We start from the raw sequence: 72089 nt of genomic DNA, 5'->3' as shown, positions 1-72089 counted from the left end.
GAAAACAGTTTAGGAATGGGAGGACAGCAAGAAAATAATGCCTGGTACTTAACAAGGGAAGAAAGAGAACAGCAGATAGTAAAGGCTGAAAAGTTAGTATAATCTTTGCTTCAGCACTCACAAAGGGTGAGATTTGATCAGATATTGGTAGACAGTACACTTAGTAATGCTACTGGCACTGTTTTAAATACAATTCTTGCTCACAAAATATAGAAATACAGAGTACAAATTGATAAACTTTGGTAAATAGGTGTGTAACTACCCAAGAAAATGCACTCACAAGGTAGCTATTAAAAGTTATCTGCCCAGTTGTGAGAAGAAATCAAGTGACAGGCTGCAGACACCCATTGCAGGCTGCATTCAGTCATTTCCTCAATGTCTTGGATGACTGACCAGAGAACACACTTGTGGTATTTGCAGAGCTGTTCAAACTAGAGCAGGTTACAAATGTGCAGCAGAACTTGGTTTGAATTTTTTTAGTAATGTTAATAAATGAAAGGCACATCTTGAAATCAACATGGTAGAATTCAGTATAGGCTCAGTAAACTGCTATGTAAGGAATATTCAAGGGATAAATACAATAGGGAAATAGTTGACTATTCAGCTATACTGAAAAAAGGCTTTGGGCTGTCAGTAAATCAGACCTTTGATTTAAGCCAAGAATGTGATACCATTGTAAAAAGACATTCAAATGTCTCATACTTTGGGGATCATCACATACAAGACATAAGAATTGTTTAGTGTAGGAGAAGTCACCTAGAGTGGAGTGCTCATTTTTGGATACTTTAATGTAATACAGAGATTACTTCTCCTTTAAGAAACAGCCCAATAGTTAATAATATAAAAGACAGAAAATTTTGCCTCCAAGGTCTGTTAAAAGAAACATTCTGTTTTATTTTTAAAAAATTAAAATTTGAGGAAATGGGAATATTCTCTCAGAATATGAAAGGGCTTTAGAGAAAGTATGAAACCCACTGTCCTTTATCGAATCTGCCCTCTTCAGATTTTATAAAAGCTAAAATAATTAAGATTTGCTATCAATAAGAGTATTTTAAATTTTAAGATGGTTAAGTATTTGAACAGGCTACTTGGAAACATTTGATTAGAGTTGTTAAAGAGTAGGTTTGATAAAGAGAATGACAGAATGACAACCAGTACACTATCTGGTTGATTTTCCCACTATTGTCCTATACTAATTACTCTATCTTCATTTATTATAGCAAGATTTCACTAGACTGCTCTTTCATTTATTCTTGAAGAAATCCATGCAGCATCTCAAAAACACTTTATGACACAAGGAACATGAATAAATTTGTAGTAAAGATAGTCAGATTTTTCAGACTAATTAGTTAGAATACTAGAAGTGAGTCTTGTAAACAGAACAGGGTAAAAAAGTAGTAACTAGACAAAAATATTGTCAGGCTTTCCATATTTTAAGAATTAAAAAATGCAGGGCCCTCTTTTTCAGCAGTTGCAAGTAACTTTCTTGTCAAACAAGATTTCCTGTTTTTCCAAGTACACAGTTGATTATCTCCTTTGCCTCTCAGCACTCTGCCACAGCACAGTACTTCAAGAAATCTGTGACTGAGAAAAGTCTGGAAGTTTAGTCAAAATCTGAATTTAGAACACCTGGATTTTTATGCTTTGCTACTCTAATTTTCATGTAAAAACTTTTCAAAATAACGAGTTCAGAAAATGTTGGTTTTTTTATTGCCTAAGACAACCATTTTTAAAAAGGGCACAGATCTCCCATACAATTTCAATGTTTTAAAAGGGGACAGGCACACCCCTGAGATAAGCACTTCACCTTAGTAAATCCACCTATCCTACATGTGGCTTTAAATCATTGTGTGCCACTTCAATAAACCAGTCCTAAAAAATTCACTTCATATTTTTCATTTTTTATAGTTTATACATAGTTTGAATATTTTTATATTTTTCATAAAATTAAAAATATTTTAATCTTTTTTTTATATTTTTTAATGTGATCCAAGCCACCCTTACCCCAGGGAATATATTTTTCTTTTGCTTGATAGAAATAAGATGATGTTGAGATATCACTGGGCAAATACCTTTATTCTCTGCAATGAGCTGGTTCAACCAATGCTGAAACTGAGTCTAGAAGGCAGCAGCACTTAATTAACTTTTTTCCATAAGGAAGAATGCACCGTGCAGCTTGTCTAAAATCTCATCAGTCTGAGTGAGAATTTAAGCCTTTCTGATTTCACAAAGACACATTAGTCTTGAGTCCTGGTAACAGTAGCAGGGGAGTGAACGGCTTGTTTAGCCTCTACCTTCACAATGTCTCCAATTTCATGGGCAGTTTCCCCAGTAACTCAGACAAGAGTTAGAAAGTCTGACCTTGGACATCACCCAGAGACAACCACCTGCTTACAGGACTGACTTCTGTTCCCTTTGATTTAATGGAAGGACAGACTCTTCTATTAAAGAGGTCAACTGATCCAAGAGGGACTCTGCTTACAGCCAGGAAAAAATCTCTGGTGCGATTTTGTCTAACAGAGGATGAATTTTTTCTTTTCTAATCCACTCACACTGATGCCCAAACTATTTCCGGTTCAAATGTAGTTTCATCAGAGCTATGAATTAAACTCTCTCAGAGTGGAATCTCTGAAAAAAGTCCCCAAAACATAGTATTTAGCTACCTAGTGATGCCAATGGACTGGTTCTCACTGGAGTAAGAGTTGGACTTCAGTAGTGTATGATTTAGCTATATGATGCAGAATCTTGGCAAATCTTACATATCTATTAGGCTTAAAATCTAATTTAAATAACTGTTAGACCTTCAGTACCGATTCTTCCTCCAAAGAGGCATTTACTATTCACCCAGGGCCTATTAAATGAAGGGAAGATTTCAGAGGTCAATTTCTGTAAACAAATAGCAGATTAAGGAACAGTTTATCACAATCCCATGGATTCTAATACACAAAGGGTTGAGTGTCTTCTTTTGCTGGTCTTACAGTAGAACTCCATAGTCATACTGCCTGACCACACATAGTTCTCACCAGCCTCAGGAAAGCAGTAGTCAGGACTGTTGAGAACCTGGCTAGTGTAACTCAGTTTGTGGGAGAGAGGATTATCATGAGATTTATCTGGAGAGAGGAAGGACACTCTTCTACAATTCTAAGGAAGTAAATTTTACTCCTGCTTATGGACTCCCTCAATCTACCTGCCTTCTTGAAGAGTGCTTTTTAGAATAACTTGTTAGATTAACTCCCAATGGCTAAGGCTCAGGGTTCATGTGCATTTATTTGACTTTTCAGAATTTTGTCATTCTGAAGAACAACCTCAAAAATTCTATGCTAAACTAAAAATCTGTGGCACCTTTCCAAGGTCTTTTGATGCACTGAGAATAATATAGTATAAACTGAGTAGAATAGCTTACATGTTACCTCTGAGGAGCTGCTGTTTCCTGATTCTCTCAAATTTCAGACCCAGAGTAGCCCAGTTCTTCCCTGAGGTGATTGTTACACAAGCTGTGTTTCCCTGCATGTCTACAGAGGCATTACTAAATGTCCCTGTCCGAAACCACTGCTGCTATTGGCCAAAAATATAAATCACTTTCACCAACAGAAATGTAAATCAACATATTTTGGTGGTGTACTACTTCCCCACAGGTCCTTGGTACAGCTCAGTTTAGCTGCATCCCATATTATGGTTTTTTACATGGCAGGGGATTGGAACTAGCTGATCATTTAAAGGTCCCTCACAACCCAAGCTATTCCAGAATTCCAAGGCCATACCATAACACTTGCTCTCCCATATGTTCTAGTCTGAAACTTTGCTTGGAACTAGGTGGTTTCCTTGGCTTTGGCTCCTGGGATCAGTCTCAGACTGCCTCCATAAGAAGTGACTTAGCAACTTAGCATATCACAAGCCTACCTGTACATACCTGTGTGGGTTTCTTCCTAAGTGATTTGAGTATGTAAGTGTAGTGAGATAGATGGGAGGATGTTTACTGTGTTTATTAAATATTATTTGGCCTGTCTATAACCACAATGGCAGGTCAGTAATTGTTTTGATGCTACTCCAAGTAGCTTCTAAAACCTGCAGACTCCTTTGATTGGCCAATCTCAAGGAATACCACTCTCACTGGTGTCCTTGCAAGCCAATTTCCCACAGCCTGGGGATTTAAAACTGCCTTGAGAAAGACTCAGGATTCTGAATCTGTGTTTGAAGTAGTCAAAGTAAGCATTTTTCTTGCTAGTATGACAGTACAGTTCCAAAACCAAGTTGAGTTGTAAGGTCATATAAAAAAATGTCAAAGATAAAATGTAATAACACTGGTAGTATGAGTAGTAAAAATCCACTTAACTGACTGCTTTAATTCTAAAAAGCCTAAATTCTATAATTCTATTTTAAGAAAGGAATGTTTGAGCTACCTGTATGCACTTCTTATAACATCTTCCATCCAAACATCTCAAAATTAATACAATAGTTGGCAACTATTATTTGACAAACATTATCTTTGTTTTATGTTAGGCAAGGAATCCGAAATAAATGTAAAAAATTTACTCACCAGATAAATTAAACAATAGGGGGAAAAAACCCTCCTGCATCCATAATGAAATTAAATTAATTTTAATGTATTATTTAAAGACAACTACAAGGAAACAATCGAATCTTCTACAAATATGAAACAATTTTATTTTGTCCAGAAACTTCTAATTTAGGATTAAAGAGAGCAGTTTCTGTTCTGTCGTGAAAGTCCTGATTTTGATTTTAGGGCAACAGCATTTTTACTTCCTGGCATTTTTAGTATTTTACTTTTTCTCCACTAGATGTCCCCAGCCAGTCACAGTACACTTGGCTTTCACTGATCCGATATTCGTAATCTGAAAGGGCAGATACTCCTTTGAAGCGCATATTATTAAGATATCATGATTAATGACTTTCACTCTAGAGTTCATTTTATCTGGAAGATCAGGAAGACACAGATCCTTAAGAAGAACACAACAATTTAATTCTCTGCCTAAGGTATAACAGTTTCCCAATTTAGGAAGAAATTAAGAATCATGTATGCTTTCTTCTCTGAAAATATTTAAGTAATGAAAGTCTTAAAGCAAATGAAAATCCTTGTTGTACAAATCCTTCTATATCAAAAGGGAAGCCTTAGCAGTTTTTTTTTCCTCTTACTCAGTTACTTTCAAAGGATGTGTAAGCATTTTGCAGAGCCCTTCACAGCTGACTGAGCTAACAGCAGGAGTCTTGCTTAATTTGAGTTTTAATGGATCTTTAAAGTAAAATGAGACCAAAATCTGGAATGACTATAAATATCATTTTAAGCCAGGTTGGAAACAATACTTTCATATTAGACTTTTAAGACAGGTAAACTGAGCTAGAACTAATTTTGCCTTTTGTGACACGCAGCGAGCTCTGCGCGGCTTTGGGCTTTGCAAACCCTCAGCTGTGAGCACTGCTGCAGCACAGAGCTGCACTGGACTGATGTGCCTCTTATTTTGAGGGATGCAATGAGGATTTGTAAAAGGCAACAGGGGGTCTTAAACTAGAACCATTTAGCAGCATGTTTCTGACTCTCAGGGGATCAGCTAAAATGTTAGTGCTGTCTATATAAGCAGCTTCTGTACCAGAGAGAAAGAAAGACCCCAAAGCAAGTACCCTGCAACTCACTCATTCCCAGGAATGACGGTAAACACCGACTGGGGACCCACAACCTTCAAGTGGTTTCATCAGCAGAGCCACCGGGACTCACAATGCCAATAAAAGGCATAATTTTGCCAATACAAACAATGAATAGGTGTGAGAAACCGTGAAACAAAGCCCAGTGCTCTTGTTGCCATCCATTTGTTACAGTTAGTTAGGTAACTTTGTTCCTTCCAGAACTCAAGTCCGATACTCTTTGCTACCAGGGGACTTTGTCTGGGCTTTTTTGGGTTTTTTTTTAATTTTGTGTAAAAGGTTTGAAAGAATCTTACAGTGGAAAAATGTGAGTCTTAAAGGTGAGTTAGCTGAGAAGGCTGCTGAGAGGCTCTTTTATGCTTTTTTATGACAGAAATCTTGCAGAGTTTGTGTAGGGATTGATTTTGGAAAGAAAAACGATTAGAGTCTAATTTGCAGGTGGTTCCTCTCAAAGTTTTTTTCTCTGTAGCCCTGATGATCAGTACTTTCCCAAAAAAAGAGATGGTGAAACAACAGTATTACAGGACTCAGGGAAACAAACACCAAGCAGTAAAAAGTAGACTAAAAGAGAATAGAGTGAAGTATTTTTAAAACTTTCTGTTGTTTTCTTTCCCTTAATGGAGAAAAGCAACAAAGGAATTCCCCTATACCAGGGAAAATCTTCATTTACCCCATTGCAGCAGCTTTCCTGTCCCCTTAGGAGCATCTGGGCCACAGGGAGTTCCTGACTGCTGTCACCTGCAGTAGTTTGTGCCCAGGGTTTGGCACTAAACTGGAATCAGACTGAACTTTCACTGATTGAAAACTTTCCCACACCATGCCACTCTGTGCCTTGGCCTCTGGGCTGCACAGGGGCAAGGCAGGAATGGGAACTGGGGGCTGGAATGTTCTCAGGACACATCAGAGCTGCCAGGCTGTGGGACAGGCCTGGCGAGGCTGCAGCCCCTCCACCTGCCCTTCCTCCCACCTGGCACCACAAGGATACTGGAGCAGAGCTGCTCCTGCTCTGATCACCCTGACTCACCAAAGGGTTTCACCCTCCCTCAGCAACATAAAGCCTCAGTTACTTCTTGCTTAGGCAGGAAAATCAAACAGAGGAACATTGATGCCACAAATATCTTAGAAAATGTAGCCAACCTCACTAAACATAGGCCAGATGAGATTCCTGGTTCTTTTTCTTTCAATCTTTTGTGACTTTAACACCTGGAGTAGTGTGCATCCTCTTCTACATACAACTAGCTGCAGTCAGCACTTTGTGAAAGAACGCGGTGAAGTAGAATCAGTTTGATACTCCTTCATTTAGGCCTCAAGCAAATTAAGCTAAACAAATTGCAATAAATGGCTTGGGCATTAGTCCAAGAGTCAGCAACCAAGTTTTTCTGCTGCCTTCCTGTGTTACCTTCAATTCCCTGAGGAGCTGCCTATCTGAGCATCCCTGACTGCAAAGCAGAGACAATATGCAACTGTCCTAATTTTGTGTTAGTCTGTGAGAGAGTATCAGCTTCTAGGAGCTAGTGTTATTTATATATTCTCACTGCATCTTAGTTTGGCTAGCAAACAGGGTGAAGTAAGTTACCATGGAGTTAAGGTTTCCCTGAATAATGTGCAAGGGTTGACTTCTACCTCCTCTGTATTCTAAAATTCATAGAAGCATCCCAATATGTCCAAAACTGAGAGCTGAGGTCTCTGATTGTCTGGATTTTGTCCAAAACTAGGGCAGAGTATCTGAATTAACTCAGTGCAAAATTTGTGTGACTTTTTTTTTGTGGTAGAAATAGTGTTCAGAGTGTTCAAAATGTAACTTGCACACAAGGGATGTTTGACAATGTAAAAGGAGAACATTTCCTCCCTGAAGTTCTCGTGGTAGGCTGACTAAAGCTCTCTGGGGGTTCCCCTTCTGCAGACATCAAGCAGGGGAAACATTGCCAAATATATCAGATCATCTCTTTTCTTCTACCCTTTCCTGTCTGCAGGCAGAACTCCCCTTTGATACCCCATAGAGTTTATCTGGTGGACAAGGTAAAAACCTCAGCTTTTCTTTTTGTCATATGTTACATTCATAAATTTTTCCCTCCACATTCCAACTTCTCTGCTTTGTCTTCTCCCTATTAGAAAGCCATATGCTTTCTCAGTGGTTCAAGTGTCCTGATACCATAAAGAAGGGAAAGTTCATTGACTACATAAGCCCACTCATTATCCTCTTCTACAGAGTTGAGCTCTGCTTTATTTATCCTTCTCATCTTTTTCCAGACTACATTCATCTTGCTGAAAGTTCATGTGTGGTCTAAGCTCGCCATCTAGGCTCCTTAATAGAGACATAGAAAATGATTCATTCCATGTCTGTTTTAAAACTTCAGGGGATAAAATTACTCACCTTGGGAGGAGGTTTTCTGCTTCTTATCCCCCCATCCTCTCGAGAGGAAGTCCAGACAAAAGTTTAGACTGAATGCTTAACATGCTTTGATGAAAATTAGATGGGATGAATTTCAGTCCCACTTACCAAAACCTTCCCATTAAGTAGTTGCTCTGCTCCTCCAACAAGTAGTTTGGAAATTGCAGAGGCATTTCAAGGAGCCTCAAAAGGAAGGAGGCATGTCATGATTTATAAAGCTTGCAAAGCAGTTGATCCACTGAGCGAACAATAGGACTAGAAATACTCTACAAATACTGGAAAAGGTTAGTGTTGCCTCTCATGTCTGTGCCTCAGCAAAAGATGTGATGTCCGGAAAAGGGGGATACATTACTTCCAAGAACACCCACTATCTCACCACTTCACTGCTCAAAAATTACAAGTTAGAAACCAAGAAAACACTAAGTTAAATTGCACCCTACAAAAAGGACATTCAGATTACCATAACTCACGACTCCATTCGCAGACCAATTAGCTAACACTGCATTGAGTTTAAAGCTGTGCACAGATGGATGTACACATACAGCTCCAGGGTCCTGGATGAGGAACTTCCAACATGAGGTCATTTTGTATAAATATGTGACAGATATATAAGCCTAAGACCTTTCCTGCAGGAAACTCATAGAATGTTTTACTTGATCCAGAGGTCATGAAATAGGAGAAGGTGGTCTTTCCTTACAATTTGCTGAACCAGAAGAATTATTGTACTTATATAGAGGCAGTTGGGAATATCATTTATCATTTGTGATTTTTAATTTCCCATCTTGAAACACATCTTGAAACATCATAAAAAATTAAATAAAAATATTAATATGAGCATGTAAAGAAGGTAGTAAATACTTTATATATTTTTCTGTAATGAGTGGTATTTTGTTCGATATAAACATTTGTAGAGAGGGTGTTTTAAAAATTCCCAACTACACTAATATGTTGTATATTTTAATATGGCTTCCTAATTGTACTCTTGTGGCTAAAACAGTATTATTTCATGATGTTATGAAACATTAAAGTGTATTATGGTACAAAGTTCAGATGGGATTGGGTGGGTTTCCCTTTAGACTCCACAGTTTTATTTTATCTTTTTATAATGCCTATGTTCTTGAAAGATGAAACTCAAAAACCTTGCTGTGCATAGGATTTTAATAAAGTTTTCTGAAAAAAAAATGTTATTAACACAACCTGAAAGATGGTCTGAACCAACACTCTTTCTCCTGTCAGATGTAATAGTCTTCTAGAACAGACCATCTTTTGATCATGGATATAAGAAGCCCAGATTCAGGAATATTCTTCATCAGTTGTACAGAAGTTGGTAAAGTTTTTCTGTCTCTCTCACTCATAAGTATATGTTTAAGTGTTGGGGAAACAGAAGGATTCTGAATTTTATTTTCTGAAAATACATTATTTAAAATTAAAGTTTAGCTTTAAAAAATTGTATTTCTCTTGAAAGTTCAATTTTAAGAGCTCTGTTAGTTACCTTGCTAGGAGTTTCTTTCAAATGTAATTCTCTTTTTATGATAAAATCTATCAGATCATCAGATGTTCTGCTAGACCTCAGGAAGGCCTCAGACCCTGTATTAAATCATTACAATCTGGGAACACCTTAATAAGATGTTCATTTCACATTTTTTTCTCTTTTTTTTTGGATGGAGATAAAAATATTCCCAAATTTTAAAAGCAGTGAAGAGGAAATGACAGTAGTCATTGGGAGCTCCTAAAAGCAGTCCTCAAAGACAAAACAAATGCTTTTTTGAAAGGCATAGCACACGGAAAATCCTTATGATGCTTGGGATCATAATTGCACATTTTAAGGTATGCAACACAAAAAATCCCCCAGGAATATTGCTGAAATCTGCAAAGTGCAACAGATCAGAATAGTAATCATAACACTGATATAATAACAATAATAATAATAATAATAATAATAATAATAATAATAATAATAATAATAATAATAATAATAATAATAACTTAAGAATAACTTCTGAGATGTACAAAATAAAACTTAGAGGGAGCAGCAACCTTCCAACACAATCTTACACATTTTGTATTTGTTGCACAATCCCACACATTTTATATTTGTTGTTGACTAAAACAATGAAGGACATAGAGCTCAGGTTTTCCTAATGATCAAAGAACACAGAATGACAGTGATCCCATATCCCAGTACTGAAATACAGATCTGCCTGACTACTGTCAGATAGCATCAGTACCTCTCAGAGAATTGCTGGCAGAGTGGAATAGTAAAATTCTCATCACTGAACATTTCAGCATGAATAGAATTCTACCCATTACTGAAAAATCATTACTGAACTCTGAAGAGTATAAAGTAGCCATCAGTACGACCATAAAATGTAAAAACCTGCATTCATCTACTTTTACATCAGACCATGTAGATTAAAACACACTTTTACAGAAGTACTTCAGGAAACAACGGTTCAAAACTCATGTCTATCAAGAGGACTCTTTGCCTGAGGTTCAAGATTAAGAGACACCAGTCTGAGTACCTCTAAGCAGAAATCCTCCCCACATCAGGTATCTGAGCTGCCATTACAGTCAGCAATTTCAAAGCAGCAGCACAAGAGTAATTCAGTTCCCATGGGTCAGTTGAATCGCTCTCCTTGCAGTCCTGACCATATTGACCAGGTATCCATGGAGGTCAGGGGAGTCTAGCTCACAGGTGGACACAAGGTTATCTGAACCCCAGAGCAAATCCCATCTCTTTAAAGGGTTTTAAAACATGATATGATGGAACTTCCTGAGTAAAGCATAACTTCATTCTGTTCCATCTGCTTCCACTAAGAATCAGTCTGGTCTCTGGCTTGGAAGAACAACTTAAAGGCTGTATGCAATTGATCTTCTGCCCTTTGTGTATGAGACACAATATATTATTTAATTGCTATATCACATCATTTTCTCTCAAGACCCTGTTTGAGAACAGAAGCAGCCTGATGGGATACATGATAAAGGAGAATTTAGATGCTGCACAATTGTTTAAGATCTCCTTCCATGGTTCTCATATGCTTTACAGAATCTATTTGGGAATATATATCCTGTTCTTTGCTTTTGTATTCATCAATGAATGCTCCTCTCTCTCTGAATCTCTCTCTCTCTACTTCTCATTATTTTTTGTAGGCAAATGTTTTTTATTTTTTCCCCTCTGATTCTAATTCAAAGCATCTGAGAAACAATTTACACGTAGAATCTGGATACCACAGTTCAGCCACAACACTATGAAAAACAGACAGGAGGGAACTGATCTGTGATGCATTCTTAGACTTAGAAATCACTGACTTCAATGAAAAATGGCAGTAATCACATTGAGAGAAGTACAAAAAAGTCTCTAGAAGTGATTTTTTTTTTTATTAAGAAAATATAAGGTGTTATTACAGTGCTCCAGCAACTTTTCGGGACCTCCTCAGGCTGCTGAGGCTGAAACCAACAATCCATTACTTCCCAGGAAATTGCCCTAACCACACCAGAAATTTCCATCCCATGTTTTACACGGAGACAGAGCTCAGCCAGGCCCACTGATGATGAGCACTGTGAGAAGGAGGGGTAGAGGTCTTGGGACCCAACTCAAGGGCGTGCTTATGCAGCATGGATTAAAACATCTGTGGAGAAAATGTTCAATTGGTTTGCTTAGCAGGAACTAGCCATTATTGCTGTCAGGGGAAAAAAAACAGACTTCTGAAGCCCAGTCTTAGCCACTGCTCTTCCATCATTTACAAGCACATTTGGATCCTACTCTAAAGTACTTCAGTAGCTTCTGTCGTATTAGAATGATTTCATAGAATTTTTTAATCCCTTTTTGAAGTAAATGAACACAAAGACCTATAAATAAGTTTTAAATTACTGTCTCTATCGCACACTGCTGTGGAGGACATAAAATCTCCTGGGAGTTTGATCTGTGTTAATTAAATAAAAAAAAATCTCCATAAGGTCTAAAGCATGCTTAATGAATTAACATGGAGGCCCCATTGAGCAAAAGCCTTTTAAACTCCAGTGAAACAAATCAACCCACATTTTATTATTATCCACTTAACAAATTTAATCTGTTGCTTTATATCATGTGAGACCAGTTTTTCATAAATGCTAATTAAAACTATTAAAAATGGAAATCTTCTAAGGGGCTTATGCAAAGTGTGAATATTGATGCAAAGAGATAGGCCTGTTTGTTGTTCTGAAGGGAAGATAGTGCTGCTGCTGTGCCCAGCTGTGCTGGGGAAATCTGCTGGGAGTGAGCACAGGGACCTAGAGCAATTTGAAGCATGAAGGGGCTACAAAAAGCACCCTTTAAAGGAAGCTGGTATTGCCATTTCACTGGTAGCACCAGTTTTGATAAATGCCATCATACTTGAACAACAGAAAGCAAGAGAGAGGAAAACAAACTAAAGCAAAAAATAAAGCACCTCCTGATTTGAATCCTTAGAGTCCATCCATATTGAAGGCAACTTAGTGATACTCTGTAACTTGGCCCATGATTGATCAATGTATGGGGAAAATGATGCTTATAGAAAAGACTGGAACTGAGTTGGGTAGGATGCTCAGAGCCTCCCAGGGAATAACCCTCGCAGGAAGCAGTAGAAAGTTAGAGAATTCCCAAGCACACAGTTCTTCTTTAGCAACTGGTTTTAATCTGCCAGATTTTTTTTTTCCCAAGCATGCAATGAAGACACAAACATTTGACTGCTGCCAGATTTTCTGCTGTTAGAGCCTAAGCAAGACTGCAGATTAGTACGTAAAAACATGAAAAGAATATAAAAAGTTCAGAGTTAAAAATCTGCATAAAGTTCATGTAAGCAGACTTTGAATCTTGCTTTCTTTACACAAATACCTGACCTTTTTTGTTTGTCTTGCACATGAAGTAATTTTTCTATTTTTTATTTAAGCTCTTCAGACTAATTAATTTCCCAACAATTAAAAAAAAAATCAGAAACATTAGAGCCTCTCATTCACAAAATCATGGAAAATAACAATTTGAATTGCCATCAGGAAATCATCTCATCCATTCCCCAGATCTGCTATGTGATAAACTCTATCCATATTATTCCTGATGGATGTTTGTATTATATGCTTTTTAAAAGCTCTAGTAAAAGAAATACCTACACAGAAAACTAGATACTTCTCAGTGGCAACATGTGTAGGCTTTAGTCTAAGTAAATTCAGTTTTTATTATCTCTTACTATGTTTACTAAACCAGAAGACACCTGCTTTTATATTTATGTCATATTCATATTATATATTAAATTATATGTATATATATTAAGATTTTGCATATTATACAACATATTTATAATCTTTGTAATTATATTTATAACATGCAACTTTTCCTGTCTATTTAATTTTGTTAGACAAATATGTCTCTTTATTAGAAACAGTCCTTTTTTTAGAAGCTGCACATCATGATTTTAAGACAGTGACTATTTTCTTTTAATCTCAATTATTCTAACAGCATGCAGACACCCTAACAATATTATTACTCTATAAATTATACTCGCTGTCTTACTTTACATTAATACATGCCACACTATAGAATAAATAAGCTATAATTATAAGAATAAATAAATATAAGAATAAATAAAGGGCTGGCACATATTACTGGGAATTGTGATGATATTTTATTCAGTTGAGGAAAGACAGCTCTGAGTCATTCTCACTCACATGATGTTCAAGTGGTCACACAGAAAAATTACTATAGACAACTTTATACCCCAGAGACTTTATACCTCAAATGTCTTAGATCTGCACTTTCACTCTAGTTTCACTTTTTGTCAACATAACACTCTGAGAACAAAGTTTTGCCAACATGGAATTCTACCCTCAAACCTGTTTCAAGAGACATTAAGTTGGTTCAGCCATTCCAACATAAGATTTTTCCTCTATCGGTAGATTCCTTGTATACTTTATAATAAGGTCATTGTCTTCCCTCTCTTCCCTAAAATTTAGTTGGAATGGGAAAATAAAAAAACAAAGTAGTGCTACTGTGATAGCTGCAGTTGTAAAAAGAGTTTCCAGTGAATGGGCCATATCCAGGACACTGAAAAAGTGACAAAATGCCACCTTTATAATATCTTTCTGATTCTATGTCATGAGCAGGTGAGAAATCTGAGAAGACAGAAAAACTCATAGCAGTAAAACTGATGTAATCAGGAGAGGAGAAAACTGAGTCATTTCTGAAAAGCCAGCAGGTTCTGTCTTATTTTCAGTAGGACTGTTCAGAAGAAGGAAAAAAATTAAATAACTCTAAATTAGCATTTGGCATCAGTAATAACGTTCCCAAAAGGAAAAAAAGTCAACCTACAGGTAAACAATGGGGTATTTCCAAACTTATAAATTTACTATGGCAACATTAATTTCAAAAAAGCAATGTGAGTATTTAGGCAAGAACAGTGACTTCTAAAATGACAAAATGACTTGGAAGTGACAGAGTGAAAGACAGCCACAAGTCAGTGCAAATATAGACATCACCCTTCTAGTGAAAAACTGTCATAGATATTTCTCTATTTTTATGTAGAGAGTGGTAACTGGTCAGTAAACAGCTGTTCTAGTTGACCTACAGCATTCACAGCATGGAACAACCACTACCAATTTTCACATTGGGAAGAAGGCACACACAACACATTTGGGTCCTAACAAACAGAGTCACCGAGAATTTTGAGAGCAGTTGAACAAAATACATAGAAATACAAAAAATAAAGAAAACTATTATTTCTTCAGAAAAGAAAATGACATGCATATATCAGGCTAAATGCTTTACATAAGGAAATTATACTTATCTTTTTTTGTTGCATAAGGAAATTAGATTTATCTTTTTTGTTGCTATTTATTTATATACCTTTAATTATGGAAACTGAGTGTAAAATTAAGCTAAAGACAAATGCTAATGTTAAAATCTATAATATAAGATAAACATCTTGTGTACATATTCACAGTTTATCATTATGCTATTTTATTGCATAAGTCAGGCAGCACCTATGCACAAAATAGCCTTTTCTGGTTTTTCTTCTACTTTCCAGACTCTTTATGTCTTTCTCTTTCCCACCTTTTCCATGTATTACCTTACTACACAAAGGCCTTAGTCTCCCAAAGAACACAGCATCTTATTTTTTTTGCATATTCTCAGATAAGCAATGTAAATGCAGAAACTTGCTGTGTTAGACTGCAAAAGTTAGAGTGAAAAGGGTCACAAAGATCCCAAAACAATGGTGAGTCATTCAAACACAACATAGAGACAATCTTATGGAAAAACCTACTGACAAAAATAAGGCTAAGGAAAAAAAAACTAGTCCACACAAAACCAAGAAAAAGAATACCATCTTGGAATTCAAATACATGACATTAAAAGAGCTTCTTATATCTACATCAAACTTCATTTTTAAATTAGCTGTTTGGAATCCAGTCCTGCAATAAACTTTTCTACAACTAACAGAACAAATTTTTTTCAGGTAAATGCACATATAACTCTTCTTCCTTCTTACATCATAAGGACAAGGCTTCTGGTCATTAAAGGCAAGCAAAGAGAAAAGCAGGATTCATGACACTTCCCACCCAAAGCTCCTTCCAAAGCCATAGAGAGCTGGATGTGCTGCTCCCTACACATGTGTGGAGATGGGTATTTGCATTCTGTGCCTGTACACCTGTATATTGCCTACTTCTGTCTATGCAATTCCAGGGACTCAATCCACATCACACGCTGGGTGACACTGAGCTTAGCGCTGACATGATGTGCACCAAACACGCACAAAGGGGGCAGGGAGCACAACAATGTCAGTGCAGGCCAAACTTCCGTGGCCATGGCAAACACATCTCCACTCTGGGAAGATCAAAACCTTGGATACAAGACAGAAATTTCCTTTTTGGAGGCCAAGTCCCCACTCTAGACCCCAGGACTTATTTCCGCAGTAGGAATTGGTGGAGAATCATAACTACATTTAGGGTCCATTTTAAAAGGGCATGTTTAAGCATCACATGTTTTGCAGTATGTTGAAAGAATTTAGATCCCCCTTTCTTTATGTCTAAAAATATGCAGTGACATTTGAAAGAAGGAAGTATGGTCCAAATATAGATGTGGGAGATTTCAGTATTGTCATCTTGTGCAGCTAAAAACTATGATAAAAAAAACCAAACACCCATTGTTCCATACACAGAGAGCCATTACCAGAAACTGAGCAATTACAGAACACTGCATATTTTCCACACATTCTGGGCATGGTTTTGATGTCTTTGTTCATGTTTAACAGTGCTTCACTTCTTGAGTAGCTCCACTTATGTCAGTAATAATACTCATGTAATATGAATAAACATTGCCTAAAGTTGCATTATTTTTAAAATTCCTCCACTGATCTTTTAAAACATAAGTAGATATAAATACATCTTTCCATTTTTGCAGGTTTACTTTAGAAGAAGTCTCTTTTCAAGGATAAATAAATTGAAACAATCACTGAAAAAATTTTAGCAGAGTAAAATAATAAAATTTTACTTTGAATCATGCTAAGGTATGTCATGGAAAGATAATGCTGTGAGAAGCTGAGATGCATTAAGAAGCTAAGATTTTTTCTATTAATTATGGCTATTGATTGAAAACTATGTCCCAAGTACTTTGGAAAATATGAGGGAAGTGACTGCTATTAGGAAATAAAAAGCATCTATGATTTTTGAAAGCAATTGTAGCATTTCATGATAAATTGTTGAGCGTGTATGTTTTCATGAGACATCCAGTTCCAAGGACACTCTGGGGGCAGTAGCACATTAATAGGCTTCCTGCCTCTGTCAATAAACAGAATGCCAATAAAACATCAAGTTTGGGGTTGGGGTTCGTGTTAGGGTTGAGGGGCCAGAGGGGAGGCTGGGTTGTTTTTTTTTAATAATGGACTTTAAGTTTAAATTGACCACTGAAGAATCAGGACCTCGTTACTTGCTCCGCATCAGATTTTATAGAACAATCTTTCATTTGTTTTTTTTCTCTGTCTTTTATCTAGCTTCATTTCTCTCAGCTTGAGAAACTTCTGATAGCCAGTCAGAGATTACTTTCCTACTAGCTTGTATCCAGGCCAGCTATTACATGTAGTAAATAACACACTGTGTCTGTCATTACGCTATTCTAAAGCTTCTGACCAACATCAGCAAGAATGATACAACTTTACCTCCTTCGTTTATACCTACTACTTGTAGCCAAGAGGTGAGAGGAATTCAGCGTGCCTGAGTCTAATTGAGTGTAAAATCCTTACATCATATTCTACATCTTTCAAAATCCCACAACAGATTTGTTGTTCTTTCATCAAAAGTACAACAAAAAATGAAGAGAAGATGGATCAAGGCTGATTAATTATCCTTTCACCTCCACACAATAAGTATTATGTGGCCGGAAGTCTTTCCTTCAGAAAAACTCATTTGGAGAGGTGTAGCCCCAAAGACAGCACCAGATCTTACAGAATCATTGAATGGTGTGTATTGGGAGGCACCTGAAAGATCATCTAGTTCCAACCTCCCTGTCCTGAGCAGGGATACCTTGCACCAGACCAGGTTGCTCAAAGCTCCATTCAACCTGTCTTGAACATTCTTGGTAACATTCTCAGGGCAATTTGTGCCAGCATCTCACCACCATCACAATAAAAAAAATTTTCTTAATGTATAATCTAAACCAATTCTGTGTAAATGTAAACCCACTCCTGCTTCTACTATCACTACATGTCCTTGTAAAAAGCTTGAACAGGATCGAGCCATCAGCCTTGACCCAGCTGCAGAATGCAGCAGAATGCAGCACAGGAACAGCCACGGCTCTTTCTCTCATTATTCTTCCCTTTTCCCAACCTCAGCACACATGGGGATGCACAGCTGGAGCGAGGACAAGAAGCTGACTCAGGCCTGAGCATCAGCCAGCACCAAGAATTGAGGAGTGCACCTGCACACACTGCTGCAACTGTGATTTCTATCAGCATATATCTAAGAATGTGATTCAGCCAAGAACACCCGAACTGTATCTGAACACCAACCTTTGGAAACACTACAACAGCCGTGTAGTAACACCAATGTACTCAGTATATCACATGCAAAAATTGTACCTAATATAGAACTTCACAGCATCTTCATAAAACAGATAAACACATTGGTGTAAACGTAACACGTTAAACCTATTAGTTTTTCTCACTTCATTAGCCCCTTAAAGTATGATACAAAGCATTTTATGGCATAAAATTCTTTTCCTGTTTGTCTAATACAATGACCTCCAGCCAATTTAGAACATCTTTGGACAGCACTGTAATACAAACACATAACTGAAAAACATTTTAGCTGCCGGAGCTTGCTGCAGTGAAGTTATCTCTTTTGATTTTAAACAGTAAGTAATATATTTCAATCATTAATATCTGTTTTCTTGTTTCTATTTCTTGAACAAATATTCTGAAAAAATATTACCTTCAGTAATGCTGCAGGCACATTACTTGCTGTATGCATTTTCTGTATTGGCTTTTCAGACAAAGAACGTGTTCCCTTTCAGTTCTAAATGAGTGTCGTTGTCTCCCCTTAGACAAGGGCATGCTATATAAACCAAAGTTACTTCCTCTTTTTTACAGAAAATTTGTTCCCCATTTATTAAACAGAGATGTTAAGTGATGACTAATACATAAGTGTAACGATTTTGACAACTGTCAGCCTCTCAAAGAAATGCCAGGATATTACTTTAAGATTAGAAACAAGAAATATTTATAAAATGCTAGTCCTCTAACATAACTCTGCTAAAGAGGCCATGAAAAATGGCACAGTATCTTTTAGCAAGTGTCCAGTGCTGCATATGATAAAAAACCAAATATATGTGGTAGTCTAAAAAATAGCAACATTATTCAATACCAATAATTTGATCAATTTTTCAGTAAAATGTGGGTATGCTTAACAGGTACTGTGATGGTTAGATCTAGAATACAACATTTGCAATTTCATTATGAAAACTCAGGATGCAAAAGATATTTCCTGCTCTGCAAATGGCTCCAAATCCAATTTTTCCTCCATTGCATTTGGTGATGAAATAAATTTTTTGTCTATATAAGTTTTAGATGTTTTTCTAACCAATTCAGGAGCTTTCAGGAAATAAACTCTTGATGTCAAGTCTCATTTATTCACTAATCTTATGTGTATTGTACACGAAAAAAGGCATCTCTGACTAAAAAAGGACTAATCACTTCACGGAGGTTTAAAAACCCTTTTTCTGAGTTTGTAGCAACTTTTACGAAGTTTTCATACATATGCTTTGTCCTCAGGCATCTTTTCCATAGGAAACTTTTTCCAGAGAAAATTTTCACAAAATCTTTTCCTTTGTTTATAACCTAATATATGCTTCAAAATACTCAAAATGTAGTCAGGTCTGGATACTTCTGAAGTATGAGGGTTTCTTAGAAACATCAGCTATAGTATGATCAGGCCCAATTCATATTTGTGAAATATGCTGCCACATTAGAAAATTCCAGGGTATGTAGTTGTAGAAGCCTACCACCTGCCAGAACTTCAGTGCTCCTCAGAACCTTCAGTTTCATAACTTCTGAGTTTTTAGAGTATGCTTATAAGAAGTAATGTATCTGTCCTGGAAATTTCCTGCTCAAGTGCTTCTATTCTTTCCCTAAATATGGTTCAACAGGTTTCCACACCTACCAACATCCAAATCCAAAGGTCAAGAGACCTCAAGAAACCTATTTGGTTTCTAAATCCTTTGCTATACCCAGTTTGTTTGCTGTTTCTGAGTTTTGACATTGAAGGGCAAGTGAACAATATACACATTCACACATGACAAAGTTTTTGTAGTGCTTGTTAGTCAGGCCAAAGCCACAGCCTTTCCACAGGCCACAAAAGGTGCCAGACTGGAACCCCATGAGTGTACAGGAACCACCGGGGTTCCTCCAACCCCTGCTGAGAGTGCACTGGAGGCTGCATTCCCATCTTAACATCACACATCACAAAATCTGATTGAATGTGAGTTGTAGACCCCCAGGACATCATTTTAGTTTATTTGCATCCATGCTCCCCTTCTCTACCCACAGTTTCATTATATTGCTTCACCGGAAACGTCCCTGAGTAGATAGCCAGCTTCCCACCCACACATTTAAATACTGTGCCTCAAGATGCCCCTTGGCTTGCACAATCTTGTGAAGGAACTGTAAGAGGAAGCATTCTCCCAACCTCCAACCTCCCTTCTCTATAGATTAACCTCACTGCAAAATAAATCCGCATACCATAACAGCCATCAAAAAAAGCTGAAGAGGATAATCAGCAAATGGTAGAAACTGAGGACACTGGTAACAGTGCCTAAGAATTTTCTTCTTCATAACATAACTGGTTTTGTGTCCAATCCTACAACAACATCATAATGTATTGTAAGCCTTCAGAGATGAGCCAGAATGTCTAGCTTGTAATATTACATAGAGGCTGCTGTGACAGGACATTCTAGAGCATTCTCTAAGAGACAAAGCTTCTGAACACTTTGTCTCTTTCTCCAGAATTTTTGATTGTCTCAGTAGTCATATCGAAGTTGGAAGAAGGACATATTATGGACATTTTAGTTAATACCTACTTTGTTATAGGAATTTTTTCTATTCTTCCCCACTTGACTTGCTGGTTACTTCCTCTTTATTCAACATGACTGATTTATAAACAGCTAACAATCTAGTTCTTGTTAGAAACTCCCAGGAGGTGCTGCTGTAGCAGATGCTGGGGTTTAACTGCTGAGTCATTGTGTCATCTGATTATGTAAAAAGCTACTTCCAAATTGACAAGTTTATATCAAAATTAAAACAAAGTCACTAGATACTTGTAAAATACTTTATTCTGGATCTATAGTTGTACCATAGAGCACTCAGGCTTAAGAAAATATGCTGCAGAACTTTACAGAGAAGTGGAATATTTAGTAGGATGAAGTATCTCAGTGTACTAGCCAATACTTGATGGGACTGCGTGTGCCTGTGTCTCCAGAAGAGACCTTATGCTAGGAAAAAGCATTTCTAAAACTTAAGAAGGACAAAAAATTCTAGAAATGTAACCTTAACTAACAGTCTTCAATGTAGAGAACATAGGTGATACAACACCTTTTGTCATCGCTTTCATTAGCAATACAGATTGCTAATTGAATTGAAACAGATTTGCTTATTTTCAAAAACATGAATTTTTAAATCAAATGCATGATAATGACAGCAAATAGGATAATGGAAACAAATAGAAGAGAAAAAAAATTATTACCAAGACAAAGAGATGGCCAAAGTATCCATGACCTCTGTCCCTCCAAAATTACCTGAAAGAACACAGAAACTCCATACAAATCCTGAAGGCTGGGTGCTGCCACAGGCTCTATTTCCAGGACAGAGACAGGCAGAGGGGAATGCAAGATGGAGAGCACCTCCCCAGCACTTCCTAGAGATTGCCTATCTAGGGAATAAAGAGAGGCAGGAATATAGTCTGCAATAGCTGGACATTTCCAGTATGTACCTACCAGTCCACGCTGATTATATGCCTGCCCTAAGTAAACTTTCTGTCCCACTTTTTCCTTCAAAGATGGAAACCTAATTTCAGCAAGGAAATTCTAAGTCTGATATCCTGTATTAGTTCTCTTGACTAACACATGCCCTACATGTACTTCTTAAAAAGATTTCTATGTACTCTCCACTGATTTCCAAATTATCCTGGTCTAGGAGAAGAAGGACCAATAATTATAAGGGAAGAAAACCATGTTGCACTCGGTCAATTCTATCTTTGGTCATGTATTGACAAGGAAATGACAAATTAATCACAAATAAGTTCCGTCTTGATGACAAATAGCTGCATGTCATGCTAGAAGAGGAATAATAATTACTTTTTGAGATTGTTAGAGTGAAACTCATACAGTGACATTCATGTTATCCTCTTTTGGCTTGCAATGTCATTCATGAGGATTATTACATAGCTAAACTCCCTGAAAGGAAAAAAATTTATTCCTGCAATTCACATAGCTGAAATACAGTTGCCAACAAACCACCCACTCCACCACACCTTCCTTCCAGGTAATGATATGGAGGAGCATTGGACAGAAGAATATATTTCTATAACCAGTGTGAATTCCACGATTCTTTCCCCTCTCTGAGTGTATTTAATATGGGCCACATTTGGTAAGATTTTGGCAGCTTTGCCCTAGAGACAGCAAACTCCACTGCTCCCTAACACCACTGTCCTCACCAGGCACAACCTGCTGCAATGAAGAAGACACTGAAAATCCTGGGTGAAGAGCCTTAGGGCTCTGGCTTCAGAGGGGAGCCCACAGAGGGAGAGAGGAGCGAGGCACCCGGCGATATTTAGGGGCAATCCTGCGGCAGCGTGCGCTGGGCTGAGCACGGCCAGCAGCCAGCCCTACCCCGCAGTCTGCCGCTAGAGGGAACACGGGCATGCTGGAATTGGGAACGCAGGAAAATCAGGCGTTCGCATTTTCTTTCTTAAATCCCTCTAAGAATTCTTTTATCAAGAAAATTTTATCAAAATTCTTTTATCAAAATTGCCACCTACATAAAAGAACAGTAATGAGGTTTTAAGTGCAAGTGATAGGGAAATTTTTTGAAGTGAAGTCACCTGCAATTCAACCTTTTGCAACCCCATCTACCCCATTTTCTTTCAGATTTGCGGAAAAGCCTGGCAATATCACAAACTTGTTTGTAAATTAATCTGGGTGAGGACTTTTCAAAGAAAGCAGCCCAAGGGAAAATACTGACTCACTACAGAATTATTCCCAGCCCCCCCAACACCCCAGAAATAAACCCCATATTTAAATACAGTAGTAATTTCTGTGGAAAAATTAAATAATTTTTTTTTTTAAAGTGTAAATTGCAACACCAGAGAAGCCTTCCTTTCAAACTTTCTTGCATCCGAGGTGAGAAGAAGTGCTCACAAAACACTTACTTGATCTATTTTTCAGAAGCTGTTTCTGCTTCCATAAACAAATGAGGGAACCTGTTGAAGCAGGAGTTCTTTCCTTATGAGTTCAGTGCACCAAACTAGGAGCATATTTACTGTTCTGGAATCTGTTTCTACAAAATATTTGTACCTTCTGGTCTATTCTAAGACAACACAGAACACTTAAAGATCAGAAAATTCTGTATAACAGAAAATCTTTCCATATTCAGATCAACACTGCCCCAACAGCTGTCAAAAAACAGTACTGTGTTTTGGGTTCATTGTCTTTAATGGGAAGCATACTTATAGAAATACAAGAATTCAGCTCTGCTTATAGTTGATCTTTCCTCCCTTGTATTTAAAAAGTCTGTAGATTTAAGTCTGATTGTTTGAGTCGTGATTTCTACTGGACCAGTTACTTATGTGTTGAAAGATATAGAAAAACCTTTTATTTAATATGAGTGTTTGTTTACAATGTGAAAAAGTTTTACGTGGTCTTGACCCCTGCTGAGAGAGAAGAGCATTCCCTATGTATGGCACCCCAGAGCACATGGCAAGATCAACACATCTTCAGAAGATACAGAAGCCATCAACAGCTAAGCCCACATGTGTAAACAGTATAGTGGTTGGGAAGTTAAAAGCCTGTCATCCAGATTGCTAATGGGGTTCTAAAAATAGTAATTTAAGATCTTAAAATAATTTCCACAAAATAATTGTTTTCATAACATACAAAAAATATTCATAATTTAAATTCATAAAAGTTAACATTCTGTACTTGGGGTATTAATACCTGCTGAAAAGATTAAGCTTTAAAGCACCTAATTTTTAATTAACAGTTAAAAAACCCAGTTTTTAACTAAAAATAATTTAGACTTTAAAATTAAAAAAAAATACCTGAGACAGGACAGGCTCTTTCAAGATCATCTATAGATTAGGGAAAATAATTTAAAGAATTTTCATAATAGTGCTGCACTACTTTTAGGAAAATAAATACTTCACAAGCCCATAAGATGGCAGCCAACTCCTTTTTAACTGAGACCAGTAACTGTCCGTTCTTTGGCACCAAGCACCAAGTTGATGCTATTGATGTGTTTTAATACCACCTCTTCATTGTCCAATTAACATAAAAAAGTAGTACACCAGTAGCATATGCATTCCTCTGATTTAAAAAGCATTATTTCTCACTGTGTAAATCAAATGCTTTAATATTTAATAAAGTAAAACTAAATGATCTTTAGAACCTTGGGGGGAAAAAAAAGAATAAAACCTCCCACAATGAAGGGACAGAATGTGCCCCACTGTGAACTGACTGGTAGCTTCTTTTCATGATACATCAGCTAACCTCAGTGCTCTGGCTATTGAATGAGCAGAACTAACAACATAGCTTATCTAACAGCTCATTGCAACAAAATCCCCTTCCCTAAGTTTCCACATCACTGAGCCCCATGCCTTTTTAATACTCAGTATCTCCAGAAAGCATATATTTTCAAGCAGCTTGGAAAATATGTAACTTTTCACTGATATGTTTACAGTTAAGAAATCTGTCCATCTGTGTACTAGAGGTTCACTGTCAGAAATGAACAAGCTGAATTGTGTATGAAATATTTTCATTGTCATTGCTTCTACAAGTCTATGGTTGAAAGACAATATCTGTGGGGCTGACAAGTCTGTACGAGTGTCTGCTACCAGCCCTGTCCTGTTTTTCAAATCTGGTTGATGCTGGAAAGAAGATGCCATTGTTTGGGGTTTCCCAGCTATATTTAATCTTTTTCCACTGAAAACATGTCCAGGCAGAGTGAGTGGTTGCGTATATTTGTAAAGGATTGCAAATCACTGAGTAATGGCTAGATGTCTGGCCTTACACACTTCCCAGGTTCTTACAGAATCACAAAAACATTTAGGTTGGAAAAGACCTTGAAGACCATCGAGTCCAACCATTAACTCAGCACCCAAGTCCTCTACTAAAGCAGCACATCCACATGTGTTTTGAACATTTCCAGAGACAGTGATTCCACTGCTCCAATGGGAAGCCTGTTCCAATGCTTGACCTCCCTTTCAGCAAAGGAATTTCTTCTGATGTCCGACCTAAACCTTCCCTGATGTAACTTGAGGGCCATTTTCTCTTGCACTGGCCCTTTTTACTTGGAAGCAGAGACCAGCCCCAATCTGTCCATAATGTCCCTTCAGGTAGTTGTAGGGAGAAATGAAGTTCCCTCAAAAAGATATTTTTGAAAAAACTCAGTACACACATAATTCACCCAGTACTTCTGCAAGTGCTTGATTCACTGAATCAATATTTCACTAATACTTCCATCATTTCATCATACTTTCTGATCCTGTACAAATACTAACCCATAGCACCCACTGTTCATAGACCACACTAACACACACACAGACACACATACACACAAAACTTAAGTGATTATAGCAGACATTTAATCATTTAATTTTGGTCATAGCATTCGCTAGCCTAACCACTTTTCTGGAGTTTGTATTTAACAGTGAGACCTTGTTTCTTCAGTTTCCAAATAAAGATGATTTTTATGCCTGCTACCTGCAATCTGAACCTGGAGTTTTGCAAATCAAGCTGTGTTAAAAGCTGCTCCCCTTGTAAAACAAAGCAAGGCAGAAGACTTGCATTTATGAGTTGCCCAAGCCTTCACTGGCTTCATCAAAAAACTAATGAATGAACAAGTTGTGGACATCCACTAGCAGTAAGACAAAGCAGACAGTGGAAGCAGACCTGAACTAGATCACACTGTCTCAGTCCGCAGGGTTTACAGATGCAACTTTAACATCTCCATTCCCTTGCCTGTGAATGAGCGAGGAGCATTGAATTCACTGTTTCCTGACCTTCTCACAGGTGTTTCCTACTCCCAGGCCTCTCCTTAGTTCTTGTACATTTCAGTAGGCACTGTTTTCCCCGTTTCTGCTTCCATAAACAATGACTGAACGTTGCATTTTGTCAGCTGAGACAAAAGAGATCAATCAACACTACCCTGATAAAGAAACACCCAGTGTCAGGATATTCCTTTGACCTTCCAAAATAACATCCTTTTTATATGTATTTCATGTATTACTGTGAGCCATCTGGTTTTACAATTTCCTGATTCAGTAAGATTGTACCTTACTTTGTCATAATCAATGCACCAATATGAATGACTATACATTACTTTAAATTAAAATAGTACAAAAAATTAAACAAGTCCCACATCAGCTCATTAAATACAATATCAGAAACTTGTCAGAGAACTGAGCTGGTTTAGTCAAGAAGATTTATCAACAGAGCTTCCACATGAAAGAACTCTGACCTTTAGCTAGTACTATAATTTTTTTCTTTGGACTTTGTTCAAAAGATAATCTAACCTTGTCTCATATGGCAAAGCAAAATAAGCAATAAAATGTCTTCTCTATATAATCAAGAATTCAGGCAACTGGAAGATATTAATGCTTTAATACATTCATATTTAGGGAATGGTTCAATAAAACCTAAAAAAAATCAGTGGTCTGAATTGTTTTATAAATTGAATACAGAGATATTTATACATGTAATAAAATCATGGAATGAGAAAGACACGATTCAGCACTCCTATGAATCAATAACAGAAATAAATTCTATGATGTCATGCAGTTACTTCAGAGCTAGAAACAGACCTTTGGATTGCCTTTTTGGGAATAGAAAACATGGTTTTTTTCATAGTACTACTTCTTGTATCAGTGGTTCCCTTATATCTCTCCCTTTTCCCCATGTGAAGTGTAACAAACTCAAGTTGTTTACATAATACAGCTTTAGGAAAGTTGAGCTTTTTAAGCAAGGCACATCTTAGAGGTTTTATTTATATGCAATTTCAAATGAAATGAATTGTACACTTCTAGAACAGAGAACAGCACTGCCAGAGCTGGATTTATTACCCTTATGAGAAGTTACCACCCTCACTCTTTCATTCCATTTTGCTTTCTAGATACCTGTTGAGTGGTGCCAATTACCTCGTTTTCAGAGCCACATGATAGACAAGCTTGTTGAGATCCACCATGCCAATGTGGGACAGAAATGGGCACAGGGAAGAGGGAAGGGAACTGCTTTGTGGAAGCAGTGGTGATTTAGATGCATCTCAAATTACAACCTGAGGCAGCTGTTCTGACAGCTTCAGACTCTCTCTGGCAGAGGTGTCACAGTTCCCTCTGGTCCCTCTGGTATCTTGCTTCCTCTCATTCCTTGATGCTAACCCCAGCAGAGTGAACTACTTGTAACAGGCAAACTAGCAGAATAATACCCTTGCCTAGGTATCCTGCTGGCTTAGGAAGGCAAGAAAGTTCACTGCAGAAGGTCTTGAGATGTTCCACAGCTTTCTTGTGGAAGAAAGATTGTTGGTATCTACGTAGATGAACTGCTGGAGGTTTCCACTCATTTTGGCTGGGATAGAGTAAATTTTCTCCACAGCAGCTGTGTTTTGGATTTGTGCTGGAAATAATATTGGTAATGCAGAGCTTCTCTAGTTACTGCTGAGCAGGGCTTACACAGAGTCAAAGCTGATTCTGCTCCTGACATTCCCTCTTCTAGTGAGGAGGTGGGGGATGCACACGATGCCTGGAGGGAAGACAGCCAGGACAGACGACATCTACTGATCACAAATATATTCCAGATCATAGGATGTTGCTCAGCAGCAAAATTCAGAGAGGGAGGTTGGTGAGGCCTCACTGGGCATTGGTCAGTTGCTGGTGAGCTGTTGTTTTCTTTTACATTGTCTAGAAAAAAATATTGGATTTTATTTTTCCTTCTCTTTGTTTGGGTTTTTCCTTACTTTTTTTCCCCGCCTTTGTCTATCTTACTTATTGCTTTTTTTTCATTCATGAGGTTTCTTCAGTTTTAGCCTTCTGATTCTCTCCCCAGCACTGAGGGGGGTTGAGTGAGTGACTGCATGGGGCTTAGTTGCTACCTGGGGTTAAACCACAACAATGGGTTAAAAAAACCCATGTGTTATTCTTCAGGCTGATTGTATACTGGTTTGTAAAGGAAAAAAAAGACTGCAGCTACTAAGAAAAGGGAAGTGATCAATCCTTGTTAAACACTCTCAGAGGGGCTCCTCACGTTTAGTTTGGGGCCCCTCAGTACATTAAAGACATTGACCAGCTGGTGAGACTTCAGCAAAGGGCCACCAAGACCATCAATGACTGGAGCATTTGCCTTGTGAAAAGAGGCTGAGGGAGCTGAGCTTATCTTGTTCAGAAGAGACAGCTGCAGTGGTACATAGAGACCATCAAGAAGACAGAGACAGGCTCTTTCCTAAGGTGCAGAGGGAAAATGAGGAACAGCATCCATAAACTCAAAAGATGGGATATCCTGACTATAAAAGGAAAACATTATCATTAAACACTGGAGCAGGTTGCCCAGACAAGTTGTGTGAGCTCCATCCTTGAAGATGTTCAAGACCCAAGAGGACAAAGCCCTGAGCAATACTGCTGATCCTCTGGCCAAGAGGCTGGAGTAGATGAGCAGGAGCACCCTTCCAATCTGAATGATTCTGTGAAATACTCTTTTCCCCTCCATCAATTGTATGCTGTGACAAATCATGGGTAACGTCTCTATGAATGAGTGAGAACACAACTGCAAATCCCACTCTGCAACTGCAAATCCATACAGCATCAGCTCTGGAAATCTGATCTGGTTTTCCAAATTCAATTCTTACTTTCTTTATAGGTGAGAACCTTAAAAATACTTACAAAAAAATATTTATTTGAGAACAGTATTGCTTTCCCTTTGCTGACCCCTGAAGTACACCAAGATTACAATCTGTGTAATTCTAAGGTTACACTGTAGTTGGTAGTTGGATGATTTGCTACTCACCAGGTTCATTTACCCTTCAAAAAAGAAAAGAAAATCATTAATTTATTCTCAAAAAAAACCCCAAAAAGCCAAAAAAACAAAGCTACCAAAAAAACCCCTGAAATTGTGATGGCAGTCTTGGTAGAATTTTATCCTTAGCTAAATTAGAATCTCAAAGCAGAAGGTATTTTCAGGCTATACTGCATGAAGCAATGCAGAGTTTACAATTTAAATAATAATTATCTCTGAAAGCTAATTTAAAATCACTGGCATTTCATAATGATCATCCAAAGACACAGAAGTCTGTAAAGCAGCTAGAGCTCTCTCAGGCTTTATAGCAAGACTACTTTTAATGTAATTACAGCAATTAAGACCCTTCTATTAATAACTTTCTTTTCAGATTAATAAGCCACTTATGTAGTACAATATAAAGAGGCTTCTAATTACAGTGACAACATTGTGATTTCTGAAAACTGCTTAATAATGTGTGATAAGCGACTGCCAACTTGCATTAAGATGTTTTAGGAATCCTGCATGAACCTGATGTTTGATAATCCTGTTTTGAAGACATGATTTGAATTGCAAATTGAATTTAAAGGAAAATTCAGCATTCTCCTGCCAAAAGCAGTAGAATCTTTACTTTCAGGGTGGAGCAACCTTTACAAACATAGCAATGCTTGATAAAACAATTTGTTGTTGTTTGATGTAGCTGGCCACCAGATGCAAGGCACACTGGTGACAGAAAAACTTCCATTAACAGTATCAGTGGATCAAAATCTGAAGAGAATTATCTGGTTTAAACAAGGCATCTCCTCAATAGGAAAGATAAGGTAATTCATAAGAAATTAATAAATATAAGTTTTTTGACTTAACTAAAATCAGAAAACAATAAGTTGTTGAAACTGAGTCTCTATTTAATTGCTCCAGAGCAAGGTATCTATTTCAGGTATTAATGAAGTTTGTCCCTTGCTGCATATGAAGCTCTTGGATTCTTGATTTTTTAAATTCCTTTTTTTTCAAAGGTCATATGGATCTAAGGAAGACTTATTTTTCATATTTTAGACATGAATACTGAGATACAGATTTTTCAAGAAATTAAGTTAGCTGACTCTACTTCTGAAACTTTTATCCCCAGTACATTATTCAGAGTCATGTATCCTTTTCAGGTTACTGAGCTTAGAGTGAATGGTTGCTAAACTACATGGCATTGATAGGTTTCAAACTACTAAATTGTGACATGTTTTTGAGAACACAATTTTTCAAATGCTCATATTATTATTATAAGAGACTTAAAAAGTAAAATTGTCTTAAACACTGTTAAGACCACCAAAGGACTTTGCCCACTGCAGCAAACTGTGCAAAGAAGGAACTGCTCATCTACAACCACTGAAGCTCAACCCTCCAGATATATGCCTTCTGATTTCAGGAAACTGCACACTGAGTTAAGCCACCTGACAGGAACTCGAGATAAGATAAAGGCCATACTATTGTCCAAGTATCTCAGGTCTGAGAAGGAGCAAACAAGGCTGGGCAGGCCACAGCCCACAGATTCATTTGCTGAGGCCAGGTTTGCATGCTGGCCTCCCACAAACTGAGAGGGAGCAGAAGGGGAGTTTTTGGGGAGGTGGTGACAAAGCCTCTGGTCTTCATAAAGCAGAGAGGTTGAACTTCCACCACCAAAGGCTAAAAGCTGAGATTTGGGCCAGATAAGAAGCAGACCCAGCAGAGAGAAAATAATAAACATTAAAAGAGAAATCCCAGACTTATTTTCTGCAAAAATTCAAGTATTCATTGAGCAGATTAGAAACATTAGAATTACAGTTGGGTGCATTCTTAGAGAGAATGATCAATTTAACAAAAAAAACAATTTTACATTCTGTAATGGCATCTATGATGCTGGGCTGAATCTGACAAATAGGCTTTATTAAAAAATCCAAACCAAAACAGCCATTTTTAGGGGTCATTTACAAAACCAGGAAAGAAAGGTGTATTTTCTTCCAAAACTTTATCCACTAGTGCATAATAAAGTTGCCAGGGAATATAGAAATGACCCAGTTTATATTCTAAGTGTGACTACACTCACAATTATTCCACATTAAATGGAATGGGTAATTATCCCAAATCAGAGGTTGCTCCTTCACAGCAGGGATTCTGCACAGAAAAGGATATATTAGAAACAGAACATTTCTTGTCAAAGCTGTTCTGTTCCATACAAAATATTTTAAGTACATACATGGTGAGACAGATTGTTTCATAACCTCTGAGGTTACAGGATTTGTGTGGGAGATTTGGTATAAAAATAAAAACTATTAGACAAGGCTGTCCCATACTTCTAGTATAGCTGAAGGCCCTAAACACAAGACTATCCAAGAAGAGATCAGTACATCCATTTAGGTTGTTTTCCAAATATAGCCACCAACTTCTATCCAAAATGCCTCCAAAATGAGACTCCAGCTATCAGAAAAATTTTCAGGGAAACAGGAACAAGAATTGTTAGCTCTGGCAAAAGAAGGAAAAATATTCTTCACTAGTCATGTTCTAGGAAACACCTTAATTATCCAGCATCAACAGGAAATCAAATCAACTTCTTTCTCTCCTCTAATGTTCCACATCCAAAAAAAACCCAAAAAACCAGTCAACAAATGTTAGAAGAAGAATGGAATAATTATGCTATTATGCTGGGTAGGATGTGAAGCAGTAAAGCTTTCATCTCAAATGGCTGATGCTTGATAAAGCTCTAACAAGCTGAAAATAGACCCTGTATCAGGAAGCATGGGCTAGCCTTGGCTCTTGGTATTGTATTTTGTCACTGGTGGAAAAATAAGCAATGAAATGAATGAAAAAAGCATTTGAGAGGAAGGTACATACATGGGCACTGAATTCTGACTTTCTTTTCTTGTGTACCTTTTTGTAGATATTGCCTTAGTAACAGACAAATACAAGATGCTATCAAGTTATATTAAAATACTCTTTTTGAGAATGGAAGGCAAAACATGGATGAGAAAAGTAAACTAAGACTTCAGTTGCTCCATATAAGGGAGTAGGAAGAAGATGGAAACCAAATAACAGAGCAGCAAAGCAGAGAAAAAAGGCTTCCATAGAGAAGAATGAGGAAAACATATGAAAAGCTCTAATCTGATGAACCATGTTGTTCATATGTTGTTCATGTTGTTCATTTCAAGTTTCTTTTTAATAATGTTTTGTGAATCCTTTAGTCTTTACCAGTAAAGGAGTACAGTTGTTGTATACATGAAACAACTGTGATAAATTGTGTTGTAATGTTTCATGCCTACTATACACAGAAAGGAAGTAATACACCATACAGGCAATGAAGAAGTGAAAAACTTAAAATGAGATACAACTTCAAGAGTTTCGGTTTTCCTCAGCACTTGTGCGTCATATTCTATCCAACAGCTTTTGAGACACAATATACCCACTGTTCATTAGTACTAAATGCTTGAACCAGTGAATGATACAGTTTTCAGTTCTTAGTTTACATACTTTTGTAATTTTACTAGCTCCTACTGAACTAGCCAGAATCTGGACAGTACTGTAGTTCAAGACATGCAAACATGCTGATAATCTTTGGGAATCCAACTTGTTTCTTGGCCTGTGGTATGTACCACAGACAGCTTCCCCATAATACTGTCTAGAAGACAGGAATTGTGTCCTGAACAACTAGCCCCCCAAACTTGCCTCCACCTATTCATCTTCAAGGGCTAATCCCTAATCCCTTCTGGACATAATTTTGTCACAAAGCTGTCTCACAGCTGTATTTAACAGTCCTCCCAGTTCTGCTTTTGCAATGACTTCTCCCATTATCTCACTTTGAAGTTCCATGATAACTTCTCTGCTACCAACTACACCATCATGCTCCTCTCCTTCTGCTCTCTCTTGTGTTTGATTTCTTCCACAGCCATTTCAGGTCTCTAAATTCAGCTCACTAAGAGGACAGAAAATTAAATAATCACAAGATTAATATGTTTCTACTGGTTACAGAGTTGAACTGACTACTCAAGGAATCAGGTGAGAACCAGAGATGGCACAAGCAAGATCATTAGACTGGGCAAAGGGCAGAAATGAAGGAAGAAGGAAAAATCAGAACTTTTGCTTTAGAAATGGATGTTAGATAGAACCAGATGTCTTCTCTCATTGCTCCTCAGCTACACAGCCACCTTTACTGAATTTTTTAATCATGTGAAAATGTTTTTATTTCTCTCCAAAACACATTTGTTAATGGTATGCAAGTCATTATACCACTTAAATTTCACCATGTGGCTGTGTAAAGCTAAAAGCATAGGCAAACTACTTGTAGGAGAAGCCCTAAGAAAGGCCAAATCCAGTAAGCAAATATAAGCATTCACCTGTGGCGGAACTTATGCCTTTGTAGGCTCTTTGTCACAGGAAATAAAATCTGATTTTCAAAAAACTTTTGAAAAATTTTTTTATAGTTTGAAAAAGCAGTTTGCTCTGATTCTTGAGACATCAGCTGTAGTCCTGCATATTGAGCCATGCTTTTCACCTTCTTCAGACCTAGAAAACCTCTACACCAAAAGCTTCCAAGTCAAACAGCAGAATAAAATGGCCAAAGTGAATTATATGCCATGTATTTTCATTTTAAATGAAGACACAGGTGTAGGAAAATTATCTCTCTGGCTGACTTATGACTCTCAGCTAGCAGCATTCCCACCTGCTGGATCAGAGCCTAAACTTGTATTTCAATAGAGGCAGCAAATGCTAGACTCATATCAAGGCCATATTATATTATGACATTGTTATATGAAGAAGGATTAGAGTGCAGTAGAAAGTCTTCCAGGACTGATAAAAACAGAAGTGGCAAGCCCAAGCAGGGAGTTTACTTACTGTAGTTCAGATAATTGTCCTAATTTTGATTTTTCTTCCTGTATACCACATATACCATCTGAAATTATAAATCATGTCCCCTGAGACTAGTCCTTTGACAACCTGTAAGTTACTGAGTAAGATCTCAAGTGGGTACCTTTTTGGCTGGGCTAACAGTAGGTTTGATCAGTAGAAAAAGCAAGAGTCTTTGATCTATCAGAGTGAGAGCTTGGAGACCTATGACCCTAATGACAACTTCAGTCCATTTAATAGAAAAAATGTGTGCTTGCAGAACCAAGCCAGAAAACTTTTTTGACGACTCTGAAAGAAGTCTGGTATGCAGAAAATCTGATCATCAGAGCCCTTTTCCTAAGACATTACAGGTTTGCTTTTCTCAGATGTGGGTGGCAAGTACCACAGGATACTGGATTATGAACAGACACATAAAGAATTCAATTATCTATTAATGTTCCTTGGCATCTGTAGTCATAAATGCATGATCTCATATACTATAACTACTTTCTTTCAATAGCATTAGACATCATCTCTTCAAGCATAGGCTGAAGTTATTAAATACAAATTATAGCAAAAGAGTTGCTCTGATTCTATCCAGATGGTACTTGAATTATCCTTCTCTAGACATATACAATCTTTATGTAAATTATTACTAATGGAAAATCTGAGAACCACAGAACCTTTGCTGGAGCTCTCTTGCATGGGAAAGAAGCCAAACAAGTGCTCATAACACTACATTGTCAGCAGAGCTGTATAGGAAATTAGTTCCATTCTGCAGTTTTTTTCGAGAGCAGAAATAAAAAATTCTCTCGCGTTGCATTGGAACAAAACCAAGAATGTTCCAAGTGAGAAACATGACAGAAACAGCTTTTATTCTTTATTGAACTATCTACTCCCAGAGTTGAAGTATTCCCCATGGTTACTGTCTACTACTCTGACCTAGGCAAAGCAGCATCAGATATTGCACTTCTGCAACTCATGTAAATACCTTAGTCCTAATGAGATGGAATTTTTTTGTGTGTGTGTTCTCTGCCATCATCAAAAATTCCACTCCTAGTATTTGAACTCCTGCAGAAAATTTTGATTCAAAGAACTGCTCTGTTGTCATGACAAAATAAAAAGCTGTTTGCCATAAAATTTCTAAATAACCATAGTTTCCAAAATTTTGCCTCTGGATATTGACAGACCTTTGACATAATTCACAACAACAAAACAAAAAGAATAGATAACTTATTGACTTAGAAGAGGTCCATGGAGGTAATAAATAAACATCAAACTTTTGATCTCTCTTCAGATGGAAAATACAAGTACGTAGATAGCTGTTCCAATGATGGACACAATACTTCCAATAAGGCATTATCAGAGGAAAGAGGGGAAGGATCACCCCTCTCAGCCTGCTGCCCAGGATTTCCTATGTCTGCTTTGCTGCAAAGGCAAATTGCTAGTGCATGATCTACTTGGTGTCCTCCAATACCACCATGTCCTTTCCTGCAAAGTTGCTTTTCAGTGGCTCAGCCCCCCACAGGTAATGGTGCCTGGGGTTGTTTCTCCCCAGCTGGAGGATTATGCAATTCCTGTTGAATTTGAAGAGGTTTCTGTCAGCCCATTTTTCCAGCCTGTCCACATCTCTCTAGATGGCAGTAGGACCCCCTGGTATGTTTGTCACACCCACCTGTTTTGCACCATCAGCAAGCTTGCTGTGAATATGCTCTGCCCCATCACCCAGTAATGAGGATTATACTCTCATCTACCAAGCCAGTTATGTCATGGATGCACCTCAGGATCATATCAGGTTGGTCAAGCATGACTTGGTAAATCCACACTGACTGCCTTCCTCCTTTATGGGCCTGGAAATGATATGTGGGATTAGCTGCTCAATCAAACATCACAGGGATAAAGGTGAGGGTGAGTGGCCTGTAGTTCCCTTGGTCCTCCTTCTCCTCTTCTTTTGCAGAGAGGAGTGACATTTACTTGTTTCCAGTCTTCAGGCATTTCTCCCAGTCACCATGATGAATCCAAAATGATCAACTGGTCTCACAAAGGCATCATCCAGCCTTCTTGGCAGTCATGGATACCTCCCATTAGGACCTATAGATTTACATATGTCCAGCTTGCTTATGTATGCCCCAATCTCACCTTCTCCCACTGGAACTCCTTGTTCCAGTCTTTCCCACTTCAGATATCTGGGATATCTGAAGGCCAGTCTTATTAGTAAAGACCGAGGTGAAGATGGCATTGCCTTTTGCATGTCCCATGTCACCAGGGCCACTTCCCTATTCAGCAGCATGTCCACACTTCCCCTACTCCTCCTTTTGCTACTTGTGTACTCAAGAACTTTATCTTGCTTCTTTTGACATCCTTTCTCAGATTCAACTACAAGTGGGCTTTGGCTTTCATAGACATATCTTTGCATGCCAGACAGTGCCTCAGTATTCCTCTCAGCTTACTCATTCAGGTTTCCACCTTCTATAAACTGCCTTTATATGTTTGAATTTTGCCAGGAGCTCCTTTTTCTTCCATGAATGAAATATGTATGGAACTTACATACTATACAATAAGCTTTTCAAAGAACAAGAAGTGCATCTCTGGCTTTACTTAGTATTTTTCTGGTGCCATACATTTAATTTCCTATAATTTATACTACCTTTTGAGGAGGTGTTTGAGAAGGCATTGAGTAGGGTTTTTTGCCTAAGTAAATTTACCTCTATTATAGAATTAATAATGCAGGAACCTTCTTCAGGTTGTAACTACACATGTTGTGACTGGCACTGAAAACCAGAGATGAAATAAAAGAATTAGATCCCTTCTCCAATACATCATTTCTGAGTTATATCCAATAATTGACTTAGAAACCTAAAAGTGACATGTTTAGTTCCTATGTTACGTGACCTAAGGCACATAGAGGTCATGGAGCAGTCCCATAACTCAGAACAGGCTCCAAGCCATGAAGCAGACTGAGAAGAAAAGAAATGATAGTCAGCAAACAGCTGTCTCCCAACTCAGCTGAATCACCCATACTTGATAGAAAATATCTCTCCTTGTTAGGAAACAGAGACTTCTTCTATCCCAATTCTTTCAAAGGAAAGAGCACAGCTTACTCTTTCCTTATAGAAGAGTTTATTTCTTTTACTGTTTTCTCCTCTTTATGCTCCTAAAACTGTCTACAAAGTTGACAAGTTCAAGTTCCTCTTCTCGTTGAAGGAAGCTTTGATTTTCCCAGCAAGTGTCATAATCACCAAGCTACACCACATTTTGCTTTTGTCAGTGTTTCAAGAACTGAAAAGTCACAGGGACAGTCAGGGAGAACAAGAAAGAGCATGACTGTAGCCTGTGTTAAGGGTTCTTTGGATAACAAACCCTCATTTGTCAAACTATAAGCTTACCCAACATCTGGCCAATGTAGGCCTTGGGACTGCATAGCCACATAGACAGATCCACTCTGTCACTGCTTCAGTGAGCTCTTTTTTTTCTGTACAATGGAACTACTTTAAAAGCATAGCTAATACAATGTAGCCAAAGTCTGGTAGCTAGTCCACAGTCCTAACAGATGGAAGCTGTAGTTTGATTCCCCATCATGCTCATGAAATCTTAAGACTTTGCATTCTGACTTGGGGGAAGGTTCAATATCTACTCAGGCTTTATAGAAAAAGTGGGGCAGAGCCTCTTCTTTCTATATTCTTTTAAAAAGGCAGCAGCTGTTACCAAAAGCTTTACAAGGTTCTTAAATCCACCTCTGTTTCATGCATGGTTGGAAACTTCCTAACATAATAAGCCTCTCTGTAGAATGAAATACAGTGAAGTTTAGTTTCTAGAGTTACGATGGATGAAGCATGAAATAATTATCAAAATTACTGTGTCAATATTAACACTTGCAGCCTCTGAAATCTGAGACAGTAAAAAGCAAAATAATTGAAGTACAATGGAAAACAATGTATATGCTTACCTGGTAAGCAGATAATCAGTAATGCCTCCAGACTTACAATTTTTGATCTCCACACCCAAATTCCTTTCTGGGTTTTTTTTGGACCTGCCACAAGACATTTCATTTAACATTCCCTTGTTTTATTCAAATGGATACAAAAATGCAAATATTATTCCCTTCTCAAACTGGAATGCTTTTTTAAAACTAAATTAGTGTGTTAAGCCACTTTGAAGCAAGACAGACTCCTTATATTTATATCACACTTCAGATTGTATTTACAGGAAAAGATCTTAAAAGCACACTGTCATTTCTTCTAACATATAAAGTACTGAGAAAACAGCAAAACTAGAAGAATTTAACTGGAAGCTAGTCTCAAGTATTTGCTTGAAAAGTTTAAACAGAAGAACTGTTTATTAAATAACAGCTTTACTAGAAACAAATTTTCAGCATTGCTCAGTTATGATATCTTCCATCTGAGGATGGAGATATAAATCACCTATATAATCTACCTATCTAATGTTTGGAGAAATGTAGTTACATTTATCATTATGGTATCTGAGTGTAAAGAAAATTATAAAACCAGGAAAATTATCTGACAGACCATCCATTCCCTGCTGTCCTTGTTCCCAGAAATGTATATGGTAGAAGTATTAGCCTTTTCCATCTTCTGCCTGTTGGCTTCATGAACCTTGCTGTGGGAAAGTTAGTGCTGGGTTACACTGTGCTCTTTCCTTAGAAAATACTAATATTTAAAACAGGTATTGGATATTTCCCACACAGTTATGAGAAAGGCCAACTCTGTGCCCTGGCATGTCAATGTTGTTCTCCTGGCAACTTCAGAATCTTTAAGTAGAAGAGTCATACAGGATCACAGAAGAGGAAATATTCACAGAATAGGAAATTATTCACAGAAGAGGAAATTATTTCTATCAGGCAAATTAAAGCCATAGAAAACACAGAAAACAGTTACAATATTAAAATGCATTCTTTATTGATTTAGATCCCAGAGAAAGTGTGTTCCAACAGCAACCTGCTGGTTTGCAAAACAGAAGTTTTATATTACTGTCTGCATTTTTCATTAGATACACAAATTTGTAGGTTTCATATATAAATTTGCAGATAGGAGAGTTGTTAAAAGATTACTATATTCTGGCACTAGATGACACAATTGAAATATGCACAAATCATGTTTGAGCATCTCCAACTCAAGAAGTTTAGGAAAAATATAAGCAAGTGAAATTATTATTAACTGAGCAGTGTTACAGCTTAGTAGGAGAAAAAAAAAAAGAAAAATTACATTATCAAAACTATTACTATGCAATTATACCCAGAGAGATAAAGATAAGCAAAATACGCTTAAGTCATACAAGATTTTCTTTCACTTCTTTTTTGTTTCCTAGAATGAAAATATGCTCCTACAACCATTTCCAAATGAAAAGCATATAATGACAACTATGATGGTTTCATTTCTCTGCTTAGTATGGTCAAAAATACCTATCTAGTCCTTTTAATTGCTGGCATTCAACAGCACATTTACTGAACAGGAATAATCTGCTTGCTGCTTTGACTGTAGTCTGAGGAAGTTATGAGGCTTGATGGTATTCAAACTATAGAGTCCCAGGTACACCAACATCAGGCACTCTTAACTTCCCCTTGTCTTTCAACCCCCAAACCACTAGAAATTAACCACTCAACCAAACAAAATAGAGTGAGAATCAGAAATGAAAACTAAAGTGTCAAACCCAACCAAACAAAATACATGCAACAGTTCCTGTTGTTCACCTCTGTAAGGGAGACACACACTAAATACAGCAGCATTACTTGGTGGACTATGTTCTCTCATTTTTTTCTAATGATACAGCTTGACCCCACCCTCTCTTAGTTTTTTACTGAAGTTCTTGGTCAAGATCTGCTGCATAGATTTACCTATAGAAGCTGTTGGCCCATGGCATACACCACGATGCCAGTCCTAGCCAAAAAGTCACTTTTGCTTTCAACTGCTAAGAGACAACAAACAAGCAAACAAACAAACAAAAACCATTTTTGCTTTGTTGCAAACTTCTTTCAACAAGTGGTGTCAGACAAAAAAAATTAAATGCTGAAATATTAGTACCTCTGGCCTCTGGGGAAGAAACAAAATTATCTAAGATCTACTTGAGAAAAGTTGGTAATTGTGGTGAGAAAACACTAGATTCTGCAAATGAATGAAAAAAAATATCTACCAAATTTTTCACTATCACTTCCTAGGGTAGCTATAAAGTCTGTATGAATGGTTGCTACTTTTTCCAAAGATAAAAGAAAAATGAAACATTAAAATATTTATGGAAGTATTCAGTCTTGCAAATGCTTCAATTTTTTTGTCATTTTGCATTACATATATATTGTAGGTAAAATACAATGTATATTATCAGTGGCATCCCAGGACTGAACACACGTGGGCATACGTGTTGGAAGACTGGGATCAGAGTCTGACTTCTTTTCCGGCAGGCAGGGAGGTGGAGCCTGGCACCCTTGCGGGCATGGCCCTGCCCAGGAAGTCGCTGGGAATTCGGGAGCAGTCTCGGCCAGGCGGGGCACGGTAGAACCTTGGCCGGCTCCTGCTCCTCCTCAAGTCAATAAACCACAGAATTGTCAGGGTTGGTAGGGACCTCTGGAGATGGTCTAGTCCAATCGCCCTGACAAGGCTGGGTCGCGTACAGAAAGTGGCACAGGAACGTGGCCAGGTGGAATATCTCCAGTGAGGGAGACTCCACGACCTCTCTGGGCAGCCCGTTCCAGGGCTCTGTCATCTTCAAAGTGAGAAAGTTCTTCCTTACGTTGAGGCGAAACATTTTGTGTTTTGGTTTATAGCCATTGCTCCTTGTTCTGTCACTTGGCACCACTGAGAAGAGCCTGACAGGATCCAGCTGACAGCCGCCTTTGAGATATTTATGCATTAATGTGATCCCCTCTCAGTGGTCTCTAGACTAAACAGGCCCAGCTGCTGCAGTGTCTCCTCATAAAAGAGATGCTCCAGACCCCAAATGATCTTTGTGGCCCTCACTGGGCCCTCTCTAGTAGCTCTTGATCTCTCCTGTGCTCAGGAGCCCAGAACCCAACCCAGCGCTCCAGATGTCGCCTCACTAGCGCCGAGCAGAGGGGCAGGACCACCTGCTGCCCACACTCCTCCCGATGCACCCCAGGGTACCACTGGCCCTCCTGGCCTCAAGGGCACATTGGCAATATAGCCCAAGATTTCCTCTTTTCTCATGCTTCAGGAGGCTCAGCATTCGCATGGGTGTGTACCCGAAGGCGAGAGCCCGCACCGGCAGCGCCCCGCCGTCACCTCCCGCCGCACCGGGGCTGACTCACGGCCGGGCCGGGCCGGGCGGGGCCGGGCGGGGCGGCGCGGATTGGCTGCCGGGCCGGCGGCGGCCGGCGGGGATTGGCTGCCGCGCGGCCTTTGTTCGGCTGCAGCCACTGCCGCAGGGCAGCGGAAGTTTGAGCGTGGCGGAGCGCGCGAGCGGAGACTCCTCCGTGGGAGCTGCCTCAGAGCCCGAGCCGCCCCGCCATGAACCTGGAGAATAAAGTGAAGAAGGTAAGGGGGGCTGCCCGCCGGGCTCTCTGCCGCGCACGCCGCTGTCCGCTCTCCGGGGAGCGGCAGACCCGCCTCGGTGCTGCAGCCCCCGCGGGGACTGCCCTGGGCTCGCCCCTCGGGTGCCGGGGTCAGCACTTGCCGGCTCCCCGCGTTCCCGCCCGGGCCCCGTGGCAGCAGAGCCGCCTGCCGGGCAGCCCCGGTGCGCACACGGCCGGGCTGCCTCCCTGCTGCCGGCCCTAGGTAATCGCCGCAGTTGGTGTCCCAGGTGGGGAGTGCCGCTGTTCTGTCATACAGTAAAACATGTGTTCGGTCCCCCCAATAAACCCCTGAGATCTGATAGTTGTTTTCATTTACGTGCGCTGTGTATATAGTATGAAACTTAATTTACGAGCAGCCGAGTCGCTGTTTGTGGTTATGTTAGTGATTGATTGCAGACCTGTGATGTGACTGATTCCTTACAAGTGTGTTATCAGAGGTCCTTTGGATTACCCCCTTGAGCGAGAAGCCTGGGCTTGATTTTTCTTCATTTTTAAAGGCATATTGACTTGTTAGTTGCGTCAAACTGGCAAGAAACAAAAGGTAAGTAAAAGAAAGCGATAGGTGATCTAATTCTATTGAATCTCTTTCCAAAACCAACCATTTAAAACTTCCTATGTAAAACTGACTTCACGTGGGATACTCTTTGCTTCTAATTCTTTCACAAATTAAATGTACTGCTAAAGCACTGACTTTTTTAAATTAAAAACTTATTCGTAGTATCTTTTTTGATACTATTTGATAAGGAGAAAAGGAGCTTCATATGTGAACATGGTTTAAATCTGTACATAACCTTCATGAATACATGAAAAGTAGTCTTTTGAAATGCGTGTTGTAGGAATGTGTGGGGGGGTTTATTCCTGAATTGTTCTTCTAGCCTGCAAGAAGCTGACCTGGGGGTGGAAGTAGTTGTGAAGTGCGAAGGCTACCTGTTAAGGCTGAATCCTTGCAGTGGGTGGCCTTGAGTTACAGCTTGCTTCAAGTGATGACACCATGTGATGGTGTCACTTGGGTGAGGATCCTGCTTTGGAGGGACTGCCTATCTCAATCCCCACTTATTCAGCCATCAGTTATAGATGGGTGTAGCTAAGTACTATTGCTGTCTTTAGAAGCTTGTTGTGTGCACAGGGTTGTTCCCCTTCTGGACTCCTTGAATGCAATGAAAATAAGCTTCTTGAGTAGATTTGCTTGTATTTTCTAAGCACAATTTAGAACTTAAACAGGATGGCATCAAAGAGCTTGTTTGCTGGAAGCTTTTTGAGCTCCAGGAGGTGAAAGATGCATATTTGTGGAAGATAGAGCATTCTAATTCAGAATTTATATATCTAAAGAGAAAATAAATATGGGGTGTGAAATCACTGATAAAATTCTGCTGATAATGGAGTCTTAGTTTGAGTGAACTTGTAGTGGTTGAACATCTGCATGAAATTACTCTGTAATTATTGGGTAGTTGTGTGTGTTTTAAATTTATTTGACTGTTTTGCTATATTTTTCCAGCTTATCTTTTACTTCTCTTCTTCATCAACTTGGAAGATTCCTGAAGACTTTTTCTGAACCTGCTCAAATAGACACAAAAGCTAGTGCCACAAAAGAAACCAGCAAAGCTCTGTTTTATGAAAGTAGTATTTCTATTCTGCTCTGCTTTAGTGTTATCATGCAGAGATGTCTATGATTTGAAAACGATCACATTTTCTCTGTTTCTACTACAAGTACATTCAGAAACCTGTGTCTGTTACTGTGCTATCTCTCTTCCCTTGCTCGAGTCTTCTCATCTTCTTTCTCTTTGTAACTTGGGTGAAGCTAATTTTCCAAGAGAACAGAAGAGGCTCTTTGAAAGTCCCTACAGGGAGAACTGGGAAGCTTTACTAGCTTTACCAGCAAGTTCAGTACAAAATTCTTCTTTTTTGACTACCAAAATTTATTCAATCAAAACTTCTTAAATTTTGTACACTGAATAGAATAACAGTTTCATGTCAACTCTGGAATAACTGTGTGTCTTCTTTTCTGTCCTTTAATTCCAATTCTCAACCTGTTTGTTTTATTATCTTTTTGCTTCTCTCTTTTTTTTGGCAACTTCCTTCTTTCTTGAAAGGTGGAAGAACATTCTGAGAGGTGTCCAGTCAAGATTATCAGAACCAGTGAACTACTTGGCTTTTAGAAGAAACTTGTCCTGAGATGGAGATACCTGTGTCAGATTTTTAGTCCATCAGCAGCAATGGGTTGCTTTACCACATGCTGTGGTTCTCACCTGTCTTTGTCTTGCACCCTGGAGCAAAACAGCTTGAGTTCTCTTACAAAATGTACTTTATGTAACCTTTTATTTTGTAGTGACTTGTACGTATTTGTTGCCTGGCAAATAACCTGGTAAATATTATGGAGTGGTGAGTAGCTAATCTGCCTGTTGGGCAAAATTTCCTAAAGCACTGGGCAGAAGAAAGCAGGAATTGTCATGTTGTCCCTAGATGAGTAATTCCATTGCATTTTTGAACTCTGAGTTGAGATGTTGGCGATTCTGTAGCCCTTGTGTTCAGCAGAGCAGAAGGAAATGAATGCCTGTTGGAGCAGCATGTGGTGTGGAGGCTCAGACACTCAGCTGGTGCTGTAGAAAAGCTTCTTCCCCTACCCACAACTGCTAATTTATAACTGTACGGGGTAATATAATGGAATGTTTTCTGTTTCTGGGAAACCTGATAGATCGAGTTTCAAGGTGACATTCCTAAGATTTCTCTAAGTGTCAGTAATCCATGAGTCCATTCTTCAGTTTTGAGCTTCTGTACTGTCTCTTTGGAAAGCTGCTATATAGATTTATATCTACATGTCTGGGTTTGTGTGAAGAAAAAAACACTCAGAGAAAGTCTGTTTTCATTGCTGATACTAGGTTTGGTGGGTTTTTTCTCCAAATGTAGCAGTTCTGTCACAGTCTGTCTGATTGGAATTGCTTCCCTCCAGGACAAAACCACTAGGACTCCAACAATGTACCTGTTCTTCAGCAGGAAGAACTACTGCCCCACCTGCCACAATTTCTAACCCATCCTTTCAGCAGTGGATGCCTTTTTACTTTCTATCTTGTGACAGAAAAGCAGCAGTCCTGTTTAACATACCTTTCTGAAGGAATCTTAAGGGCACAGTTTCTTTGGCTCACACTTTTAATTTAGCTTCTGTTTGGTTTCTTTCACATGTTGTAAAACTCATCTTGCTGTCTTAATGAGTGGCCAAAGGAACCAGTACTGCTGTGTAGCCAGGTGTCTCGCTTGGTCTGAATCCTGGGCTCTGGACAGCCACAGCCTGCCAGAAACAGAAATTTCAGCATGAACTTTCTGCACTGAGCAATATATATGCAGAACATATGCAAATGTGTGGTCATGTAAATTTTGTAGTCAGTTCCCCATGCATTTTAGAGCTATTAAGTAACTGGCAAACATCTAGGCAGTGAATAGTATCTTTTTGGCTGCCTTGTGAATACTAAGTCTAAGACTTTCCTGGTCTGTTACAATTTTCCTTTTGAATTTAGGGAAAACTGTACAGTTTTCTCCTTTTTCTCAGGGTGAATTAGATTTGCTCTTGCACTTGAAGATCATGAAGATAGTGTTTGTATAAAACAATTGCACAACAGAGCTGAAGGGTAAGAACAGGAGCTCCAGCTTGAAAAGTACTTGTGCAGAAACAGACCACTGTTTCTCCCAAATACAATATATGCTGTGTTCTCAAACCTTGCTTTGAGGCTATAGGGAACATAAAGATTTAATGCTTTGTGTTGAATACTCTAGCAGAACTTTGTTCTAACAGCCTGGATTCCTGCCCTGTCTGCCACCTCTGTGATCTTGGCAAAATGAATCAGTAGGTCACGGTCCTGCTTTTCAGCCGTGCTGGCAGCACGGTCTCATGCTTCACTAGAGAAAATAAGAATCTGGCACTGAGTCTGTTCTATATAAACTTTCACAGTATAATACTTGCTTTATAAAAGGAACTTTGCTTGCAGTGGAGAAGAGGCAGGGCAGTTTGGGGGGAAGAGGTGCAACTTCTCTAGTGGGGAATTTGTGTGTGGTTATTTTTCAGTGGCGTGAGACCTAGTTTGTTCTGTTACAGTTGGAAAACCAAACACTGAGTGTTTTAGACATTGCTAAGTCAACAACAGTAATGATCTTTGATAAATGAATGGTGAATAAAGTATGTATAGGAGCAAAGTCAACTTTTCTGTGTTTTGCAAAGCATGATTTAGTAATGTCTGCTGGGCTGCACTTCCTGTTGAGGTCACTGTTTGTTTTGGTGTTACTGCTATGGAAACCCATTATAGTAGATCTTTTTTGCTGTTTCATATGTATAGTAAGATCAAGGAAATGTACTTTTATTCAGGGGTGAGTTTTGACTGAAAGTGGAAGAATTAAAAACTTTATATAGATATGAGAGGAACTACTTCAGTTTTGTTCATAATCTAAGTAACTGCTTCCTACACATGCTGTGGGGTTTGAGGGTTTTTTCCCCCCCAGCAAAGTTAAAAAATTATGTGGACAATTTTTTGGAGCACCTGTCTGAATCTACACCTCTAGCTATTTTTTTGTCCAGCATCCCTGGATAGCAGCTTGGCAAATATGGCACAGCTGAAATAAACTTTTTGACTCTTATTCTTTTTTCCCAAGACAAAAGTACTCCCCAGGTGTCTGACTTAAATCTCTGATTAGCAAGTCAAGAAACTCCTTGAATGCAGGACTGCATGACTTTTAAGATCAGATGGACGTTTCTTCCATAGGGTATAATTATAAACCAAGTATTTTGCAGCAAGGGGCAAAATTAACTTTGAGTTACAGTATTTTGTCATAAAAGTAACAAAGATCTGATTCTGAAGTTGTTCCTGGAAAAAAAGAAAGAAATGTTTCTATTTTTCTCTAAGTAAGTAATAGTAATGGTGACTAGCAATTTTGAATGAAATTTTAGTGGTAAAAGTTGCTTAAAAATACTTTTTTTACTTCAAGAAAGTATCATGAACATGTCATGCAAATTACTGTCTTCTTCCTAGCAGATACAAAGTTTACAGTTATGAGGGTGTTGATGTAAATATCTATAATGCAGTATATTTTAAAATTGTATTTTACAATCTAAATAGATATGCAAGTTTTATTTATATAAATAAAAATAATACTAACTAATTCTTATGTGTATTGATTGTGTATATAGATATATGTATGCATGGTTTTTTATAGGGATGTATACGCACAAACCCCCCATACATATAGTTTTTGCTGATGCCCAGAGTTGGTGGGGTTCTTTTAGGTCCTGGAGACCTTCAGGAAGAGCAGAGCTCTTAAGATGAAAGCATGTCACACCTGTTACCTAGCATCTCAAACTTGGTCAAATGAACAGGGAAGGAGTAAGGAGGCTTCTGTCATTCATGGCATTTCTGGAGTACACCAGATCTAACTGTACTCAGTACTGCTGTGTATGTGTTTCTGGTTTTGCTGGGGAATTTTTTGTTGTTTTCGAAGTCTGCCTAACTCTTTATTTGTGCCTTTTTTTCAGTCTGAGGTTGTCTAGCTACAGCTTTTAAAAGCAGAAAAAAAGGCATGCACTTTCCTGCATGACTAAAGCTCCTAAAAATGAATGTGTAGGTTTCCAGGTCTGCTTCTCAAAACCTCATGTTAGAGGACACAACTGGGTAAGAGTGCTGATGTCAGAACAAAATACATGGAGTATTGTGAAAATGCCTCTGCAGTTCTGGATGATGGATAGTGTTGTATTGAAGGTTTACAGATTGTGTTATTGTGTCAGCTGCATTCAAACTCAGCTAGTGTAATGCTGGACTTTGTGAATACAACGCTTGTTTTCTATGCAGCTGAGCTATCTTTGATAGCTGTTAGCCTTTTGAAGGTACACTATGTAGCAGTGTCTTAAATATTTAAATTCTGAGATGTTTGATATTTAGTAGAAGATAACACAATAAACTCCTGTGACTTTTGTACTATCAAGCTACTGCAGCTCCTTGATTTATTCCTCTGCCTGTCCAGATCATCTTCCAAATATTTTTCTTGGATGCAACCACTTTTTGGCATCCTTCTTTGTGTACAAAACGGACTTCTGTACCCAGGGTTCTTAATTCCAGACAACTTTCCCCAAATCAAAACACATATTAAAAAAACCCCAGGGTCACAGTTGCCATCAATTTTAATAGATGTGTTAAAAACAAATATAAAGTGTTTTGTGGGATACTGCTCTTTGCTACAGATCAGATTTTTTTTTTCCTTCTCATACAGTGTCTGTCAGTTTTTTAAGAGCATTGTCCAGATACTCATATGTCTTTTGTAGTGATTTGTTCTTTTATCATTTTGGAATCATAAGAAGTATCATTGCTCTGTTTTTAAAGTTTAAATGCTCTAACCTATTTTAATTTTCTGTTTGTTGTGTTTCCCTGTTGGAGATGACTTCTGATAGTACAGAATATAGTGATATAGGATCAGATCTCAGCAACAGAGCATGCACAGCAGTGAGATCTCTTAGGTTTTTTGGGGGTTTTTATGTCTGTCCTGCCTGCTTTACCTACTCTGAAAGTGCCTAAAGCACATTTAGATGTACTAGAAATCTCTTGTTCTCTACAGGTGCTTTCCCACTCAAACACCCAAATAGATCAATAGTTAACTAATCTTCAAACCAGAATATTCCTAGGATTTTAGGGTAAACTAAGAATAGCTTTAGCATGGATCACTTCAATTCTGTGCTTGGGGTACCTTCAAGCACAGGAGAAAGCTCTGCAAAAAGGATAGTAAAGAGGATTTAGTTCTGATCTCTGGCTCGCTGTTAATTGTTGCAATCCATTAATGATAGCATTCTCACTGTATAGCCACGTCCTTTCAAATTCAGGAGGGATCTGTAGCACTGGAAAGGTTTTTGATCTTTTGCAGAGGCTGAGTACAAGTATTGTGTCTTAATGTCTGTGGCAGGGTGAAGCTCACCTGTCTGGTGGTACAGGAGTCCTCTTGGAGTGAGGAAGGAAAACCAGCTGGAGCCTCAGTTAATTCTGGCCTCGTGGTGGGACTGAGGAGATAAGGAATGTTCAATAAACTTAAGAATAAATCCTTCTGATAAGCCAGGTTTAAACTATTTCTTAGGAACTGCTGTTTCTCTTACACTTCTGAACAAACTCTTAGACACTTGAATATGATCATTTGAGTTTTTAAGATGATAGTAAGCTTCTGTGCATGACTCTCTCCTTACTGTAAGGCAGCCGGCTTTTGTCACTAGATTCCAGTGTGAACTAAAATGGGCAGTCTTTCACTAATTGTCACTTGGCTGTAACCACTTAAAGCTTTTTGCCCTTGGGTGCCATGTAATCTTGAAAGCAGCATGCAGTGGGTGATCTCAGTCATAGTTATACCATCTTCTGTACTCAGGCTGTTTAAATCAGTACTGGGTGTTTTGGTAGTACCAGATGGGTTTGGTTAGCTTTTGCTGTAAAATGAAAATTGATGGTGGTAGATAGACAGGAACCTTCTTCTGGTAGGATTCAGCTGGCCTGTCTGTGCCATTTTTTTCCATAACTCCATTTATGGGGAAAATGGGTTCCCTGCTGTTCCAGACATGTATTACCTCTCCAGTGCTCAGCCTGCTCTGTATCTCTGGGTGTTTCTGCCTGCAGCTGGCCATGTTCTGCAAAACACATGGAGATAGATATGGATAGCTCTAAAGAAGCACCACACTGAAATTTTAGGCTTTCTGAATTTCCTAAACTACAACTGAATTGGCTGCTGAAGAACAAAATCATTTCTGAGGCTGATGCTTTCTTAGAGCTGAAGGATGTCCTGTTACAGGACTCTGGAGAAGTATGTGTAATGTGCTGACTTGTGGATAACAGTAGCCTGCAGTGCTTTTGAGTTTGGCTATTTTATATCTTAATTTTTGGCAAGCAGCCCATATAATTTCTCTGTCAGAACAAAGGCTGAGGCTGTGTATGCATCTAGAATCACATCTAGTTTGGTTTTTAGTGTGCCTTTCAGTCTTGAGCTAAACCTTTTCCATAAGGTGCCCAGACATTGTGTATAGAAAGGTAATTCCCTTCTTTCTGTTCCACAGCAAACTGAAAAACCTGTTTCAAACAAGTCTCTCATTTGCTAATTCAATTTATTTGTCTTGAGCTGCACAAGCATTTACATAATGGTGTGCTCTTTATTTCTGGGGAGGGAATATAGAATGCTGTATTTCTAAAGAAATCTGCACTAAAACTGCTGGTTGTGAAAGTGCAAGTAGGCTGGCTGGTTGTTGTCTCTGTAGTCTGTATGTTCTGGGTGGAGCATTTAGATAGCACATATTTCCTCTCCTTTTGTTTCTGAAGAGGTTTTTTTTTTTGTTTTTTTTTTTTTTAGCTTAAAAAACCCCTTAAATGTTAGGAGGCTTGGAAATGATAGTTAAAATGGTTTTTGCAATTTTTTTATATTTCCTACTTGAATTTCAGATACTGCTTTAGAAATTCCTGAAATGCCAAGCTTATTTCTCAGTAGTATAAAACAGTATAACCGTTGTCACTGTTACAAGTGATCCTGTGTTTCTAAATCTTCCAATTGCAGTACTAATGAGTTTATGATTATTTCCCTTTATTCTCATCCCACTCTTTTTGAAGGAAGGGAGAGCCTGAGCATAAAAAATGCCAGTTTGTAACTGAAGTAGCAGCAAGAGAGAATGGGTTAATGTTGTCTTTTTTGCGGGGAGGGGGCAGTTTTGTTTATTAGGGCAGTGCAACCATATTTTAAGTTTAACAACTTTTTAGAGAGGATGACTTTAAAAACAGGAAAAACAACACCAGATGAAAAACAACCTGTCTCTCCCTCCTCCCCCTATCCCCCCCCCCCCAAAAAAAAAGTTGTTTTGTGTTGCTTTAGCTTCCTTTTTCCCTTTAGAAAACATCCTGGCCAACATCTTATTCTCTTTGAGTGTGAATTGGGAAGAGTGCTCAGGGTTTTTGTGATTTGTAGTGTGTGTCTGTGTGTGTATGGGATCTCTGGGTTTCAGATGAGAAGAGTCCTATAAATGCCCATCTTCATTGAAGGTGAACTTTTATTAACCAGTTAGCTTATCAAAAGTGTAGCTGATGAAGAACTTAATCTTCAAAGTTATGCTTATTTTACATATCTACTGCTGGGTTTCAAGTTAGCACCTCCTGTGAACTCCATGAGCCCTTAGGTTGATGAAGATGTCACCATGATCACAGCCAAATTGTATTCATCTTCCAGATACGGAAGAAATAATGTCATGTCCTTCTGTCCATCCCTGCAGTAGCTTAATAGCTGCCAACATACCTCCTTCTTCTACATAGTTCACAATCTCCAGGGTAGTTTTCCTCAGGGATGTCTGATGATTGTTGAGGTAGTGATCCATTTATTACCAAGTAACTGAAAACATGGTATTCCCTGCATTTTACCATGTGTTCTGTATTAAACAAGTGGTTTGTGAATAATCTGTTCTTTATTTTGGACAGAGACCAAATTGAAAAGTTGACCTGGTTTATATCCTTGTACATACAATAATAGTAGTATAATTTCTCTCAGTAAATGGCAAAATTAATAATAAAACTCTATCACCACATGTAATTAACTATGGCATTGTGTTGTTGCCAGAACTAAAGTTAGTACGAGAACTTGTCAGTTCTAGCTCAGTTTCTATTCATGGTAAGAGCTAAACTGCAGGTGAGCTGTTTCTACCTGCAGCTAGTTGGGAGCACTCCTCCTACTGTGTGGGGTGTGGGGATGGGTTCCTCTCTGCATGTTGGGCATGGGCCTGCATACCCAGCTGTGGCCACACTTCTGTGGTCCTTCATCTGTCTGATTTGAGAACCATATTCCTCAAAGGTTTAAAGTGCTGGAGTGAGACACTTTAATTTTACTGTGCTATATGAATGCATAAGTTATCGTGCTTCATATTTGTCAATCACCTCAAACTTAAAAGTGGCTGTTACTTGGTGAAATTTGCTGATGTGTTGCTATATTGTGTGAATACTTTTAATCTGCACTGTTGTCTGTGTTCTCTGATATTTCCTCTGCATTATGAATTGGTCATCCATCCTTTTGAAACCCTTTACATATTGCTTCTGGTCACTGGGTTTGCTAACTGTGCTGTTTCTCTTTCCTCTCAGAAAGTCAGCTGGTATGAGTCCAGCTGAAATGTAATTGTAAAAGGGGTGTGCTACTCTTAGTCACTATCAGAGTAGCCTCAAATATACTTGGAAATATTAGACAAACCACTTAGTTGTTTCCTTTATTCAAGATTAGTGCAAATAAATCTGGGGTCTGTTTATTTCTTGGTCTCCTGTATTTTGCCAAGTCATATACCGTAAATCACTTTGTCCAGATAGCTGGATTAAATGTCCTTTGACTTGAGGTCTTCTGGCCTCACTTACTCTGATTTCACAGCCTTAGGCCTAAGGAAATGCTGCCAAGAATCTGCTTCTTCTCTTGTGTGAAGTTGGTAGAGCAAGCTGGGCTGGGGAGAAAAGTACTAAGGCCACCTCTGCCTGCTTAGCTCAGTCCTGTGTAGAGGCTTGTGTGACCACTGCTACTTATATAGATATACTAGGAAGGTGTGCACCCCAAATGCTGTCCTTATGTCAGCTTAGTCAAATGTTTAATCTTTTGCTTTAGCTGTTGATTGCAGATTATAGAGGCATCAGTAAGATCATTCATGCACCATAATACTTGAAGCTGACTGTAGTCATCTTCCTCTGTACACAGATGGGCTTGGGCCATGAGGAAGGATTTGGTGCCCCCTGCTTAAAATGCAAGGAAAAGTGCGAAGGATTTGAGCTTCATTACTGGAGGTAAGTGACACTAAATGTATCCTGAGCTGTGACTCAGCACTACAGACCTTGACATATGTATGCAAATGTCTAAGTAACATTTACATTTTTGCTCTCTCTCTCAATTAAACTCTTAAGATGTTTTTAAAAAGCTGACACAGTTCAGGACCAGAAATTCTCAGATGCATTACAACAGAGTATTTAATCACTTGTGAACATGCATTTTATCTGTCCTGAAATGAATGGTGGTACTTCTGCTGCAGCATTTGCTTTAGCCGACTAAACAATTGAAGTAGATTTGTAAAAATATCTCTTGCTTTACTGTAAGAGACATTACAGGGAAGAAGTAGGTTTTACCTCCGTAATAAAATGCTTTTTCAACTCCTGACCAAATAATATGTAAGCTTTGATCTGAGATGCTATGTAAAATTATTTTGAAAATATTTGAAACTTTGTACACACCTAGAACTTATTTAGATGGGGAGGAGGTGTCACTTGTGTGTGTCACATAAATTCAAACAAGTTAGATAATACTGAGCCTTGGATGGTATACTGTTCCTAAATGAGTGAGTTGATGATAGCAGTAAATAGCCGTGTCACTACTTTTGCAGAACTTCTATTTCATTAAGACCTTTCTTGCTTTACTTAAACCAGATGTATAGATGTATATTAATGCATTTATCACTGGCCCAGTTCACTCATAATACTGGATGTGCTCTAAGATGTAGCTTAGTAATTCTAACTTTTTAGGAGAAAGGTCCCTCTCAAAGGGAAAAGCCTGAAAATAACAGAAAAATAGCTGCTAATAGCACTAGCACATGCTATCAATGAAAATTGATGCATTTAACCAATGCTAACTAGCTGGAGTGAAAGTGTTGACATCTTACTGCAAAGCTCCCATACCTTCAGTGATTTCTTGTGGGCAGCTCCTCGCAGTACTGACTCCTTCACTGCTCAGCCAACAAACTCCAACTCTCTTCACAGCACAACCAACAAACTCCATCTCCCTCCTCACCCAGCTAACCCACTCTTTTGTAGCACTCGTCCTCTTATTGGACACAGCTGTGGCCTGTTAAGGGCAGGCCTGTTCCTAATCTTTGGTGATTAGTACAGCTGCAACTCCTCAGGAGTGAGACTACCTTCTGCACTATCTTTATTTTCTTACATTCTATCCCTTCACATGAAACTTGCATTTGCAGTAGAATTTAGTTTTGTCTTATATGGTAGCCTTTGTATGCCAGCTGTAGTGACATCAGGTGCTGATAAGGCCTAGGAGATTTTACATCTTTGCCCAAATATTTGACTGCAGATGAGACTGTTTAGAAAACAATCAGGCAAACAAAAACAAAAAACAGCAAAAACTTGTTAGTTGATACATAATCAAGAAGCTATATTCTTATTTGTAATATGTAGCTATAGAAACAACTTTACAAATAATGACAAGGACCAAGAAGTGTTTATGCACTAGTAGGTAAATGTGCAGCAGTTAATAGTTTGTCCATTGTTAGATGAGAAATTGTATTACTTTCTACTGAAAGCTCTTTTGTTCATAGTCACTGTGGCAGATGAGGAAATTACAAGTGGGGGAGGAAAAAGTCCTGTTAACTTTCTCTCTTTTTTTACTTTTTCTTAGTTGCCAATATTACACTTTGTAATTGCTAGGTTATTCTATAACATGAAATAATTTGGAATAAAAAGGAAAAAAATGTCTAAAGTGGTTTATTTACATCACAGTATGATTGCAAAGTTAAAAGGTGTCGGCTTCTGTGTGGGTGTTTGGGGTTTTTTGCCTGTGTTTTCCTTTATTCATGTTGCACTGTCTTCCTGTGGTTAGGGCTCATTGTGCCAGGTCCTGAAAACATAGCTCATCAGAATATTGTCTCTCCTAGAAAAGTAAGAGTTTGTAGACAGCAGTGGATTCAAGAGCAAGTAATGAAAAAGATGTGAAAACAGTGACTATCTAGCTAAGATTTAATTTGGAAATTGAGTCCAAATAGGATAGAGCAGATAAATAAGGTGGCTGGAAGTAGTCTGAGAAGCTTCATCTAAGTGTCAGACAAATGTGGCACATACCTCTGAAACAGTAAAAAAAATGAGCAATTGAGAGGATTCAAGAATGGGTTGAAAAATAGCTGTTTCTTCAGCAGAGCTGCTAGTGGAAACAGTAAGAGTGTGAATCTGAAGTCTTAATTCAGTTCTGTGTAAAATAGTTTTCAAAGGGAAAAATATATTCATATGCTTTGCCTGATGCATATATTTTCGTAGTCCCCCACTTAAATGGAACACATTCCATCCCAAATAGCTGTTTACTCAGTTGTTAGCCTTTAAATCTGAAACTCTGTTTTAAGTAGGAGCAAACTGTAGCACAAGTAGACAGAATATTGTCTTTATAACATGAATAATCAAAAGCAGTTCAAGTTTACCCACTTACTTAATTGCTACTTGTCCATAAAAGACAAGTGTTAAAGTAAGAATTGTAGTTAGAGAAACGGCTATACATTGGGAGAATAATTGGGGTAGGGATTGACGCTGGTCAGCAGCCAAACATCCATACAGCTGCTTACTCCCTGTCCCAGACATCAGGGTGGGAGACAGGGAGACAAAAAAGGAGAAACAAAAGTGAGGTGACTCATGGGTAGAAATAGTCAGTTTAATAGGTGAAGTGGTGGGTGAGCAAGCGCTGCAAAGGGAGTCACTGGCCATCTCCCACCAGCACACTGATGCCCAGCCAGTCTCCAAGCTGTAACCACTTAAGAAGTCAGAAACCCTGACTTCATCCTGTATTTCTGATTTATCACCTATTGTGATGTTATATAGCATTTAAACCCCACTGACTTGAGTCAGATGTGCCCCTCCCAGCTTCTCCACTTGCTGAGGTGGGGGCAGAGTTCAAACACGGGGAAGCCTTGACTTTGTGCCAGAAGTGCCCGGTACTAGCAAGTTCTGTCAAGGCTGTTTTAGCTAGAACTCCAAAGCACATCTCTGTAAGAAGACAGTGACCTCCACAGGATCCAGATGCAGCCCAGCAAGCGGGGCAGTAGCGGCAGCGTGTGCCGGGCGTGGTTCTGCTGCGGGCTGTGCAAGGCTGACACTGCCCTCTCCTGGGGACAGCCGAGGAGCTCCAGCACATCGCACAGCTCTTGGTCTGATAGATGAAAATGCTGTTCCTCAAAGAGCCTGCATGTATTTCTCTTTGTACTTCCATACAAATGACCCTCAGTTTTTCCTCTGGGGAGTCAGATTGTAAAGTGCACAAAAAACCCACGTGTAGCTATCGAGTAGCAGGGCTTTACAAGGAGTTACTACACCCTTCTCTATACTGGTAGTATTTGGAATATATCTCTCCTGGGGTGGAACATACTGTTTTAAGACATTTGTGCTGTAAATCTTGACACACTGTATGGGCAGGTTTTATAGGTGCAGAACTATAAACTGAGGCTAGTATAGAAATGGTGGTAAACCAAGCCTTTAGTAAAATTTATTCCTAAATTTTGAAGTTCTGATAGCCTCAGTGTTGCAAGCTGAATATAAAATGGGAGATGTGGTATACAATGGTAGCTGAATGGTTAACAATTGCCTGATTTTATCTTAGTGAATAGCTTTTGCTTTTAAAAATAGCTTTTGCTTTTAAAATTGTCATTAGAATCATGTTTCTGTCCAAGTGTAACAGCAGCAGAAGGTGGAGAAGGTCTTTTTAATTTAGGTATTAGATTTATTTCAGGCTGCAAAACAACTCCCACACCTGTCCAGTGGGTCAGGCTGGATGTAAGAGATTGCTACTCAGTTAGTTAGATACTGCTCTTTGGGAATGTATTTCCCACTAGAGGGAACTATGGGACTGGAGTGAGAAGTTGCTAAAAACGGGAGAGAAGGTTGGTTGCATATATACCAGAAAGTGGTAACCTGCTAGAAAGCAGCTCTGTGGAGAAGGACCTGAGCATCCCGTGGAATACAGGCTCTCCCTGAGCCAGCAGTATGCCCTGGGGGCCAAGAAGGCCAATGGTGTCCTAGGGTGCATTCTGCATGTGGAGTGCTGTGTCCTATTCTGTGCTCCTCGGTACAAGAGAGACGTGGAGCTCCTGGAGTGGGTTTGGTGGAGGGCAGCAAAGATGATTAAGGAGCTGGAGCATCTCTCTCAAGAGGAAAGGCTGAGGGAGCTGAAGTGAGGGGACCTCATTAATGTCTATCAGTATCTCAAGGGAGGATGTCAAAAGGATGGAGCCACGCTTGGCTCAGTGGTGCCAAGCAATAAGACAAAGGGCAATGGGCAGAAACTCCTGCACAGGAAGTTCCACCTGAATATGAGGAAGAACTTCTTTATTGTGCAGGTGTCAGCACTGGAACAGGTTGCTCAGAGAGGCTGTGGAGTCTCCCTCACTGGAGATATTCAGACCATCTGGATTTCTGATTCTGTAATAGGAGGAGGTTAGTTGTTCTGCATGGAGGGCACAAGCCTCAGGACTTGCCAGGTCTTTGAGGATTTCTCTATGCTTGCAGCTACTGCCTCCTGTCACTAGGAGCCAGCATAGGAAGGATCATGAGCCATCTTATTTTTCCTCTCCATACACTAAAATGTAGGCAATCAGGAAGATGATTTACATTTTATTTTGGAGAAGGAACTAGAAGTTTTTGATCCTTCATGTCAGTATATGTTCAGGACACAGGAATTCATCACTAGAGAGAATGGAATCTCCACACCTTTCTTCCTTGTTCTTTCTAACTACTGAAGACCTGCTAGCAAGGCATTATCTAATATACCTGTCTTTACAATGATATGCAACTTTTCATTCCATAGATTTTGAAATTTCCTCTCTATCTTCTATGTTTTGAGTGGGAAAAGCTTTTCAAATTGCTGATATTGAGGGGGGTGGGTCGATGACATTGCTCTGATGAGGTCCTGAGAGCTGTGAAGACCAGAGCAGGAGTACCTAACACCTCCTTACTAGATACTAGATACTCCAAAATATACAGTCAAAAAATTATCTACCTGTCTATTCTAAAGAGAATTAACTAGCAATATACCTTCTTCAGAGGGGACAGTGAGTGACTAATGAGGAGGATTGTGCTGTGGCAACTAGTGAAAGAAGTTAGGACTAAATTGTGAACAGTACTATTCAGGAACAGTTATGTATGTAAATATCAACTGGATGTCTTTTAGTGCTGGAAATTATTTAAGAGGTAAGATTATAAATCAGGACAGGATACTTTTTTGCTCTGTTAGCAGCCATATGGACATCTTCATGTGGCTGAGATCCAGGGGGAGCGTTGGGGAGCATGGGAAATGGCAACAGCCTAAAGGATTTTCCTTCGATTTACTGAGATATGCTGATATCAGTTGTGCTTCAGCATTCTCCACAATCTTTCTGTATCATTTTGTCCTGTATTCAGAGGCATAATGGTACACAAGTTCTAAGGCCTGTATTACACTTGTAACATAGCCCCTGTAACAGCTTCTTGCAAACTGTTGGCAAAGAATTATTCACTTAACTTTGAAAGAGCAAGGAGGTTAAACTAAAATGTACACAGTCAAATTCTTAATTTCAGTGGGTTCCTGGTGAGGAGGATTATTTTCATTATTTTCATTTCATCATCTCATTATTTTCGATGCAAGTATAAAGCACTGTAGTTCTACACAAGTTTTCACACTGAGTCCCAGGAAGGACCTAAGGACAAATTGTGTGCTTTCACTTCTTCACCACTACTTCTTTATGAGGAAAGCAAAGAAAAAAATCTCTCACAGATACTGCAGTCAGTGAAACATTAAGCCTTCAAGGTGGGACCAAGAATAATAACAGCAGCTGAGTCAGGGTGTTCCTAATGGAAAGTAGAAACAAGATCTCTAAGCTATTCTGAAGGAGTACTGTTAGGAGAAAGATATGCAATTTCATGACGGAACATGAGCAAAAATAAGGTGCTCTTGTGGCTTTTCCAGCACACATGAAAGTCTTAGGATGAATTCCACCACAGCTTATGGAGGGTGGTCTGGTCTCTCACTGCTGTCAGTGCTGCTTTACTGTGGTTGGATGCTGTAGTGGGGGTAGAGTGCCCAGCCTGTGTCACAGGGCAGTTGTGACCACACGGGCGATACAGCAGTATGAGCTGTTCTGACTGAGGTCTGTCGTGCAAGCAGAGCAGTTCTGGACAGCGCGATTGTGCTTCAATTGTGTAAGGCTGTGCAGGGAGCCCAAGAATGTCTGGTCTTCACCAGTGTTATTAAATCACATCCTATCAAGACACAAGTCTAAAACTGGAGGTTACTGTTGCTAAAGATTTAAGTTGTAAGAGTAAATAAAGTGTTTAGTGTCATCGTTTGGATGGACAAACTGCTTCAATTCCAGTGGCATATGTGCTTTGAGCCATAAAGCTGCGTGGTGATCATGATGTAAATCACTAAATCAGCAAAATGCAAGGTCTGATTCTGTCACCTGGTATTAGATCTCAAAAAAGATATGACTGAGAATTGGTAATAAGGTATAATCACATGCATGCCATAAAAGATGAGCAAAGTGAATATGAATTGCTTTATTAGTATATTAAATATTCTCTAGGTATTAGCTATGTAAAGGACTTGTGTAGACAGATGTTGAAGATCTTGCAAAATTTTATGTTTTGAGTGCTTGAGATGCACAGTAAAGCTTTCAAGCTTAGTGGGAAATGCTAGTTCATGCTTGAATGTTGTGGTAAACTGGGAGATTGCAAAGTGAATAGTATATAGTAGCTATTCAGGTAAGCATCAGCTTTGAAATTCTGCACATCTTTCCTGTTGTGGAAATGAGTTGGAGGCTGTCAGACAATCTACATCTCAATTAGTTATCTCTTTAGGTATTTGTGTTGCAAAGTGAAGTCCCTTCTACTTAACATTCTTATTTTGAATGAGTGGCTCATTTTTAGAGTTTAGGTATTTTTATTTGGAGTGGGCTTTAAAACTTAAATTACCACAACGTATGTTTCCTGTGTAACCAAATGCAGCATCCACCACACACTGAAATGTTGTTACACCACATCCTAAACTGGTGTCCATATAGAGAGCATATGTTTGTGGCTGGCTGTGTATCACTTCAGGTTGCCAATTTGAGGTCCTCCTTCCTTTCCCATTACCTCAGGGGCTTGCTGTAGTCATGGCATGTTCTTGTTGTGTTCCTGTGACATATCTTGTGACACCTAACTTGCCTTCAAGACTGTATAAAGCAAGATGCAGAACAATGTTGGAGTTTGATGAGTTTTGGCAGGCAGGGTTCAGAAGCATTTTATAGCTAAAGTTTATGCTATTTGTTGTATGAAGGATAAATAATGGGGTAAACCACTACTCATTTCTCTTCAAACTCCAGAGATCCGGAAGGTTGATATGTTCTCTTAGTCTGTAATAAGAACCTTTAGTTCTTATTAGCTCTCTGATTTCTGATTTAGCTTATTAGCTCTCTGATTTCTGGCTGACTGCTTATAACTGAAGTTCTGGAGACACTGTTAATAAATAATGAACTAGCTTGTCTAATCCAAGGTTCTGTTCATTATAAGTGAATTGTTTAATTATGCTTAAGGTAACAAATTACTTTCTAATATTCGTTAGCCAAAGCAGTTGAAATATGTTGTATATGAAAGAATATAATTTGTATCCAAGGAAGTAGATATACTTCTACCTTTTAAGGCTGTTTTCTGTGAAAAGTCTCTCTACAGCTTGTGCCAGAGTACCTCTGACTTGGTTCAGAGCTGTTTTGAAAGGCTTTATCCATATAAGCCTTTAACTTTTCTTTCATCTTCTCTTTAAATTCTGTGCTTTGAACAGAACTTGATGCAATTACACTTTTCATATGTCTGTATGCATTTTCTTCCTTTCTTGGAAATATTTGTTTCCAGGCGATAGCAAACCGGTGATAACCAAATATCATGCATACAGTGAAATACATATGAAGAAAATAGTATAGTGCATGTAACTTTGAATGTATGAAGAGCAGCTGAAAAACTAAAATCTCAAGCAAATGATAACTCAGTGCATCAACATGATTCCGCCAGCTATCTTATAATAAATCTGGTAGGTGACTGATAATGGATATGTATGTGTTTAATCAGTATTGAGATGCAACTGAAGAAATCACATAGCTTCATATTAAAATTGGATTCGTGTAGTTGACTGATATCTATCTGATAACAGTATCTGTAAATAAACAATGTAAATAATACAACAGGACACATAAAGGAGGTGTTTGACATATTACAGAAAAAGTGTATATTTCCTAAACAAAGCACTGAAAACAAAGGTTTGGGTTCCTGGTGATGTTACTACACACCCAGATGGTGTGAGATTGTAATTTTGCTACTGTTTCCATGAATTTCAGGAAAATATGCCGCAACTGCAAATGTGGCCAGGAGGAGCATGATATCCCTTCAAGCAGTGAGGAAGATCGGAAAGTAGGGAAACTCTTTGAGGATACAAAATACACAACCCTCATTGCAAAGCTGAAGAATGATGGCATTCCCTTGTATAAACGCAATGTGATGATACTGACCAGCCCAGTGCCAGCCAAGAAGAACATAACCATCGATACTGTGACTTATGAGTGGGCTCCTCCTGTTCAGAATCAGACACTTGTAAGTCCAACTCACATTTTTTCATGTTCAAGTCAAGAGCTGGTGGGAGATAAAGTAGTAGAGCTTACTGGAAGGATAACTATGCCTCTTGTAGTCTTCCTTTCTTCCTCCTCAAAAGTGAAAATATGGTGACTGTTTAATGAGTCTCGCATCTCTCATCTTGCTTTGTGGAAGTTTTTCTGTAGAAATTCTAGAAATTCTTAAAAACCTGGGGAGGTGAGGTTGTTTTAATACATAGGATTAAGAGTTATCTATTAAGCCACTGGAGTCCAGTTTCTGTAGCCTGCTCTCTTTCTATTTTTTTTCCTTACTTTTTTTCTTTTTTTTTTTTTAATAAAGTTAAAATATTTGCATGGAGTGTAGGCTCAAAGAAAAAAAAAAAACAATACCCAACACCACATCAATTTATATAATTGTTTAAAGTTAAGGGGAACACTTAGTCTTGCTTATAGCTTTTACTGTATATGGCAAGAACAAGGTCAGTGTTGACATCTAAAAGAGCAGCTCTCTTCCAGTGTATTTTCAGCTGAAGTAGATGAGATGGTAGATAGCCTTCTGAGGATTTGCTTCACTTTTCAAACTTTGATTGCTAATTTATTGTACCAAAATGTTGTGCAAGCCATGCCAGAATGACATTATCTCAAATTATTTCTTTTCAGTGAATTAATCAAACCTTGTGCATCTAAGACTTACTTAACATTCAGTTACCAATTTGACTTTTAGCCTTGTCATTACTTTATTTAAACTAGGGCTTCTTTTTTTCCCCTTAATTTAGCTAATTTCTTCAATGGGCTGTATGCCCCAAGCAGATTATTTCAGTTTCTACTTTTCTAAGACTATACTTATTATCAGTGTTCATAGATAGAGACAAGATGCTGCGTAAATGTTATTTATTCAGAGAAGTAATAACTCTTTTCTCTATGTTGTAAAAGGCTTAAAAAGGAGTCTTTCTCTTACTCTGGGAAGAAGCCAATTAATGCATCTGCTGTATTTTATCTCCATTACCTTTTCAGGAGCTTAATGTTTATGGAAAAATCCTTGTTTTTGACAAATTTGGCTGTTGCTAAAAACAGTAGAGGTTAGTTTAGTTGTGTTTGCTTATGAGAATGGGTGTGTAGCTGAAGTGCCATCTGATGTGTGATTCCTGCTGATTCAGGCTAAGCAGTACATGCAGATGTTACCCAAGGAGAAGCAGCCCGTGGCTGGCTCGGAAGGCGCGCAGTACAGGAAGAAGCAGCTGGCAAAGCAGCTGCCTGCCCACGATCAGGACCCTTCCAAATGCCACGAGCTTTCTCCCAGTGAAGTGAGGCATATGGAGCAATTTGTGAAGAAGTACAAAAGAGAGGCACTTGGTGTAGGAGATGTCAAGCTCCCTGGGGATGTGGAAGTGAGAGCTCCTGATGAGAATAACTTGAAAAATGGTGGTGGCAGAGGTACCTCATCTGCTGTTGGAACAATGGAGAAGTCCCCAAATCAGAAAGCATCTCAATATGTAAGTATAAGAATGGAAAGATAAAGCAAGAAGGTATATTATCATCTGAGTGTTCTTTTTGCTCATTTTAGCCCAATTAAATTGTTTATTAGTTTGGAGTAGCAAAAATCTGGGGAGGGAAAGAAGGAACTGGAAAATGTAGTGAATGTCTGCACAGAGCCATGGTTTCTGACAGTATTTAATTCATTGCAGCAAATAACTTGCTACGTGACACTTTCATCCTCAGTGCAAAAACATGTTAGCTTGGAGATAGTATATTAAGGTGGCTTTTACAGAAAAATAATCAAGAAGTTTGTGTCATCTTATGGACTAATTGTTACATTCTTCTCCTCTTGAAGAGTTAGTTTAATTTTAGAAGCTTGTTTTCTCCTCTTTTTTGGAAGAGCACTGAAATTACCCACTTAACAAATTGTGTTTAAAGTGAAATTAAATTAAGGAATAATAAAGTAACATGTCTCCATCTTGTGTCCAACAATTTGAACCATACAATGGCTCTTTTGACTAGCCTTCTTTTCATATTCAGCTCCATTTTCTTATCTGTGTTTTTTGTCCTTTGGCATCTGATTTCTCCTTGTAATAGTCCAGCAAAAAACAAAGTATATAAAACTACCCAGTTTTCATTGATATTTCAAAAATTGTATCCTTAATCAAGTATTTCTGAAATAACTACTGCTGTGCATATCTCAACTACCAATTACAAATTCAAAATAGGGGTAGGATTACTGAAGGAACATTAAATCAGTTTAGTAGAGGTAGACATTACTTAGGAGTGTCAAAAGCTCTACTATAAGTTGATTTCTAGAAATGTTGCTATTATGTGTATGAATCCTTAAAAATATTTGTCTGCAGGTTGCTTAGAGAAAATTAACATACGAGTTCTAGATGGAGAAAAAGGTTTGTTTAACATTGGTTGTAGAATTTGACTTTTGCTAGTATTATTGGGGGGTGTGATGTGTTTTTTGTTGTTTGTTTCTGAATGACAGTATATATGACTACTGGTGTGAAATATAAAATCAGCACTTAGGTTTTAGCTTTGGACATGGCCATTTACCCTAAAAATTTTCAAGCTGTGCCATTTGGTTACCTGTAGCTTTTTTGCCTTTTTTTTCCTTCACTGTCTTGTTATGGAGAATCTAAGAAACAAGTTATTTTGCCATGGCTTGATTAGGTTACTGTCATTTTGTCTCATATCAGCCTTTCCTGCTGGTTTACTCTAGTTTCACAGCAGCAATTCTTATTTCCTCAAGGAAGACCTACAGAAATGCACGTCCTGCATTGTACCCTGCTGGCCAACTGCCTTGGACTATAAGAAGTCAATAGCAGGAGGCACTCTGTCCTCATGAGTAATTGTATCAGAAAGTGCTTTGTTTTTTACATTACACCTGTTTATCACTTCCAAACTTTTCTTACTCTAGTACCTGAGTATTCTTCCTGCAGTTTAAGCCAAGCATATGTTATCACTGTGGGTTGTGATTTGGAAAGAGGCTTGTAGGTGCTTGATAGCATAAAGTGAACATTTGGGTTTCTTATCTGTTGTTAGGTACTGAGTGTACACTGGGTGAAATAATCAAGATTTAGATATGTTATTTTTAAGTATTTGTGGGGGGGAGGGTCTTATTTTTGCAATGAGACTTTGTTTCAGCTGTATGAGTTAGCATTATCTCAACTACTTTTTAACAGTTCAGCATCAATTGATACAGAAGATCTCTTAAATACTTAGCAGAAGAATACCATCCATGTCTACACTTTTTTTATTGGTTCTGCATTTTTGCTCGTCAGATTTTCTTGTACGTTGTTTTTCAGACTGAGTTTGAATGCTGTATTCCTGTAGCTGTGGGAAAAGAGAATCTCTTGAAAAATTAATTTTCATTATAGGAATAGCCTGCACTTCTTTGAAACCTGATAAAAAATAAAAAAGCAAACCAAACAACACTAACAACGAGGTCTCCACTATTAATGTAAATATACCTATAGTAATTGTCTCTGTGTTTATAAATACAAAGCTTTTTCACCATGACTGAAAGCTGAATTAAAGAAAAATATGTACTTAGCATATTTTCATCTTGTAAAGAAGGAAACTTTTCTGTACCTTTTAACCACCAAAGCTGGAGATGTTGTAAATGGTAGGCAGGTGAATCACATTGCCTAGACTTGGGTCTAGGCAGCTACTTAACCTTCCAGTGGGCTTCTCTTGGAGTATGAGGTCCAAAGTTGAAAGGTCAGAAACCTTTATATACGAGTATTTTTTAACTTTCCCTTTCCTTAATTTCCCTACATTCTGTTACTGTTCCAAGTTGTTCTTCTTCTTTTGGCGGCTTTCTGTCTGTCTTTTGAAATTGTCAGGCATCTGGGATCTGATCAATATGCCTTGTAGCCAAGGCACTTTATACATATTTTATTTTTATATGCACACACAAAGCCATTTGTGGCTGATGTGAGTCATAGAGGAAAACCTTCCCAGGATGTTCAGCCCAGTCCACGGACCAGCTGGAGTGCAGGAAATGCCAAACTGGTGATTAAACTGTAGATAAAAAAATTTTGCTTCAGTAACATAAATCATCTGTGTTTTTTTACTTGATGGCACAACCCCCTCTGTAGGCAGGTATAGGGCAGATTGTGATGTCTCTGGAACTATTTGTAATGTAGCTGTGTATGTATGCTTTGTAGTTTATCCACAGTCACTCTCTTGTCCTAAAACCATTAATCACAGACTGTTGGACAGCAGCCATGAGTGACTAGCATCCCTAGAACATGGCTTTAAACAGAATCAGTTTGAAATATTCACTAATTTTTTATTTTGCCCACCTGTGATGCAGATATGGCTTGGTCTTCTCATGACCTATAAGTGCAGCCATTTCCTTGTCATGCATTCTAGTCATAGTTGGTTAGCTTGGATGGAGGATCATTATTCTGTCCTTGTTCCTAAGCATATAAGGTTTACAGAGCATAACATGAATTTTAATTGCCTGTTGTTTTCTTTAAACACCGGACTGCAATTGCAGAATGTGAATACAGCAAAGTACAACCATCCCTTTAAGGAGCACTAATGCTATGACAGTGGAATGTGCATCATCTTGAATGGCTTAGTTGAACCTAAATTACAGTACAGGTATATCCCGAACCACTGCTGTCTACTCATGGGATTAAACTAATGCTTTAATTTCAGTCTGGAAAGATGGAATTTATTAAATATATTGATAGTATCTAATTTTTATAAATATAGCTCTCAAAGACTTAATTAACTTGGTGATAACGTCTTTCCAGTCCTGCTACCACTGCAAACTGAACATGAAGGAAGGTGACCCAGCTGTCTATGCAGAACGTGCTGGATATGACAAATTGTGGCATCCAGGTTGTTTCGTCTGTTGCACCTGCGGTGAACTTCTAGTAGACATGATCTACTTCTGGAAGAATGGTAACCTGTATTGTGGAAGACATTATTGTGATAGTGAAAGACCCCGCTGTGCTGGATGTGATGAGGTAGGAAATATCCTAGTGTCCTTCTTCTAGTTCAAAAGTTTGATCTCCTGATAAGTGTTGAGGAGTTTTTAGTAAAACGCTTCAGTGCAGGAAGATGGTATGGCTTCACCAGGATAGTTGATACTTTAGTTACAAAGAACTGAAACCAATATGGACACTGCACATTCAGGAAAACCCGTAGTTTGCTTTGGATTTGGTGCTGATTTTGCACAATCTATAGGGACATAGGATGTGATACATGAGGGCAAATTCTCCAACAAGTCACACTTACATAGTTGTTTCCTTATCAGGGACACTAGGGGCCAAACTGACCCTGGGCAGCAACAGGGAACAGCCCTCCTGGGGCCTCTGGCTTCTGTGAGCTCTTGGGAGCAGCATGGAGGCTTTTGGGCAAGCAATGGTGGAACTACTGGGAGTTCCTTGCAAATCACAAAACATCTAGAGGCTAGGTTTATTAAAAGGTACACTGTTCAAATGAATGCACTTGTTCACTTTTACACTTTTTTGTGTCTTCCTCCTAGCTAATATTCAGCAATGAATATACTCTCGCAGAAGGGCAGAACTGGCATCTGAAACACTTCTGCTGTTTTGATTGTGATTGTGTTCTGGCTGGGATAACCTATATAACAGTGAATGACAAGCCAGTCTGCAAATCCTGCTACATGAAGAACCATGCTGTGGTAAGGTCCTTACAGATGTCTTGGTGTTGTGAAGGAAGGGAACATAAGTCTGTGGAGCTTCAAACTCTTACTTTTTCTCAGTCTGGGAGTATGTGAAGAGCATAAATTGAATATTTAGGCTTGAGTCAGTCATCTTCCCCTTCAGGAAAAAATAAACCAAAACCCACAACTTTAGGCAGGCAAATGACTTCATAAACTTGAACAAAAGCCACTGCTGGGGTGGAGGGGGGGAACCTGTTGGGAGAACACCTTGAACTTAGCCAGTGGTGAAGCAGGATTTGGTAACAGGAATAAAGTAGGTGATGCTGCTAAATGTTTATCTATTGTAGTTCATTGAGCCAGATGGGAATCAACTTCAGCTGCTGCTAAGGGCCTGTAGTTAAATACTGCAATCTAGGTACTTTTGTTTCATTTATTTCTACCCACACATGTTAAAAAGGAGAGTGATTGACAGGATAAAGCTAGAAGTTTGGAAAAGAATGCTAGTTCTTGATTTGTGGTTATGCTGGAAACTATTCTGAGATGATGGTCCATTCATATCTATAAGTTAGCTAGCTACTAGTTGGGGGCTCAGTCTAATGTGCACCTAGGTAATTTATATAGTGAATGGAGAAAAAAATGGTCATCTCTAGTTGGCAGTTAATAATATTCTGAGGTAGGTGTGAGGATTTGGTTTTTTTGGAGAGGCTTTTTTTTTCCTCTTAACTTTCTCAATCTAAATTACAATTTGTGAACAACCAGATTTTAAGATAAATGCATTCAAGACTTCCTAGTAACCCTTAATTATTTGACATAACCAAAGAGCTGTCAATGCACAGGAAGATTTGTAGCTAATCTCTTTCTGTGCCGTTTGACATGAAAGGTTTTTATGATTATTTGGGTATTGGGAAATCCTAACCATCATAACTGTCTAAGCTTAGTCCCAGCAGCAAATAAATTGCATGTTCCTTTTATTATACTGTGCCTTCAGCTGAATTCTAATCAAAACACTTCAAAAATAAAGAAAAAAAAATCAAAAGCTGGAGACTTTTTTTAAAGGCTTCTTTTAACACTTGTCTCTCTCCTCCAAAAACATTTAAGAGTTCCAGGTTTTATTGCACTTGAAGAGAGCATGTGTGTGCTTCCTTTCAGTGTTGTTTTATTTCTCACCAGATCTGCCAAGGCTGTCACAATGCCATAGATCCAGAGGTTCAGCGTGTAAGCTACAACAACTTCAACTGGCATGCTAAGCGGGAATGCTTCCTGTGCTCCTGTTGCAGCAAGTGTCTCATTGGCCAGAAGTTCATATCTATGGAAGGGATGCTTTTCTGCTCAGTGGCATGTAAGGAAAAGATGATGTCCTAAAAGAAGACATGCACAGAACTAATCAAGTATTGCTGTGTTCCAAAGGCTCTTGCATTTCTACTGTAAAATATAAAGTGTCAGGGCATTTAAAATTATTGAAAGTATTAAATAGCATTTCCCAAAGATTTTTTTTTAATGTCTAAAGCTTCCTATGTAGTCCTCATTTCTTAGCTATAATAATATTTTCTCTTTTAAAATACTGTTTCTGAATCTCACTTCAAATTATTTCATATCACAGAACTGTAAGAAAAAATGTGTTATAAACCCTATACATTCTAAGGGAGCTCTCACTGTGAAGAATCTTTCTGCTGTATCTTGCTAATCGAACAAGAAAATGTGAAAATGCTCCAATTTATCTTGTTTTGTATCATAAATGTAACTCTTCCACCTCTGGTTTCACTAATTTATCATTTTTATAGTTTTTCTGCTTTCATCAAGCACTTTAGACGAAATGATCGGTTTTGCTGCCATGTACAGCTTTGTTTTCCTGACTTCAAGTATGCAGAGTGAATGACACTTAAAAAAATTTGCCTTTAATAAATTCTTTAGGTTTGACACATGGGTTCTTGGGGGAATAGTGACTTCTCATGTCTAGTTTTCAAAGTAACTCCACAAGTAGAAAAATGTTGGCTCATGTTCATGCCTGGAAAAGCTTTAATTTTACAAACACTAAAGTTATGTTATAGATTGGGGTGGGGGGGTGTTGGTGTTAGAAAATAAGAGCAGGTCTTGCTTAGATTAAAAAAAAATTGCCAGAAGTAGTGGGTGTCACTTTTAGCCTTTCAGAACTGGCTTCTGTTTTATATCATGAATGTTCTTTCCTAAGTTGTGCCTTCTATCAAGAGGGATGTGGCACATAGTACTGTATGCATTTCCAAGAATGTATTTCTGCAAATGGATACTGCTTTTGATTTCCAAGTTCTGAACCAAAGCATGAAGAAGTCTTTCCCAGAAAACTTCCAGTATTTGAGTGAAAAAATTCACAGCTGTGTATTAGCTTTGCTTACTAGATAAACCAAATGTGTGGCTCTTTCTTTTATTTAATAATTATAGACCTACAGTGAAGCTTCTTAGAGATCTTTGTGCCAAACACTGAATGGGGAGTCTTTGGCCTGAAAAAAAATAATAAAATAATTAATTTTTAAAGAAAAGTCTATGCAAGTCTTATGTTCGGTTCTTGTAAGTTTTATGGTGATTGTATTGTAACACCTATAAATAAAATTAGTGGTTTTCACTTAAAGTTGTCTACTAATTGTGTTCTTGTTCAGTGACCTTTAAGGGAGGCAAGGAGGAAGGGAAATGTTCCCTTGCTTACCTTGGACATTATTTCTTAAAAACTGAACACCTGTATCACTGTGCAGTGGTTACTGTTTTGTGTAACATTGTTAATGTGCTTATAGGTGCAAAACAGTGGGTCTTGTTCCAACAAATGGACAACTTCAGAACTTAGTGTTATTTTTTGTTCACATAAACTATTTTGAGACATTGGATGGGAAGTTTTGAATTCATATAAGTGAGATAATGTGTTAAGAAAATAAAGTGTATTGTGATCTTTGAGTCCTGTGAAAATAAAACACCCTGAGATACATTGGGATTTTTATATGTTATCTTAAGGTGTAAACTTTACATCCATGTTCTTGAAGCCTGTACAGCTTTTCTCAGAGATCCTCAGGAAGTACAGAAAGTATATGTATTTGAGCTCATACCCAATAACCTGTATCCTTGCCAGATTTGCAGGTTTAAAGCAAGGAACACCCAGAATGTCTCAGAGAAGGTTTTTCCATGTAAGTGCTACTTAACCTGCACCAGGTTATGTACTTTAACAGTAAATGCTGTAAATGCTGTATCTGGGGGAGGGATAAGGTCTTATTTAATGATTATCCATAAGGTAGCTTAATAGTCACTGGCTTTTATGTGTCTTGAGTACATCTGTCCTCACCCACTCACTAGCATCTCTTCTGAAAGATGCAGCTGACTTTTATAAAGAACTGTGAAAAGATCTTTTGCATCTTTCCTTGCCCTTCCTTTGGCACGCTGTGTAACAGCTTTCTCATTAACGTGGTTACTTGGACTGGTAGCAGTCACACTTTTCACTTTAAATCTTGTTTGGAACAGTTTTGTTTATTAAAATTTATTATTGTATAACCTTCATTTACAAATCTGAGCTGGAGATACCTCAGGAGTTACTTATTCCATCAAGATACAATTGCTAAGGAAATTTATGTCAAACCAAACAATTTCAGTAGTCCATCAACTAGGACTAACTTTTTCCAGGCCTCTTCTGAAGCAATGTTGTCTTGCTGGCTTTAGCTGGCACTCCTCTTGATCCTTCTGGCTCCCCTCCCTGGAACCTGATGCATCTAGCTGTTTCTCCTGTGGGGTATCCAAGTTTAATTTCTGTTCATGCAGTATTTGGAAAGGATCATGTCTTGAGAACATCAGGTGTAACGTACAGGTGATACAGAGAGTAGACAAAGATACTGCTGTGTGACTTCACAATAGGTCAGAGATGATTAGGAGTGCTGAGCTGTTCTTGTAATGAGCTAGGAAGGAATTTATGTTCCTGCAGATAATGCTTTTTTGTGTTAGCTAAAAGACATATCAACATACTGGAGCTCGAAAACAAGCATTAAAGAGATTTCATTCTGTCACTGTCATAATAAAAATATTGGCAGTAATGTGTTGGGGTTTTTTCTCTTGCATTTTTTGGCTATTTTATTAGAAGTCCCTTTGGGCCTATTTATCTTAATAAGCTAAGAATAGAAGCTGGAAGCTTTTGCATACTTCAGTAATAAAAATATATACTTTCCAGATGAAATTTTGACCTCTCTTGAATGTTGAAGTTCTTTGCTGAAGAGTAGAACTTTGTTGGTAAGAAAGAGTTATAAGCAGTCATTTTTAACAGCTAAATCTTTTTATTTAAGGAAGAGCTATCCTGTGGATCTGTAAAATTGAGGCTGGTAAAAAGCTTTGCAAAAATTTGAAAGAACAAAGCTAAGGAAACACATCTTTGAATTAGTAATGTATTTGTACATGGTAGGAATAATTTTTTACTGATATTTGGATTACATTTCAAACTTAGTATGGTTATACATATGCTAGAAACAAAAACATCTTTTTATCAGATCTTATATGTATTTTTTTACCTCTAGAAATCTAAAGTTTATGTACTTAAAGACATGCTAAAGAGCAATCAACACAGCAACTTCCCATTTACTTCCAGAATCATAAGTTTTGAATCTGAACAGAGTTAATGGTGTGAAGCAAAATTATCTGACTTTGTAGTAGTGATGACCATTAGCACAGGAGTGTTTGCTTGCAGAACTAAAAGTACTTGGACACTCCAGACCCTCTGTTCCCAGAACTGGTGAGGTGGGGGTAGCAGAATGGTAACATTTTGCTCAATAGCTGTGATAAATTTAGCCTGGGTTTGGGATGCTAGAGCTAGGAATGGGTGGCAGGAAGGAGGCTGGCAGTCCATGAAAGGGTCAGCAATTCACCTAGCAGCCAGCTCTCCAAGGGACCAGGACACAATGGCTGTACTGAGAGCAGGATGGAGGGGAGCTACTGTGTGCAGCAGTTCAAGGGCAGAAATTCAGGGTTCAGGTATGGTGTCCTCAGGTCGTGGGCATGCTGGAAAACCACCACAGCAGTGTCCCATACCTTGTTAAATCTCAGTGGAAAGCCATTTTAAAAATCACCTCCACAAGTGTAGTCCTCTGGGTCCCAAGTAGTCCTTCTTTTCTCAACCCAAGCAAAACAGTGACAGAGAAGATTCCAGTCTGATTCACATCAATATATATGAATGTTTTTGTGTGGTGAAAAAGGGTGGGAGAGGCCAGCAGAAAATCTTTTGCTAGGCCTCTACACCTCTCCATGTGTCAGGACTGTGGAGTGCCCTGTTTTATCCTAGAACTGACAGGAGCACACTCCAACTGCTCGTCACACATCCATCAGTCTCCATTGAGTGCAAATGTTATTTTCCTTATTGTTTTCAGTGTGAAACACAGGGAAGGTTTGTTCACCTTCTTTTGTGTCTCTCAGTGAGTGAAGGATTTGCTTCCAGAAGTGAGAAGTCTTGATTCAAGACTGTCCTCAAGCATTTTATCTCCAAATTCTCCCTCTCACCTTCTGGTAGAATGTCCCAGCCATCAAGCTGTGGTGTCAGCTCCAAGTAGGCACCCTTCATATCATCCATTATAGGTAGACCAAAGCAATTAAGAATTTCATATTCAACCTAAACTACAGATGATGCTATGTGTAGCTAGTATTACACACAATACAAAAGCTAATGATTTTTAATGTTAACTGATAAACACCATTGAAGTTGTATTGCTATGCTGTTAGCACTCAGCAGTGAGTAGGATCACACACAAGTAGATTTGGTGATTTTTGTCTTGCAAAGAGGAATTTATTGATGGTATAAAGTTGGAGCCTCTCTGCACTCATTCCATCTACTGCCTTATTTCTTCAAAGTGCTGAGGCTGAAAAAGTCTATGGGCTGGGGCCTTCTACCTCTGCCTTTGCTCAATCCTTCAGCCAAAAAGTAAATTGAGT

The 72089-nt window shown here is 38.5% G+C and overlaps 1 protein-coding gene across 1 annotated transcript; it reads left to right on the top strand.

Annotated features, from left to right (window-relative positions):
* The first annotated feature begins 41043 nt into the window (after positions 1 to 41043).
* On the top strand, positions 41044 to 68772 carry TES (testin LIM domain protein). Its single transcript, XM_036401806.1, has 7 exons — positions 41044 to 41143; positions 51886 to 51971; positions 60284 to 60536; positions 61693 to 62028; positions 65293 to 65508; positions 66030 to 66188; positions 67341 to 68772. The coding sequence occupies exons 1-7, from the start codon at positions 41117 to 41119 to the stop codon at positions 67530 to 67532; spliced, it is 1269 nt and encodes a 422-aa protein (XP_036257699.1). The 5' UTR covers positions 41044 to 41116; the 3' UTR covers positions 67533 to 68772.
* Positions 68773 to 72089: the final 3317 nt, after the last annotated feature.

The sequence above is a fragment of the Molothrus ater genome, chromosome 5 (assembly GCF_012460135.2).
Source record: "Molothrus ater isolate BHLD 08-10-18 breed brown headed cowbird chromosome 5, BPBGC_Mater_1.1, whole genome shotgun sequence".
Taxonomy (NCBI): Eukaryota; Metazoa; Chordata; class Aves; order Passeriformes; family Icteridae; genus Molothrus; species Molothrus ater.
The sequence above is the reverse complement of the archived record's forward strand: the minus strand, read 5'-3'. Positions and strand labels throughout refer to the sequence as shown.

Bases quoted from the DNA above. Each gene is read 5' to 3' on its own strand.
- TES (XM_036401806.1), top strand. From the start codon at position 41,117: ATGAACCTGGAGAATAAAGTGAAGAAG. The intron at 62,029-65,292 runs GTAAGTATAAGA...ACGTCTTTCCAG, and splicing joins ATCAGAAAGCATCTCAATAT to TCCTGCTACCACTGCAAACT. The intron at 66,189-67,340 runs GTAAGGTCCTTA...ATTTCTCACCAG, and splicing joins ACATGAAGAACCATGCTGTG to ATCTGCCAAGGCTGTCACAA.